General features: G+C 49.7%; 1 protein-coding gene across 2 annotated transcripts; it reads right to left on the reverse strand.

The window, feature by feature from the left end:
* Positions 1–16,518: 16,518 nt before the first annotated feature.
* Positions 16,519–54,265, reverse strand: LOC144674282 (PHD finger protein 23-like). 2 transcript variants are annotated; one of them, XR_013574500.1, is made up of 10 exons: positions 54,005–54,265; positions 50,843–50,874; positions 49,851–49,943; positions 42,041–42,617; positions 37,970–38,204; positions 21,230–21,335; positions 19,905–19,997; positions 18,824–19,026; positions 17,909–17,972; positions 16,519–16,641 (listed from the first exon to the last, which is right to left on the reverse strand). XR_013574500.1 is itself a non-coding variant. In XM_078535707.1 (6 exons), the coding sequence occupies exons 1-5, from the start codon at positions 54,021–54,023 to the stop codon at positions 38,005–38,007; spliced, it is 921 nt and encodes a 306-aa protein (XP_078391833.1). In that variant the 5' UTR covers positions 54,024–54,265; the 3' UTR covers positions 37,339–37,371; positions 37,970–38,004. The 2 variants fall into 2 exon arrangements, 1 of the variants encoding a protein (XP_078391833.1); XM_078535707.1 differs by lacking the exons at positions 16,519–16,641; positions 17,909–17,972; positions 18,824–19,026; positions 19,905–19,997; positions 21,230–21,335 and adding an exon at positions 37,339–37,371.
* Between the last annotated feature and the right edge of the window lie 17,824 nt (positions 54,266–72,089).

Consider the following 72,089-nt stretch of genomic DNA (forward strand, 5'->3'; position numbering starts at 1 on the left):
ACTCTCAGACAGTGCATCCCAGATCCTAACCACTCGATTGACCCTGTCTCCACCACACTCTCAGGCAGCGCGTTCCAGATCCTAAACATTCGATTGACCCTGTCTCCAACACACACTAAGACTGTGCATTCCAGACCCTAACCACTCGATTAACCCTGTCCCCACCACACTCTCAGACAGTGCATTGCATATCCTAACCTCTTCATTGACCCTGTCTCCCCCACACTCTCAGACAGTGCATTGCATATCCTAACCACTCGATTGACCCTGTCTCCCCCACACTCTCAGATAGTGCATTCAAGATCCTAGCCACTCGATTGACCCTGTCTCCCCCACACTCTCAGACAGTGCATTCCAGACCCTAACCACACGATTGACCCTGTCTCCTCCACACTCTCAGACAGTGCATTTCAGATCCTAACCACTCGATTGACCCTGTCTCCACCACACTCTCAGACAGTGCATTCCAGATCCTAACCACTCGATTGACCCTGTCTCCACCACCTCTCAGACAATTCCATCCAGACCCTAACCAATCGATTGACCCTGTCTACCCCACACTCTCAGGCAGCGCATTCCAGATCCTAAACTTTCGATTGACCCTGTCTCCACCACACACTTAGACGGTGCATTTATGACCCTCACCACTCGATTGACCCTGTCTCCACCACACTCTCAGACAGTGTATTCCAGATCCTAACCACTCGATTGACCCTGTCTCCACAACACTCTCAGACATTGCAGTCCAGACCCTAACCACTCGATTGACCCCGTCTCCCCCACACTCTCAGGTAGTGCATTCCAGACCCTAAACACTCGATTGACCATGTCTCCATCACACTCTCAGGCAATGTATTCAAGATCCTAACCACTCGATTGACCCTGTCTCCACCACACTCTCAGGCAATGCATTCCAGATCCTAACCACTCGATTGACCCTGTCTCCACCACACTCTCAGGCAGCGCATTCCAGATTCTAAACATTCGATTGACCCCGTCTCCAACACACACTTAGACTGTGCATTCCAGACCTAACCACTCGATTGACCCTGTCTCCACCACAGTCTCCGACAGTGCATTCCAGACCCTAACCACTCGATTGACCCTGTCAGCACCACACTCTCAGACAGTGCATTCCAGACCCTAACCACACGATTGACCCTGTCTCCTCCACACTCTCAGACAGTGCATTTCAGATCCTAACCACTCGATTGACCCTGTCTCCACCACACTCTCAGACAGTGCATTCCAGACCCTAACCACTCGATTGACCCTGTCTCCACCACACTCTCAGACAGTGCATTCCAGATCCTAAACACTCGATTGACCCTGTCTCCACCACCTCTCAGACAATTCCATCCAGACCCTAACCACTCGATTGACCCTGTCTACCCCACACTCTCCGGCAGCGCATTCCAGATCCTAAACTTTCGATTGACCCTGTCTCCACCACACACTTAGACGGTGCATTTATGACCCTCACCACACGATTGACCCTGTCTCCACCACACTCTCAGACAGTGTATTCCAGATCCTAACCACTCGATTGACCCTGTCTCCACAACACTCTCAGACATTGCATTCCAGACCCTAACCACTCGATAGACCCTGTCTCCCCCACACTCTCAGGTAGTGCATTCCAGACCCTAAACACTCGATTGACCCTGTCTCCACCACACTCTCAGGCCATGTATTCAAGATCCTAACCACTCGATTGACCCTGTCTCCACCACACTCTCAGGCAATGCATTCCAGATCCTAACCACTCGATTGACCCTGTCTCCACCACACTCTCAGGCAGCGTATTCCAGATTCTAAACATTCGATTGACCCCGTCTCCAACACACACTTAGACTGTGCATTCCAGACCCTAACCACTCGATTAACCCTGTCTCCACCACACTCTCCGACAGTGCATTCCAGACCCTAACCACTCGATTGACCCTGTCTCCACCACACTCTCAGACAGTGCATTCCAGATCCTAACCACTCGATTGATCCTCTCTCCTCCACACTCTCAGGCAGTGCATTCCAGAACCTAACCACTCGATTGACCCTGTCTCCACCACACTCTCAGACAGTGCATTCCAGACCCTAACCACCCAATTGACCCTGTCTCCACCACACTCTCTGACAGAGCATTCCAGATCCTAACCACTCGATTGACCCTGTCTCCTCCACACTCTCAGACAGTGCATCCCAGATCCTAAACACTTGATTGACCCTGTCTCCACCACACTCTCAGTGCGTTCCAGACCCTAGCCACTCGATTGACCCTGTCCCCACCACACTCTCAGACAGTGCATCCCAGATCCTCACCTCTCGATTGACCCTGTCTCCACACTTTCAGACAGTGCATTCCAGACCCTAACCTCTCGATTGACCCTGTCTCCACCACACTCTCAGACAGTGCATTCCATATCCTAACCTCTTCATTGACCCTGTCTCCCCCATACTCTCAGACAGTGCATTCCAGACCCTAACCACTCGATTGACCCTGTCTCCACCACACTCTCAGACAGTGCATTCCAGACTCTAACCACTCGATTGACCCTGTCTCCTCCACACTCTCAGACAGTGCATTTCAGATCCTAACCACTCGATTGACCCTGTCTCCACCACACTCTCAGACAGTGCATTCCAGACCCTAACCACTCGATTGACCCTGTCTCCACCACACTCTCAGACAGTGCATTCCAGATCCTAAACACTCGATTGACACTGTCTCCACCACACTCTCAGACAGTGCATTCCAGACCCTAACCACACGATTGACCCTGTCTCCTCCACACTCTCAGACAGTGCATTTCGGATCCTAACCACTCGATTGACCCTGTCTCCACCACACTCTCAGACAGTGCATTCCAGACCCTAACCACTCGATTGACCCTGTCTCCACCACACTCTCAGACAGTGCATTCCAGATCATAACCACTCGATTGACCCTGTCTCCAACACCTCTCAGACAATTCCATCCAGACCCTAACCACTCGATTGACCCTGTCTACCCCACACTCTCAGGCAGCGCATTCCAGATCCTAAACTTTCGATTGACCCTGTCTCCACCACACACTTAGACGGTGCATTTATGACCCTCACCACTCGATTGACCCTGTCTCCGCCACACTCTCAGACAGTGTATTCCAGATCCTAACCACTCGATTGACCCTGTCTCCACAACACTCTCAGACATTGCATTCCAGACCCTAACCACTCGATTGACCCTGTCTCCCCCACACTCTCAGGTAGTGCATTCCAGACCCTAAACACTCGATTGACCCTGTCTCCACCACACTCTCAGGCAATGTATTCAAGATCCTCACCACTCGATTGACCCTGTCTCCACCACACTCTCAGGCAATGCATTCCAGATCCTAACCACTCGATTGACCCTGTCTCCACCACACTCTCAGGCAGCGCATTCCAGATTCTAAACATTCGATTGACCCTGTCTCCAACACACTCTCAGGCAGTGCATTCCAGAACCTAACCACTCGATTGACCCTGTCTCCACCACACTCTCAGATACTGCATTCCAGACCCTAACCACCCGATTGACCCTGTCTCCACCACACTCTCTGACAGAGCATTCCAGATCCTAACCACTCGATTGACCCTGTCTCCTCCACACTCTCAGACAGTGCATCCCAGATCCTAACCACTCGATTGACCCTGTCTCCACCACACTCTCAGTGCGTTCCAGATCCTAAACACTCGATTGACCCTGTCTCCACCACACACTTAGACGGTGCATTCCAGACCCTAACCACTCGATTGACCCTGTCTCCACCACAATCTCAGACAGTGCATCCCAGATCCTCACCTCTCGATTGACCCTGTCTCCACACTTTCAGACAGTGCATTCCAGACCCTAACCACACGATTGACCCTGTCTCCTCCACACTCTCAGACAGTGCATTTCAGATCCTAACCACTCGATTGACCCTGTCTCCACCACACTCTCAGACAGTGGATTCCAGACCCTAACCACTCGATTGACCCTGTCTCCACCACACTCTCAGACAGTGCATTCCAGATCCTAAACACTCGATTGACCCTGTCTCCACCACCTCTCAGACAATTCCATCCAGACCCTAACCACTCGATTGACCCTGTCTACCCCACACTCTCCGGCAGCGCATTCCAGATCCTAAACACTCGATTGACCCTGTCTCCACACTTTCAGACAGTGCATTCCAGACCCTAACCTCTCGATTGATCCTGTCTCCACCAAATTCTCTGACAGAGCTTTCCAGATCCTAACCACTCGATTGACCCTGTCTCCACCACATTCTCAGGCAGCGCATTCCAGATCCTAAACATTCGATTGACCCTGTCTCCACCACACACTTAGACGGTGCATTCTAGACCCTCACCACTCGATTGACCCTGTCTCCACCACACTTTCAGACAGTGCATTCCAGATCCTAACCACTCGATTGACCCTGTCTCCACCACACTCTCAGACATTGCATTCCAGACCCGAACCACTCGATTGACCCTGTCTCCCCCACACTCTCAGCCAGTGCATTCCAGACCCTAAACACTCGATTGACCCTGTCTCCACCACACTCTCAGGCAATGTATTCAAGATCCTAACCACTCGATTGACCCTGTCTCCACCACACTCTCAGGCAATGCATTCCAGATCCTAACCACTCGATTGACCCTGACTCCACCACACTCTCAGGCAGCGCATTCCAGATCCTAAACATTCGATTGACCCTGTCTCCAACACACACTTAGACTGTGCATTCCAGACCCTAACAACTCGATTGACCCTGTCTCCACCACACTCTCCGACAGTGCATTCCAGACCCTAACCACTCGATTGACCCTGTCTCCTCCACACTCTCAGACAGTGCATTCCAGTTCCTAACCACTCGATTGATCCTCTCTCCTCCACACTCTCAGGCAGTGCATTCCAGAACCTAACCACTCGATTGACCCTGTCTCCACCACAGTCTCAGATACTGCATTCCAGATCCTCACCTCTCGACTGACCCTGTCTCCACACTTTCAGACAGTGCATTCCAGACCCTAACCTCTCGATTGATCCTGTCTCCACCACACTCTCAGACAGTGCATCCCAGATCCTAACCACTCGATTGACCCTGTCTCCTCCACACTCTCAGACAGTGCATCCCAGATCCTAACCACTCGATTGACCCTGTCTCCACCACACTCTCAGTGTGTTCCAGAACCTAACCACTCGATTGACCCTGACTCCACCACACTCTCAGATACTGCATTCCAGATCCTCACCTCTCGATTGACCCTGTCTCCACACTTTCAGACAGTGCATTCCAGACCCTAACCGCTCGATTGATCCTGTCTCCACCACACTCTCAGGCAGCGCATTCCAGATCCTAAACATTCGATTGAACCTGTCTCCACCACACACTAAGACGGTGCATTCCAGACCCTAACCACTCGATTGACCCTGTCCCCACCACACTCTCAGACAGTGCATTCCAGATCCTAACCACTCGATTGACCCTGTCTCCACCACACTCTCAGACAGTGCATTCCAGATCCTAACCTCTTCATTGACCCTGTCTCCCCCATACTCTCCGACAGTGCATTCCAGATCCTAACCACTCGATTGATCCTCTCTCCTACACACTCTCAGGCAGTGCATTCCAGACCCTCACCACTCGATTGACCCTGTCTCTACCACGCTCTTAGACTGTGCATTCCAGACCCTAACCACTCGATTGACCCTGTCTCCATCACACTCTCAGACAGTGCATTCCAGACCCTAACCACTCGATTGACCCTGTCTCCCCCACACTCTCAGGCAGTGCATTCCAGATCCTAACCTCTTCATTGACCCTGTCTCCACCACATTCTCTGACAGAGCTTTCCAGATCCGAACCACTCGATTGACCCTGTCTCCTCCACACTCTCAGACAGTGCATCCCAGATCCTAACCACTCGATTGACCCTGTCTCCACCACACTCTCAGGCAGCGCATTCCAGATCCTAAACATTCGATTGACCCTGTCTCCAACACACACTTAGTCTGTGCATTCCAGACCCTAACCACTCGATTGACCCTGTCCCCACCACACTCTCAGACAGTGCATTGCATATCCTAACCTCTTCATTGACCCTGTCTCCCCACACTTTCAGACAGTGCATTCAAGATCCTAGCCACTCGATTGACCCTGTCTCCCCCACACTCTCAGACAGTGCATTCCAGACCCTAACCACACGATTGACCCTGTCTCCTCCACACTCTCAGACAGTGCATTTCAGATCCTAACCACTCGATTGACCCTGTCTCCACCACACTCTCAGACAGTGCATTCCAGACCCTAACCACTCGATTGACCCTGTCTCCACCACACTCTCAGACAGTGCATTCCAGATCCTAACCACTCGATTGACCCTGTCTCCACCACCTCTCAGACAATTCCATCCAGACCCTAACCACTCGATTGACCCTGTCTACTCCACACTCTCAGGCAGCGCATTCCAGATCCTAAACTTTCGATTGACCCTGTCTCCACCACACACTTAGACGGTGCATTTATGACCCTCACCACTCGATTGACCCTGTCTCCACAACACTCTCAGACATTGCATTCCAGACCCTAACCACTCGATTGAACCTGTCCCCACCACACTCTCAGACAGTGCATCCCAGATCCTCACCTCTCGATTGACCCTGTCTCCACACTTTCAGACAGTGCATTCCAGACCCTAACCTCTCGATTGATCCTGTCTCCACCACATTCTCTGACAGAGCTTTCCAGATCCTAACCTCTCGATTGACCCTGTCTCCTCCACACTCTCAGACAGTGCATTCCAGATTCTAACCACTCGATTGACCCTGTCTCCCCCACACTCTCAGGTAGTGCATTCCAGACCCTAAACACTCGATTGACCCTGTCTCCACCACACTCTCAGGCCATGTATTCAAGATCCTAACCACTCGATTGACCCTGTCTCCACCACACTCTCAGGCAATGCATTCCAGATCCTAACCACTCGATTGACCCTGTCTCCACCACACTCTCAGGCAGCGCATGCCAGATTCTAAACATTCGATTGACCCCGTCTCCAACACACACTTAGACTGTGCATTCCAGACCCTAACCACTCGATTGACCCTGTCTCCACCACACTCTCCGACAGTGCATTCCAGACCCTAACCACTCGATTGACCCTGTCAGCACCACACTCTCAGACAGTGCATTCCAGATCCTAACCACACGATTGACCCTGTCTCCTCCACACTCTCAGACAGTGCATTTCAGATCCTAACCACTCGATTGACCCTGTCTCCACCACACTCTCAGACAGTGCATTCCAGACCCTAACCACTCGATTGACCCTGTCTCCACCACACTCTCAGACAGTGCATTCCAGATCCTAACCACTCGATTGACCCTGTCTCCACCACCTCTCAGACAATTCCATCCAGACCCTAACCACTCGATTGACCCTGTCTCCACAACACTCTCTGACATTGCATTCCAGACCCTAACCACTCGATTGACCCTGTCTCCCCCACACTCTCAGGTAGTGCATTCCAGACCCTAAACACTCGATTGACCCTGTCTCTACCACACTCTCAGGCAATGTATTCAAGATCCTAACCACTCGATTGACCCTGTCTCCACCACACTCTCAGGCAATGCATTCCAGATCCTAACCACTCGATTGACCCTGTCTCCACCACACTCTCAGGCAGCGCATGCCAGATTCTAAACATTCGATTGACCCCGTCTCCAACACACACTTAGACTGTGCATTCCAGACCCTAACCACTCGATTGACCCTGTCTCCACAACACTCTCTGACATTGCATTCCAGACCCTAACCACTCGATTGACCCTGTCTCCCCCACACTCTCAGGTAGTGCATTCCAGACCCTAAACACTCGATTGACCCTGTCTCTACCACACTCTCAGGCAATGTATTCAAGATCCTAACCACTCGATTGACCCTGTCTCCACCACACTCTCAGGCAATGCATTCCAGATCCTAACCACTCGATTGACCCTGTCTCCACCACACTCTCAGGCAGCGCATGCCAGATTCTAAACATTCGATTGACCCCGTCTCCAACACACACTTAGACTGTGCATTCCAGACCCTAACCACTCGATTGACCCTGTCTCCACCACACTCTCCGACAGTGCATTCCAGATCCGAACCACTCGATTGACCCTGTATCCTCCACACTCTCAGACAGTGCTTCCTTGATCCTAACCACTCGATTGACCCTGTCTCCACCACACTCTCAGACAGTGCATTCCAGACCCTAACCACTCGATTGACCCTGTCTCCACCACACTCTCAGACAGTGCATTGCATATCCTAACCTCTTCATTGACCCTGTCTCCCCCACACTCTCAGACAGTGCATTCAAGATCCTAGCCACTCGATTGACCCTGTCTCCCCCACACTCTCAGACAGTGCATTCCAGACCCTAACCACACGATTGACCCTGTCTCCTCCACACTCTCAGACAGTGCATTTCAGATCCTAACCACTCGATTGACCCTGTCTCCACCACACTCTCAGACAGTGCATTCCAGACCCTAACCACTCGATTGACCCTGTCTCCACCACACTCTCAGACAGTGCATTCCAGATCCTAACCACTCGATTGACCCTGTCTCCACCACCTCTCAGACAATTCCATCCAGACCCTAACCACTCGATTGACCCTGTCTCCACCACACTCTCAGACAGTGTATTCCAGATCCTAACCACTCGATTGACCCTGTCTCCACAACACTCTCAGACATTGCATTCCAGACCCTAACCACTCGATTGACCCTGTCTCCCCCACACTCTCAGGTAGTGCATTCCAGACCCTAAACACTCGATTGACCCTGTCTCCACCACACTCTCAGGCAATGTATTCAAGATCCTCACCACTCGATTGACCCTGTCTCCACCACACTCTCAGGCAATGCATTCCAGATCCTAACCACTCGATTGACCCTGTCTCCACCACACTCTCAGGCAGCGCATTCCAGATTCTAAACACTCGATTGACCCTGTCTCCAACACACTCTCAGGCAGTGCATTCCAGACCCTAACCACTCGATTGACCCTGTCTCCACCACACTCTCAGATACTGCATTCCAGACCCTAACCACCCGATTGACCCTGTCTCCACCACACTCTCTGACAGAGCATTCCAGATCCTAACCACTCGATTGACCCTGTCTCCTCCACACTCTCAGACAGTGCATCCCAGATCCTAACCACTCGATTGACCCTGTCTCCACCACACTCTCAGTGCGTTCCAGATCCTAAACACTCGATTGACCCTGTCTCCACCACACACTTAGGCGGTGCATTCCAGACCCTAACCACTCGATTGACCCTGTCCCCACCACACTCTCAGACAGTGCATCCCAGATCCTCACCTCTCGATTGACCCTGTCTCCACACTTTCAGACAGTGCATTCCAGACCCTAACCTCTCGATTGATCCTGTCTCCACCAAATTCTCTGACAGAGCTTTCCAGATCCTAACCACTCGATTGACCCTGTCTCCACCACATTCTCAGGCAGCGCATTCCAGATCCTAAACATTCGATTGACCCTGTCTCCACCACACACTTAGACGGTGCATTCCAGACCCTCACCACTCGATTGACCCTGTCTCCACCACACTTTCAGAGAGTGCATTCCAGATCCTAACCACTCGATTGACCCTGTCTCCACCACACTCTCAGACATTGCATTCCAGACCCTAACCACTCGATTGACCCTGTCTCCCCCACACTCTCAGGCAGTGCATTCCGGACCCTAAACACTCGATTGACCCTGTCTCCACCAAACTCTCAGGCAATGTATTCAAGATCCTAACCACTCGATTGACCCTGTCTCCACCACACTCTCAGGCATTGCATTCCAGACCCTAACCACTCGATTGACCCTGTCTCCACCACACTCTCAGGCAGCGCATTCCAGATCCTAAACATTCGATTGACCCTGTCTCCAACACACACTTAGACTGTGCATTCCAGATCCTAACCACTCGATTGACCCTGTCTCCAACACACACTTAGACTGTGCATTCCAGACCCTAACAACTCGATTGACCCTGTCTCCACCACACTCTCCGACAGTGCATTCCAGACCCTAACCACTCGATTGACCCTGTCTCCACCACACTCTCAGACAGTGCATTCCAGACCCTAACCACTCGATTGATCCTCTCTCCTCCACACTCTCAGGCAGTGCATTCCAGAACCTAACCACTCGATTGACCCTGTCTCCACCACACTCTCAGTGCGTTCCAGAACCTAACCACTCGATTGACCCTGTCTCCACCACACTCTCAGACAGTGCATTCCAGACTCTAACCACTCGATTGACCCTGTCTCCTCCACACTCTCAGACAGTGCATTTCAGATCCTAACCACTCGATTGACCCTGTCTCCACCACACTCTCAGACAGTGCATTCCAGACCCTAACCACTCGATTGACCCTGTCTCCACCACACTCTCAGACAGTGCATTCCAGATCCTAAACACTCGATTGACCCTGTCTCCACCACACTCTCAGACAGTGCATTCCAGACCCTAACCACACGATTGACCCTGTCTCCTCCACACTCTCAGACAGTGCATTTCAGATCCTAACCACTCGATTGACCCTGTCTCCACCACACTCTCAGACAGTGCATTCCAGACCCTAACCACTCGATTGACCCTGTCTCCACCACACTCTCAGACAGTGCATTCCAGATCCTAAACACTCGATTGACCCTGTCTCCTCCACACTCTCAGACAGTGCATTCCAGATCCTAACCACTCGATTGACCCTGTCTCCACCACCTCTCAGACAATTCCATCCAGACCCTAACCACTCGATTGACCCTGTCTACCCCACACTCTCAGGCAGCGCATTCCAGATCCTAAACTTTCGATTGACCCTGTCTTCACCACACACTTAGACGGTGCATTTATGACCCTCACCACTCAATTGACCCTGTCTCCACCACACTCTCAGACAGTGTATTCCAGATCCTAACCACTCGATTGACCCTGTCTCCACAACACTCTCAGACATTGCATTCCAGACCCTAACCACTCGATTGACCCTGTCTCCCCCACACTCTCAGGTAGTGCATTCCAGACCCTAAACACTCGATTGACCCTGTCTCCACCACACTCTCAGGCAATGTATTCAAGATCCTCACCACTCGATTGACCCTGTCTCCACCACACTCTCAGGCAATGCATTCCAGATCCTAACCACTCGATTGACCCTGTCTCCACCACACTCTCAGGCAGCGCATTCCAGATCCTAACCACTCGATTGACCCTGTCTCCTCCACAGTCTCAGACAGTGCATTCCAGATCCTAACCACTCGATTGACCCTGTCTCCACCACACTCTCAGTGCGTTCCAGATCCTAAACACTCGATTGACCCTGTCTCCACCACACACTTAGACGGTGCATTCCAGACCCTAACCACTCGATTGACACTGTCCCCACCACACTCTCAGACAGTGCATCCCAGATCCTCACCTCTCGATTGACCCTGTCTCCACACTTTCAGACAGTGCATTCCAGACCCTAACCTCTCGATTGATCCTGTCTCCACCAAATTCTCTGACAGAGCTTTCCAGATCCTAACCACTCGATTGACCCTGTCTCCACCACATTCTCAGGCAGCGCATTCCAGATCCTAAACATTCGATTGACCCTGTCTCCACCACACACTTAGACGGTGCATTCCAGACCCTCACCACTCGATTGACCCTGTCTCCACCACACTTTCAGACAGTGCATTCCAGATCCTAATCACTCGATTGACCCTGTCTCCACCACACTCTCAGACATTGCATTCCAGACCCTAACCACTCGATTGACCCTGTCTCCCCCACACTCTCAGGCAGTGCATTCCAGACCCTAAACACTCGATTGACCCTGTCTCCACCAAACTCTCAGGCAATGTATTCAAGATCCTAACCACTCGATTGACCCTGTCTCCACCACACTCTCAGGCAATGCATTCCAGATCCTAACCACTCGATTGACCCTGTCTCCACCACACTCTCAGGCAGCGCATTCCAGATCCTAAACATTCGATTGACCCTGTCTCCAACACACACTTAGACTGTGCATTCCAGACCCTAACAACTCGATTGACCCTGTCTCCACCACACTCTCCGACAGTGCATTCCAGACCCTAACCACTCGATTGACCCTGTCTCCTCCACACTCTCAGACAGTGCATTCCAGATCCTAACCAGTCGATTGATCCTCTCTCCTCCACACTCTCAGGCAGTGCATTCCAGAACCTAACCTCTCGATTGATCCTGTCTCCACCACACTCTCAGACAGTGCATCCCAGATCCTAACCACTCGATTGACCCTGTCTCCTCCACACTCTCAGACAGTGCATCCCAGATCCTAACCACTCGATTGACCCTGTCTCCACCACACTCTCAGTGCGTTCCAGAACCTAACCACTCGATTGACCCTGTCTCCTCCACACACTCAGACAGTGCATTCCAGACCCTAACCTCTCGATTGATCCTGTCTCCACCACACTCTCAGGCAGCGCATTCCAGATCCTAAACACTCGATTGAACCTGTCTCCACCACACACTTAGACGGTGCATTCCAGACCCTAACCACTCGATTGACCCTGTCCCCACCACACTCTCAGACAGTGCATTCCAGACTCTAACCACTCGATTGACCCTGTCTCCTCCACACTCTCAGACAGTGCATTCCAGATCCTAACCACTCGATTGACCCTGTCTCCACCACACTCTCAGTGCGTTCCAGATCCTAAACACTCGATTGACCCTGTCTCCACCACACTCTCAGGCAGCGCATTCCAGATCCTAAACACTCGATTGAACCTGTCTCCACCACACACTTAGACGGTGCATTCCAGACCCTAACCACTTGATTGACCCTGTCCCCACCACACTCTCAGACAGTGCATTCCAGATCCTAACATCTTCATTGACCCTGTCTCCACCACACTCTCAGACAGTGCATTCCAGATCCTAACCTCTTCATTGACGCTGTCTCCCCCATACTCTCAGACAGTGCATTCCAGACCCTAACCACTCGATTGACCCTGTCTCTACCACACTCTCAGACAGTGCATTCCAGACCCTAACCACTCGATTGACCCTGTCTCCACCACACTCTCAGACAGTGCATTCCAGACTCTAACCACTCGATTGACCCTGTCTCCTCCACACTCTCTGACAGTGCATTTCAGATCCTAACCACTCGATTGACCCTGTCTCCACCACACTCTCAGACAGTGCATTCCAGACCCTAACCACTCGATTGACCCTGTCTCCACCACACTCTCAGACAGTGCTTTCCAGACCCTAACCACTCGATTCACCCTGTCTCCACCACACTCTCAGACAGTGCATTCCAGATCCTAAACACTCGATTGACCCTGTCTCCACCACACTCTCAGACAGTGCATTCCGGACCCTAACCACTCGATTGACCCTGTCTACCCCACACTCTCAGACAGTGCATTCCAGATCCTAACCACTCGATTGACCCTGTCTCCACCACACTCTCAGGCAGTGCATTCCAGATCCTAACCACTCGATTGACCCTGGCTCCACCACACTCTCAGACAGTACATTCCAGATGCTAACCACTCGATTGACCCTGTCTCCACCTCACTCTCAGACAGTGCATTCTCGAACCTAACCACTCGATTGACCCTGTCTCCTCCACACTCTCAGACAGTGCATTCCAGATCCTAACCAGTCGCTCGGTGATAAAGTTTATCCCCGTGTAACAATTGCTTCTTATGCCAATTATCTTAAACCTGTGTTCTGGTTCTGGACCCTTCCACCAAGGGGAGGTTTCTCCCTGTATATTCTGTCCAGAGCCATCATGATTTTGAATAACTTTTATTGAATCTCTTCTCAACCTTCTCTTCTCCAAGGGGAACAGCCCCAATGTCTCCAATCTATCCACCTAATGGAAGTTCCTCATCCCTGGACCCATTCTTGTCAATCTTTTCTGCACCCTGTCTATTGCCTTCACATCCAGTGTGTGACAGGCATTCAGTCATCACCAAGGAAAAGAGAGGCACTTTACTGTTGATTTATTTTTATTATTCGCCAACATTAATATCCACAGTTGTACTCAAGAGATACGGAAGACAGTCTCAGCACGTGGGACATCCCAGAGCTGGAAAGACAAGTTTGTACAGTTCCCACATTCAACACACTCCACAACAACCTGCATTTATATAGCACCCCAATGTAGAAAAGCAACCCAGGGCAGGAGGCAGGAGCAATTATTGGACGAAACATGACAGGAAGCCAGAAAAGCAGATATTACGGGGAGACTAACAGTTTGGTCCAGAGATAGGTTTTAAGGAATGTCTTACATCGACCTATGGTAGACTTTACAGCACAGAAACAGGCCATTCAGCCCATCTGCTCCGTGCTGGTGTTTCTGCTCCACACGAGCCTCCTCCCAACCCTTCTACATCTCACCCTATCCTTCTATTCCTTTCTCCCTCATGTGTTTATCCAGCTTACCCTTAAATGTCTCTACACTATTCACCTCAACCACTCCCTGTGGGAGCGAGTTCCACATTCTCCCCACTCTCTGTGTGAAGGAGTTACTCCTGAATTCCCCATTGGATTTATGAGGGACTGCCTCCTATTTATGACCTCTAGTTCTGGTCTCCCCCACAAATGGAAACATCTTCTCTGCTCATGGACTGTGCTGTGGTTGTAACAGAGGGAAAAGGCTCAAGAGCGGTTTAGGGAGAGAGCTCCAGAGCTTAGGGCCCAGGTGCCTGAAGGAATGGCCGCCAAGGGCGGAGTGATAGAAACTGGAGATGCTGAAGAGGTCAGGAAACCACAAGATGGTGCAGATGGAGCCCTGTGGCTCAGTGGGTAACACGCTCATAACTGAATCAGAGGTTGGCTGGTTGAAGTCAAACTTCATAGACATCACCTAGGCTGATACACCCAGTGAAGGACTGAGGGAGTGCCACACTGTCAGAGGGTCAGTACTGAGGGAGTGCTGCACTGTCGGAGGGTCAGTACTGAGGGAATGCTGCACTGTCAGAGGGTCAGTACTGAGGGGGTGCTGCACTGATGGAGGGTCAGTACTGAGGGAGTGTTGCACTGTCGGAGGGTCAGTACTGAGGGAGTGCTGCACTGTTGGAGGGTCAGTACTGAGGGAGCGCTGCACTGATGGAGGGTCAGTACTGAGGGAGTGCTGCACTGTCAGAGGGTCGGTACTGAGGGAGTGCTGCACTGTCGGAGGGTAAGTACTGAGGGGGTGCTGCACTGATGGAGGGTCAGTACTGAGGGAGCGCTGCACTGTCAGAGGGTCGGTACTGAGGGAGTGCTGCACTGTCGGAGGGTAAGTACTGAGGGGGTGCTGCACTGATGGAGGGTCAGTACTGAGGGAGCGCTGCACTGATGGAGGGTCAGTACTGAGGGAGTGCCGTACTGTCAGAGGGTCAGTACTGAGGGGGTGCTGCACTGTCGGAGGGTCAGTACTGAGGGAGTGCCGTACTGTCAGAGGGTCAGTACTGAGGGAGCGCCGCACTGTCAGAGGGTCAGTACTGAGGGAATGCTGCACTGATGGAGGGTCAGTACTGAGGGAGTGTTGCACTGTCGGAGGGTCAGTACTGAGGGAGTGCTGCACTGTTGGAGGGTCAGTACTGAGGGAGCGCTGCACTGATGGAGGGTCAGTACTGAGGGAGTGCCGTATTGTCAGAGGGTCAGTACTGAGGGAGCGCCGCACTGTCAGAGGATAGGTACAAAGGGAGTGCTGCACTGATGGAGGGTCAGTACTGAGGGAGCGCTGCACTGATGGAGGGTCAGTACTGAGGGAGTGCCGTACTGTCGGAGGGTCAGTACAGAGGGCGTGTGTAATGTCGGAAGTTCTATCTTAAGGATGAGATGTGAAACCTGTCATCCCTCTCAGTTGAAAGTAAAAGATTCTATGGCCACTATTTGGGGAAGAGGTGGAGAGGTCTCTCTTGTGTTTTGGACCAAGATTTATCCCTCAACCAACACCACTAAAAAACATTGTCTGGACATTTTTCACATTGGGAGCTTTCTGTGCACAAATTGGCTGCCATGGTACCTAAATCACAACAGTGATTACACTTCAGAAAAGTACTTCATTAGCTTTGAAGCAGCCTGAGGCGGAGGTCATGACAGGCGCTATAAAAATGCAAGTGGTTTTTTTTTTTTTCCCCCCCCCCTCTCATTACGCGCCCTATAAATACACAGGATGACAAAAAGCAAAGTTTCACGTGTGCAGGACAAGGAGAGATCTGCGTGGACAACAGACTCAAAGTTACAGAACGAGGTTACAGATGGATCGGTAATCGGGTTCTGTCTCCGAGAGACTAGAATTCACCCCCAGCGCCCCCCCTCCCACCAGCCCACCACAATCCAACACAATCACAGCATTCAACTTGCATAAAATAACTGCATAAGCAAAAAAATAATAATAATTATTGTTATTATAAAGCATCCATAATGCCTAGGAGAGTTTTTACAAACACAGGGTACCACCCCCTGCTGGATATGGATCATTGATTGGTTTCTATTGCTGATCAACTTCAGTCCTGGGATCTGAAGGTTCATTGTCATAAAAATCCCACTCTGCGTCTGGGTGTTCCTGATTAGAAGAGAGGTTAAGAGTTAGTGAGGGTTCTCCGGCAATAAAAGAGACTGTTGCACGATTGTTTCTCAGTCCCTCCCGGTCTAAGACTGGCATGAGCTGTCAAACTAAGAGTTACGAGGCTAGGATCGTATTCCCTCCAGCGGAGGAGGTTAAGGGGTGAGGGCTGATCGAATCGAGGGGTTTAAGATGATTAAAGGGTTCGATCGGGTCGATAGAGAGAAACTGTTTCCTCTGGTTGGGGGAGGAGGGGGACACAAGGGGGTGCAGAGCCTTCCAATTGGAGCCAGGCCGTTCAGGGGTGATGTCAGGAAGCACTTCCTCACACACAGAGGGGAGCGGGAATCTGGAACTCTTCCCCCCCCCCCCAACCCCCACCCCCCAAAAAAAAGCTGAGGGTCAACTGGAAACTGGAAGACCGAGATTGATCGATTTTTATTGGGTAAGGGAATTCACGGTTACGGAACCCAAGGCAGGAGGATGGAATCAAGATACAGATCAGCCATGATCTAACTGAAAGACAGGACAGGATCGAGGGGCTGAATGGCCTCCTCCTCTTTCTGTATTCCAATGGGTTCTACTGGTTGTGACTGATCTCCAGTACATCACCAAGCGGTCATTCTTCATCAGTGAGTCTGAACTATGACTGTTGGTGAACTGTGGTAGGCATCACAGCCGAGCCCGATCCTGCCCCCACCCAATGTTGGAAGTTGGGGGGGGGTGGGTGGTGGGGGGAAGGGTGCGAGGGGTGGTGGGGGGAAGGGTGCGAGGGGTGGTGGGGGGAAGGGTGTGAGGGGTGGTTGAGGGGGGGAAGGGTGCGAGGGGTGTGGGGGGAAGGGTGTGAGGGGTGGTGGGGGGGGAAGGGTGCGAGGGGTGGTGGTGGGGAAGGGTGCGAGGGGTGGTGGGGGGAAGGGTGTGAGGGGTGGTGGGCGGGGGGGAGGGTGTGAGGGGTGGTGGTGGGGAAGGGTGCGAGGGGTGGTGGTGGGGAAGGGTGCGAGGGGTGGTGGTGGGGAAGGGTGCGAGGGGTGGTGGGGGGAAGGGTGTGAGGGGTGGTTGAGGGGGGGAAGGGTGTGAGGGGTGGTGGGGGGAAGGGTGTGAGGGGTGGTGGTGGGGGGAAGGGTGTGAGGGGTGGTGGGGAGGGAGGGTCTCCCTAGTGTCCTGGGCCCAATATTGAACCCTCAACCCAACATCACGAAAGCAGATTAGCTTTAGAGTAATTGGGAAGGGATTAAAAAGGGAGGAGTGAATGGGATAGGCTACTCACCAACCAGACTCTCCTGTGGGCTAAGTGGGAGCCTCCGATTTGATCCAGGGGCGTTGATATTCGTCTCCTGCGGGAAAACATAACAGGTCAACAAAACACCAGCCTCGGACACCATCAGACTCAGGCTAGGCTACACGTCCAGCTGCCAAAGGCACCTCCGTTCTTAGCTTTTTACCCCTGAGTCAAGTTTCCGACCACCTCCTTCACCAAAACTGCCTCCCTCCATCTCTGGAACATCACCCCCTGCTCCTAATGCTGCTGCTGAAAAGCCTCATTACACAGCATCCGACTCAGCTTTGCCTGTGTCGTCCACAGCCTGGGACAGACAGTGATCGTAATTATCAAGAAAGACCGACCAGGCTGGAGCTCTTCTCACTGAAAAAGAGAGAGAGAGAGAGAGAGAGAGGGGGGGCCGAGGGGTGGTGACCCGATCGAGGACTTTAAAATGATAAAAGGGGTTTCGATCGGGTCGACGTAGAGAAGATGTTTCCACTTGTTGGGGGGGAGGAGACCAGAACTCGGGGGCTATCAGTATAAGACAGTCACTAATAAATCCAATGGGGAATTCAGGAGAAACTTCTTCACCCAGAGAGTGGGGAGGGTGTGGAACTCGCTCCCTCAGGGAGCAGCTGAGGTGAATGGTGTAGAGACATTTAAGGGGAAGCTGGATAAACACATGAGGGAGAAAGGAACAGAAGGATATGCTGATGGGGTGAGATGGAGAGGAGGGTGGGAGGAGGCTCGTCTGGAGCAGAAACACCAGCACGGAGCAGATGGGCCGAATGGCCTGTTTCTGTGTGATATTATGTTAAAGACAAAGCATTCACGAGCGGCCCCTTTAGCTGCAGCACTTCAAGCCTGGCCAGTGACCTCCGGAGAGGAGGTGAGTGAAGGGTTTAGAGACAGGTGACTCACCGAGGTGCCTGGCGAGCACGATGGATTGTCCGCTTCTCGGAAAAGATCCGGTCCAGGGGTTTTCCAAAGTTGGGGATCAGGGCTCCCCTTGCTCCTCGCTGCTCACCCACTGCCTCAGAGTAACCCGTCAATTCCTGGTAATCACCGTCGTCTGCAGATCGCAGACTCAGTCCAGTATAATCAGAATCGGGAGGAATGTTGGCCTGGGCAGAGAATTTACAGAATTACTTTTCATTTCAGTGTGAAAGAAAGAGAAAAAGAGGGAAGGATTTGCATTTATATCTGTCTCTCCCTCTCCGTCTCACTCTTTCTCTCCATCCATCTGTCTCGCTCTCTCTGTTGTCTCTTGTTTCACTCTCTCTCTGTCCGTCTCTGTCTCACTCTCTCTCTCTGTCTGTCTCTTGTTTCACTCTCTCTCTGTCCGTCTCTGTCTCACTCTCTCTCTCTGTTCGTCTCTTGTTTCACTCTCTCTCTGTCCGTCTCTGTCTCACTCGCTCTCTCTGTCGTCTCTTGTTTCACTCTCTCTCTGTCCGTCTCTGTCTCACTCTCTCTCTCTGTCCGTCTCTTGTTTCACTCTCTCTCTGTCCGTCTCTGTCTCACTCTCTCTCTCTGTCCATCTCTTGTTTCACTCTCTCTCTGTCCGTCTCTGTCTCACTCTCTCTCTCTATCCATCTCTTGTTTCACTCTCTCTCTGTCCGTCTCTGTCTCACTCTCTCTCTCTGTCCGTCTCTTGTCACTCACTCTATCTGTCTCTTGTTTCACTCTCTGTCCTTCTCTTGTCACTCTCTCTGTTTGTCTCTCTCTCTCACTCTCTCTCTCTGTCTCTTGTCACTCTCTCTTTGTCTCTGTCTCTCTCTCTCTGTCCCTTGTCACTCTCTCTATCCATCTCTTGTTTCACTCTCTTGCTGTCCGATTCTTGTCTCATTCTGTCTTCGTCTATCTCCATCGCTCTCCATCTACCTCCATCTCTCTCCGTCCACCTCCTGTCTCACTCTCTCCGTCTCTCACTCCCATCTCTATTTCTCTCCACCTTTCTTTCCTTCCCTCTGCATCTCCCGCTGTCTCACTCTCACAATCTCACCTGTCTCTTGCCTCTGTTCAGCACGAGTCCGAAACTTGGCTGGAAAAGCAGCAGCAGCAGCAGGTTCCGAGCCATTGACTGGCGCTGCAACATCTGCACAAGAAAGATGTGTTAGTGACTGCCCCTGACCAGCTAGGAGAGCTGCTGACAACACGCTTACCAAGTCCGTAGTATAACCAGAATCCAGTGTGATTTATATTTTGTTAACGCTAACAATGGAAATCTCGCCTTATAGTTGGTTGCTAAGGATCCCACTCATGTGATACTGAGCCCTGCAAACCACGAAGATCCCCAGACTCTAGCCTGGCTGGGAGAGCTTCCTCCACAGCTCCGGGGGCAGAGAGAGGACCACAAGGTCATTAGCAGATCCTTCCCTGACAACAATCCATTGAGCCTTGTGCTGTGCACCAACTTTGACTGAAGTCAGGATGAGGGCTTGCCTACGATGCCCACTGCAGTCAAACAGTCCGGACTTACCCGACGGGAATGGGCCACCTGGTTCCAGCAGCAGCAGGTGGGAACCGAGCATTCCCGAGTGCCGGTGCCTGTAGGGGAGGAAACTCTTTCGAGTTACCAACAGTCACAGATTGCAACTTCTTTCGAGTACAATCACAGTTCTTGGTTTCCGGGAGTGGGACATGAACCCACAACCCTCTGATTCAAAGGCGAGGGTGCTATGAACTGAGCCACAGCTGACACCTCCCTGTAGGGGAGGAAGGGGCACAGCATGGGAGTGGAACATAAAAACCTACCGCACAGGAGGTCGTTCAGCCCATCGTATCTGTGCTGGCTCTTTGTAAGAGCTATTCGATTAATTCCACTCCCCCTCATTCTATCCCTGTAGCGCCGTAAACGTTTTTCCTTTTCGGCTATTTGTCCGATTCTCCTTTCGAAAGTTCCTATTGAATCTGCAGTTTCCAGATCACAGCAACTCGCTGTATGTTTAAAAAAAAACAACAAATTCCTCATCCTCCCTGCCTCTCTGGTTCTTTTATTTTAAATCTGTGTCCCTCCAGCCAGTGGGAACAGTTTCTCCTGATGAACTCCATCAGAGCCCCCTCGTGATTTTGAAAACTTCCATTAAATCTCCCCTTAAGTTATTAAATCCTGATATTAAACCCTTTCTGGGTCTGGTGGGGATATGGGTCCAGGAGCCTCCTAGTCTTTAAAGTGATGGAGGTTAAGAAAAAGTGGATAAGAATATAGACATATATATACATACATATATATGTATTTCTGTGACACAAGAATAAATCAGGTTAATATAAAGTTCAAATAATCCCACCTAACTTCTCGAAAGAGTGAAAATTTAGAAGTAATCTCACCTTCAGTCTCCCCGTGAATCTTTCTCTGATCCAAGGTCACAATCTTCAGTTCCAGAGGCTCTGTTGCTCACTCCCACCCTGTACCGGGGCTTTTATACAGAGTGACCTGGGAGGTTTTAAAAAAAAAATTCCTTTTCCATTAAGTCACATGGGGATGGGTTTGACCTGGGTTCAAGTTGGAGATTTTTTTTTCCCTGCTTTTAATTTTAATTTTTGTTATTCCTTTTCTGTTTAATCTAAGTGCAAAATCAACCAAAACACAAAACTAAATTAAACAAGTATTCCCTCCCAAAACTGCCAGACTGTCCAGTACAGACAGACGAGAGAGAGAGACGGGAACCCCTGTACGGTTCAGGCCTCGTCTGGGTCAATGGTCAGTTTGAACTCGATTTCTCCATTTTTTGCTTTTTAAATGGTCCGATTATCGATCGATCCCAACGTGAGCCACCTTCCCCGTTTCCCACAGATTCACCAGTCACGAGGAGAGAAAAGAGAAAGGAAAAATATTGCAACTCAAAAACGATTTGTTAAAAAGGACGGGCGTCTGAAATCATCTGAAATAAACCTCCCAAAATCTTGCACCTAATTTCGTATGAAGATTTGAGAACAAACTCTGCGCCCAGTGTATTTGTAACGGAAACATATTTCTTTCTGCCACGATTAAACCCGTCCCTTTAACTTCAACTCTCTTTCATTTTAACTTTAAGCCCATTTCTTTAAGTTGTTTAAAACCAGAGCGCAGGCAGGTCCAGCTTCGGAAGCCGAACGTCCTTTTCTTTTTTAAAGAAAAGATATACATTTTTGTTAAGCTGGTGTTAATGGTTAAAGACTCAGGTTCGAAGTTGGATTAGTGCGAGAGAGCCGAACGAGCGAACTGAGATTAAACGCAAACACACGAGGGTCAGTTTGGAAGAAATGTTTCTGCTCCCAGCCCCCACCCACCTCAGGTGTTAAAACAAAACTAAAAATTCGACAGATGCCAGAAACTAGGAAGATTCGCATTCATGTGACACCTTTCACAACCTCGACCAGTCCCAAAGCCCCTTACAGTCAACGAGGCACTTTTTGAAATCGGTAGTCACAGTGGTAACGAAGCCAATTTGTGCACAGCAAGCTCCCAGAAATAGCAATGTGACAAAGACTAAATCCGCCGTCTATTTGATGTTGATTGAGGGATGAGTATTGGCCCCGGGACACCTCCCCTGTCCTCTGTTGAACTCGTTCACCTGGGAGGGCAGAGAGTTAACATCTCAACCCAAAAGACATCTCCTCTGACAGTGCAGCATTCCCTCAGCACCGCACTGGGAGTGTCAGCCTCGATTCTCGTGTTCGAACCTCTGGAGTGGGGAAGGAGGGACTTGGACCCACAACTGTCTGGCTCAGGTATCCACAGGGTGCCACCGCTGACACTGAGACGATCTGAAATATAAACCGAAAGTGTTCAGCGGGTCATAAGAGTGGTTTCAGCAAAGAAGGAGGCCATTCTGCCCATCGTGCCCATGCTGCCTCTCTGCAACTGCCAATCGCCTCCCCACCTTTTTCACGTCACCCTGCAAATTCTTCCTCTTCAGATAATGATCCAATTCGCTTTTGAAAGCCATGGGTGAATCTGCGCCCCCCCACCCCCACACTCTCAGGCAGAACATTCCAGATTCCTTATCGATTCTTTCAAGGCCAGCATTTGTTGCCCATCCCTAATTGCCCCTGAGAAGGAGGTGGTGAGCCGCCCCCTTGAACCACTGCAGTCCTGCAGTTTGGAGCTTGCCCGGACCATTTCAGAGGGCAGTTAAGAGTCAGCCACATTGGTGTGGGTCAGGAGGCACATGTAGGCCAGACCGGGTAATACGGCAATCACAGGTTCCCTTCCCGAAGGAAGGTTAGTGAACCAAACCCTAAACCCGTGAAAGAATATAATGCATAAAAGATTATAATGCTGGTTCCAGCTCTTGACCAATTTAACCTTTCCCACCATATAAATACCTGGGAAGAATCGTGTCAGGAGATGGTTTCTACCGTAAAGAATTCATTTTTAAAAATGTATTCTTTCATGGGATGTGGGTGTCGCTGGCAAGGCCAGCATTTGTTGCCCATCCCTAATTGCCCTTGAACTGAGTGGCTTGCTAGGCCGTTTCAGAGGGGCAGTTAAGAGATAACCACATTGCCGTGTGGGTCTGGAGTCACATGTAGGCCAGACCGGGTAAGGACGGCAGATTTCCTTCCCTAAAGGGATATTCGTGAACCAGATGGGTTTTTACAACAATCGACAGTGGTTTCATGGTCACTATTACTGAAGGCTGGCTGGCTTTTCAATTCCAGATTATTAATTGATCATTTAAACTAGACCAGCTGCCAAGGCGGGATTCGAACCCTTGTCCCCAGAACGTTAGGCTGGACCTTTGGACTAGTAGCCCAGTGACATTTCCACAAAGCCACCATCACCCCTGAAATCAGAGCTGGAATAGCAATGGCAAAGAATGTATTCTCCAAACGTAAAGAATTCCTCAGCACTAGGAACGAGTAGATATTTTAAGAAAATAAATGATCAAGGTTGTGATTTGATGTGTCTTGTTCAACATGGACCTTGAGAAAAGCGAACGCCCAAAGGTTACGATAAGAACCTTGTAAATGTGGTTCTGGAGGAGGATAGAGCGGGTCAGTTGGAGAGGACACAAGAAGTTCCTGAGATGGTGGGGATGTGAGCATAAGCAATGGGAGCAGGAGTAGGCCATTCAGCCCCTCGAGCCCGCTCTGCTGTTCAATAAGACCATGGCTGATCCAATCGAGGCCTCAGCGCCACTATCCTGCCTACTCCCAATGCATTTGACTCCCTTGTTAGTCAAGAATCTATCTACCTTTGCCTCAAAGATATTCCAAGACCCTGCCTGAATCACCCTCTGGGGAAGAGAGTTCCACAGAGTCACGACCCTCAGAGAAAAAAAAATTCCCCTCATCTCCGTCTTAGACGGGAGGACTCTTATTTTTAAACTATGCCCCCTAATTCTGGCCTCCCCCACGAGGGGGAAACATCCTCTCAGCATCCGCCCTGTCAAGCCCCCTCAGGATCTTATACATTTCAATAAGATCCTCTCTCATTCTTCTAAACTCCAATGGGTACAGGCCCAGCCTGTCCAACCTTTCCTCATGGGATAACCTCCCATCCCAGATATCAATCGAGTGAACCTTCTCTGAACTGCTTCTAACGCAATTATATCCTTTCTTAAACAAGGAGACCAAAACTGCACACAGTACGCCAGATGTGGTCTCACCAATGCCCTATACAACTATAGCAAAACATCCCTACTTTTATATTCCATTCCTCTCGCAATAAACACCAACCTTCCATTTATCTTCCTAATGACTTGCCGGACTTGCATTCTTTGTTAGCAGGTTAAAAACGTTCGGGAATATCATTTGAGAAAAGCCGACAAGGTTGGGGATTGGCTATATTCTGAAGTACGGGAACTTGCTGAAGATGACTGAAGGAAGATTAGAGGGATGTTGACCAAGAGGGAGAAGGGGAATGATGATGTTAAACAACTCAAAAATGGGAGGCTCCTACGAGCAACTGAAGGGGAAAGTGTAAGACCGCGAGGTGTGGAGAAACGAGATGCCCTCAGGTAGATCACTTCCTATATATGTATAGACCAGTAGGGCAGAACAGCCTGTGCTGCAGCCCTGATGTAACTGTGTGGAAAAGTGCCCCTCGGAGGCAGGTTTTACCCTGGAAATGTTCTATTTGCTGGGATCAGGAGCCACCTCACCCAACCTCCCACCTACTTCTTATACACTGTTATACACCATGATTGCAGCCTCGGTTTGTATTTACCCAGTTCCATATAGACCATCAGCACTGACTCCCGACATCTCACCTAGTTCGGGGTCTCTGTGGCTCGTTGCCCGGTGTCAGGCAACCTATCAACTCAACTCATTGAGTAAATCCGATCTATTCACTACAGAATTATTCCTCGTGGTCTATTCTTCACTGGGGTAAAGAGACACACATTCTCCAAGCTTACTGTGGGTACTGGGAACATCAGAACAGGAATGAGGCCATTCAGCCCCTCAGGCTGGCTCTGCCATTCAGTGAGATCATGGCCGAAGTGAGGACCATTAAACCAACCAATCCCTGTGGCTTATCCAAGGTTTCTAGTATCACCCAGCCTGTGAGGCGATCGAAACTTTGGAGCCATCGAATATAAATTATTAGTCAGGCCTGCAAAAGACTTAATGTAGGTGTCAGCGGCAGTTCAGTGGGTACCACTCACACCTTTCGAGACAGAAGGTCTTTGGTTCGAGCCCCACTCCCAGGTCTTGAGCACATAATACAGGTTAACACATCCAGTGCAGTACTGAGGGAGTGCTGCATTGTTACAGGTGCAATACTGAGGGAGTGCTGCATTGTTACAGGTGCAGTACTGAGGGAGTGCTGCATTGTTAGAGGTGCAATACTGAGGGAGTGCTGCATTGTTGGAGGTCACAGTACTGAGGGAGTGCTGCATTGTTGGAAGTCACAGTACTGAGCAAGCGCTGCATTGTTAGAGGTGCAATACTGAGGGGGTGCTGCATTGTTAGAGGTCACAGTACTGAGGGAGTGCTGCATTGTTGGAGGTGCAATACTGAGGGAGTGCTGCATTATTAGAGGTGCAATACTGAGGGAGTGCTGCATTGTTAGAGGTGCAATACTGAAGGAGTGCTGCATTGTTGGAGTTCACAGTACTGAGGGAGTGCTGCATTGTTAGACGTGCAATACTGAGGGAGTGCTGCATTGTTGGAGGTCACAGTACTGAGGGAGTGCTGCATTGTTAGAGGTGCAATACTGAGGGAGTGCTGCATTGTTGGAGTTCACAGTACTGAGGGAGTGCTGCATTGTTGGAGGTCACAGTACTGAGGAAGTGCTGCATTGTAAGAGGTGCAATACTGTAGGAGTGCTGCATTGTTGGAGGTCACAATACTGAGGAAGTGCTGCATTGTAAGAGGTGCAATACTGTAGGAGTGCTGCATTGTTGGAGGTGCAATACTGAGGGAGTGCTGCATTGTTGGAGGTGCAATACTGAGGGAGTGCTGCATTGTTGGAGGTGCAATACTGAGGGAGCGCTGCATTGTTGGAGCTGCAATACTGTGGGAGTGCTGCATTGTTGGAGGTGCAATACTGTAGGAGTGCTGCATTGTTGGAGGTGCAATACTGTGGGAGTGCTGCATTGTTGGAGGTCACAGTACTGAGGGAGTGCTGCATTGATAGAGGTGCAATACTGAGGGAGTGCTGCATTATTGGAGGTCACAGTACTGAGAGAGTGCTGCATTGATAGAGGTGCAATACTGAGGGAGTGCTGCATTGTTGGAGGTCACAGTACTGAGGGAGTGCTGCATTGATAGAGGTACAATACTGAGGGAGTGCTGCATTGTTGGAGGTCACAGTACTGAGGGTGTGCTGCATTGTTAGAGGTACAATACTGAGGGAGTGCTGCATTGTTGGAGGTCACAGTACTGAGGGTGTGCTGCATTGTTAGAGGTGCAAAACTGTGGGAGTGCTGCATTGTTGGAGGTCACAGTACTGAGGGAGTGCTGCATTGTTAGAGGTGCAATACTGAGGGAGTGCTGCATTGTTGGAGGTCACAGTACTGAGGGAGTGCTGCATTGTTAGAGGTGCAATACTGAGGGAGTACTGCATTGTTGGAGGTCACAGTACTGAGGGAGTGCTGTATTGTTAGAGGTGCAATACTGAGGGAGTGCCACATTGTTGGAGGTCACAGTACTGAGGGAGTGCTGCATTGTTGGAGGTCACAGTACTGAGGGAGTGCTGCATTGTTGGAGGTCACAGTACTGAGGGAGTGCTGCATTGTTGGAGGTCACAGTACTGAGGGAGTGCTGCATTGTTGCAGGTCACAGTACTGAGGAAGTGCTGCATTGTAAGAGGCGCAATACTGTAGGAGTGCTGCATTGTTGGAGGTGCAATACTGAGGGAGTGCTGCATTGTTGGAGGTGCAATACTGAGGGGGTGCTGCATTGTTGGAGGTGCAATACTGAGGGAGCGCTGCATTGTTGGAGGTGCAATACTGTGGGAGTGCTGCATTGTTGGAGGTGCAATACTGTGGGAGTGCTGCATTGTTAGAGGTGCAATACTGAGGGAGTGCTGCATTGTTGGAGTCACAGTACTGAGGAAGTGCTGCATTGTTAGAGGCGCAATACTGAGGGAGTGCTGCACTGTTGGAGTCACAGTACTGAGGAAGTGCTGCATTGTTAGAGGTGCAATACTGAGGAAGTGCTGCATTGTAAGAGGTGCAATACTGTAGGAGTGCTGCATTGTTAGAGGTGCAATACTGAAGGAATGCTGCATTGTTGGAGGTCACAGTACTGAGGAAGTGCTGCATTGTTGGAGGTGCAATACTGAGGGAGTGCTGCATTGTTGGAGGTGCAATACTGAGGGAGCGCTGCATTGTTGGAGCTGCAATACTGTGGGAGTGCTGCATTGTTGGAGGTGCAATACTGAGGGAGTGCTGCATTGTTGGAGTCACAGTACTGAGGAAGTGCTGCATTGTTAGAGGCGCAATACTGAGGGAGTGCTGCATTGTTGGAGTCACAGTACTGAGGAAGTGCTGCATTGTTAGAGGTGCAATACTGAGGAAGTGCTGCATTGTAAGAGGTGCAATACTGAGGGAGTGCTGCATTGTTGGAGGTGCGATACTGAGGGAGCGCTGCATTGTTGGAGCTGCAATACTGTGGGAGTGCTGCATTGTTGGAGGCGCGATACTGTGGGAGTGCTGCATTGTTGGAGTCACAGTACTGAAGAAGTGCTGCGTTGTAAGAGGTGCAATACTGTGGGAGTGCTGCATTGTTGGAGGTGCAATACTGAGGAAGTGCTGCATTGTTAGAGGTGCAATACTGTGGGAGTGCTGCATTGTTGGAGGTGCAATACTGTGGGAGTGCTGCATTGTTGGAGGTGCAATACTGTGGGAGTGCTGCATTGTTGGAGGTGCAATACTGTGGGAGTGTTGCATTGTTGGAGGTGCAATACTGTGGGAGTGCTGCATTGTTGGAGGTGTCATCTCTCAAATGAGACACTGAACACGAGGCTGCGTCTGCCCTGTCAGGTGAATGTAAAAGATTCCCTGGTGGCTATTTCGGAGAGGAGCAGGCGGAATATTCCCCCGTGTCCTAGGGCCAGTATTGATCCCTCGACCAAGATCACGAATGATGTCATGATCACGTAGCTGTTTGTGGGAGCTTGCTGTGCACAAATCGGATGCTGTGTTCCCCACACCTCAGTACAGAAAAGTACTTCATTGGCTTCGGAACGTTCCTGAATGTGCTATGGAAATGCAAATTCCTTCCTTTTTCTCCCCCCGGCAAAATGCTCATTGGCAACATGAACGGCCACTTGGGTGAAGGTGCCGGAAACCTGTGCTGCCCAAAGAACCCATTCCCCAGCCAGAAATAACCATCTGCTGGAGAATAAAGGGGAGATCCTGACTGCTGGGCCATACATAGGCAGAGCTCTCTCCCTGGGAGGTAAGACTCTCTGCCAGATCTGCCTCATCTCTGATTGTTCCGAGCAGTTTAAACGACTCCCTCCCAAATGGACATCTCGATATGTATCTCGGGCGGTGCTAATTTGCAGACACCCCAAGTCTATGCCTCCCTTTCTTCTCTTTTGTTCTTCTCTCGGATTCCTGTTTGCTGCCAGTGTCCTGAGTGATTTGAGAAAGACTCCCTGCCAAAATGCCTCCTGTGCCTAGGCTTAATTGCAGGAAGAGAGGCTTTCTAAACAAGCCTGGGTGCAGACCTTCAGAGCAACACGTTTGCAATGCTCGCAGGGACCTGTGTGTGTTGCCGCTCGCTGTGGTTTAGGCGGGCGCCAGCACGAAGCAGGATAAATATAGCCGCTGTTGACAGTTTGTCAATCGTCTCGGCTCCGCTCTCCCAACAATCTGAGGGTCCGTCCCAAGGGTCCACCTCAATTTTCGCCTAATTGGGTCTCATTTCACTGGGCAAGGTCAGCGATTAAAAGCTGCAGATAAGGAGAGAGTGCAGTGAGAACGCAGGAAAGCGTCTCCCGCCTCTCATCATGGACGGCCATCGTGTCTTGCGGTACAACACCCAGATGTGGTTCATTCTGAGTTCTGGGTGCCCTGGTCCTATTTTTAATCGCTGGCGACGGCTGCCAAGTTAAATTAAAACAAGAGCGATCCTTAACCCAGGGCAGGTCAGCCTGCTTGTCTCGTTGAAAGAGAGGATGAGGTAACCCTGGCCCCGGCCCATCACGGCCAAAGGATGAATGTGCCTCGCGGTGTAGGACTCTGCCGCGGTCGTAACACAGAACCTTACAGCCAGCGTCGCTATGTGCGGAGGTCCTACCTGTGCCCCGTGTTTACGAAGGTTATGTCTGCCACTTTGCCACAGGCTGCTCCGCTCAGTTGGACCATGCTATACCACCTGTGCCTTCTTAAAAAGTGTGCGCAGAAAAATACCTCCACCGTCAGGCTTCCATACGAATTAGGAGCAGGATTAGGCCACTCGGCCCCTCGAGCTTGCTCCGCTATTCAATAAGATCGTGGCTGTTCTGATTGTAACTTCAACCCCACATTTCTGCCTACCCCACCCCCCGATAACCTTTCACTCCCTTGCTCGTCAAGAATCTATCTCGCTCGGCCTTAGAAATACTCAAAGGCTCTGCTTCCACCGCCTTTCGAGGAAGACTGTTCCAAAAATGTAACATCCTCCAAGCCCTGTGGGAAAAGGGGATGGTGGACGGTTCCCCAAGCAGACGGTCAAAGTCCTTTGGCAGAACGCCTCATCGCCAGGGCTTTCAAACGAGCGCCAAGACACGGATTGACCGGTGGTGAGGAGGAGGGCACTCCTCGTCAGGTCCTTTCTTTCCACCCGGAGTCTCCACACACTTGCACACTGCCCTCGAAGCGGCTGCGGTGGTGGTGGTGGTGGGGGGTGGAAAAGAGACCGTCACCCTCCTCCTTCTAGACTGGGCCTTTGTAAAGCAGGTCTGGCAAGAGGGGGCAGTGGTTTTTTTTTTGTCGAGGCTCATCCCGAGCAGCTCTGTGGCTCAGGACTCTGTGTGCTCCAGGGGCTGTTCCCAGGGACACACACACACACACCGAGACAAACACTCAACTGCCTCTGGAGGTCCATCAGCTCCGTGGAACACCCTCTTCGGTCTGCCCGAAACTTGCTTGTCTTCCAGTGTTCAGGAGCTGTCCACAGCCGAATGTTGCAGACTGGCACATTCCAAATTCCCAGGACTAGGTGCTGAGGGACGCACTAAAGCTTGGGGCAGCCGCTGCAGAGGCCCAGTGGGGAAAAGCCTGAGACTCTCCCGCCACACACAGGGACTGGAACCTGTGTAAAACCTCTTGAGCTCAATGCACCAGAGAATGTCTGACATGAAATGTATATTCTAAATATATCCTGCAATTGTGAGGGTAATGAGGCACCTCAGACTGGCACATGGTGTATTTAAGAAATTGAACTGCATTGCATTTTATGTAATGTCAAAATTAAACTGTTACATGGTGTGCTTTAATGATTTAAAATGTATTTTTGAGGAAAAGAAACAGAATGATACAGCACAGGAGGACATTCAGCCCATTGTGCCTATACTAGTCCCGCGAAAGAGCTATCCCATTAGTCCCACTCTCCTCTGCACTTGCCCCATCGCCCTCCAATTATTTTCCTTTCAAGTATTTATCCAATTCCCTTTTGAAAGTTCCTGTTTAATCTGCTTCCGCCGCCCTTTCAGGCTACGCCTTCCAGATCACAACAACTCGCTGTGTTTAAAAAAAAAAAATAAATTCTCATCTCTCTCTCCCCTCTGGTTCTCTAGCTAATTCCCTTCAATCTGTGTCCCTCTGGTTACCAACCCTCCTGCCGCTGGAAACCGTTTCTCCTTTTCCCATGATTTCGAACACCTCTATTAAATCTCCCCTTCAACCCTCTCTGCTGCAAGCAGTACAACCCTAGTCGAAGCACCAAAGAGCCCATTTCTAAACTGAAAGTCTTATAGATAGGTCAGTGTTTTGATGCGGTACTGACAGGGTGCTGCATTGTCAGAGAGGAATAGATTTTAAAACTCAGACCCCCCCCCATCTGCCTGGAAGCGAACATAAAAGATCCTGAGGCTCGATTTGAAGAGTTGCCAAGAGTCCAGGCCAACATTTATCCCCCAAACTACGCCAGGAAAAACAAACGATTCAGTAACTGATCTCACTGCTGTTTGTGGGATCCTGCTGTGCCCTGCATTTGCCTGCGTGACAGTGACTGCACCTCAAAATAATGTATTGGTTACAAAGCCCTAAGGGACATCTAGAAGGCACATGTATAAATGCAAATTCTTTCAGAGAGAGAGGCAAAACACACACACACACCACTGGTCTTCTCAAGATGCGTTCCCGATTCCTGGATCGCTCGGGGGATGGGGGGGCGCACTCCAGTGCCTCCCAGATCGTGTGTCGGAGATAGTGGTTGCACGCTACGCTCTCCACAATCTTGCGCTGGAATGGGGGAGGGCGCAGTGGATGACGAAGACGTCGGCGCAGTGGCTGCGGCTGCACACGATGAGTCCAGCAGTGAGTCCGAGGATGAGCACGCACAGGGAAATGCTGAGGGGGGTGGTAGAGGCTGACCCGGGCATACTGCAGGGAGGCAGGGACACCCGGGAGTGGCAAGACAGCAATGGATAGTAGCTTGAACATATACAATAGGTTGAAGTAGATCCTGGGTATATACATGATGTGGTGCACAGATTTGGGGCACGTGTTTTTTGGTGGGGGTGGCAGGAATTATATAACATCTACGCTGTATAGATTCTATAGGTCGTAGTGCAGCATTACCAGCAGGCTTATATAGAGAAGTCGAAGGCAATACTCTTTTCAGATCAGTGTAAATGGGATGTAGACACAGGGTAAGGTGTGCGGTTATAATTTTCTCATCCCAGTGGTTTGCCCTCAACCCCTCCAGCTCAGGACTCTCCCCTGCAGGACTGGAACTCGACCTGAGCCAACACTCCACTGCAGTACCGGGGGGGGGGTGCTACATTGTCAGAGGTGCCACACAGAGATGCCCTCAACACCTATTCCGATGGATGAAAAACCCACAGAACCACTCAACGAGGAGAAGCTCGCTTATCCTGAGCATTACAGCCATCAGGAAATATTGGACAAGCTGGGGCTCTTTATTCTACGAAAGGGGAGGAGGAGGGGGTGACCTGATCGAGGTCTGTAAGATTATGAAAGGGCTTGATAGGGTGGATGTAGAGAAATTGTTTTCCCTTGTGAGGGAAACCAGAACAAGGGGCCATCAATATAAGATCATCGCAAATAAATCCAAAATGGAATTCAGGAGAAACTCCTTTACCCAGAGCAAGATGAGAATGTGAAACTTGGCTGCCATAGGGAGTGGTTGGGGCAAATTGCATTAGATGGGGAAGCTGGATAAACACACGAGGGAGAAAGGAATAGAAGGATATGTTGATAGGGTGAGATGAAGAGGGGGGACTTGTGTGGGACAGAAACTCAGCATGAAACAGGTTCTAAGCTGTGCATTCTAAGTCGACACTACCAAAAGCAGATGAACCGATTGACTAACTGATGATGATCAGTCAGTGGGCTTCAAATTATGTTAAGAGCTTTGAGACTTTCTAATGGGATAAGTCAATGTATAAATGAAGCACTTAATATATTTCTTTCACATTGTCTGCTTATAGGGGGTTCAGGGGAGGGTTGTCACCTATCTCAGTTTGGACGAGGCAGACTGGTTTATAAGTGTACAGAAATGTCTAGATTGTAAAAAGCCAATGAAACTGATAGGCATAGAAATTACAACACAGAATTACGCCATTCATGACTGTTTAACCTCCACACGGGCAAATTAGACCAAATCATGTTTACTTATTTTTTAATTTTATCCTTTTTTATGGGATGTGGGTGTCACTGGCTAGACCAGCATTTATTGCCCATCCCTAATTGCCCTTGAGGTGGTGGTGGTGAGCTGCCTTCCGGAGCCACTGCAGTCCATATGGTGTAGGGGGGAGTTCCAGGATTTTGACCCAGCGACAGTGAAGGAACGGCCGGTATCTTTCCAAGTCAGGATGATGGGTGGCTTGGAGGGGAACTTGCAGGTGGTGGTGTTCCCCATGTGTCTGCTGACCTGGTCCTTCTAGGTGATAGTGGTTGCGGGTTTGGAAGGTGCTGTTGAAGAAGGCTTGGTGCGTTGCTGCAGTGCATCTCGTAGATGGTGTACACTGCTGCTACTGTGCGTCGGTGGTGGAGGGAGTGAATGTTGAAGGTGGGGGTGCCAATTAAGCGGACTGCTTTGTCCTGGATGGTGTCAAGCTTCTGGAATGTTCTTGGAGCTGCACTCACCCAGGCAAGTGGGGAGTGTTCCATCAGCCTGACTTGTTCCCTTGTAGATGGTGGACAGGCTTTGGGGAATCAGGAAGTGAGTTACTCACCACAGGATTCCCAGCCTCTAACCTGCTCTTGTAGCCACAGTATTTATGTGGTTAGTCCAGTTCAGTTTCTGGTCAATGGTAACCCCAGGACGTTGATATCCTGCCCAAATCCCTTTATCCCACAGACACACACAGCTCCCTCCCTACCCATCCATTCTAATTTTGAAATGGTGACAATTTTCTTGCCACTTGCCCTGAAGTAAATCCTGCAGCCTCGCCGCTCTCTCGTGTAAAACGGGTTTCTCCCGGCCTGTCCCACATTAAATCTCGGGGTAAACCTTTGCCCCATGGTGGGAATCTTATGGGTGTACAAAAAGGATAATGAGACTCAGAACTCCTTAAGGACTCGGGATACTTGGCCTGTCAGGATTATTGCCACCCTCCGATGTAAGGATTTGGGTAGCAGGGTCATTCAGGACCTAAGGGGGGTGGTTGCTCCTGCCCCTTGTGCGAGTTGCCCCCAGGCCCAGGTAAGGGTCCCACACTCAGGGCTACGAACCACGGCCAATGGCGGAACCAGTGAATTTTCAGTGTTGATGAAGGAAGAGCTGGAATCCTGAGGGACAACGGCTGCTTCCGGGCGGAGGATCCTTCGGGAAAAGGACGCGTGTTTCCTTTTAAGCACACACGAGGAAGGCAATGGGAAACCACCTCATGTGTTCTTTTCTCCGAGTCACATTGTTGATTAAAGTTGAAAATGGGAGGTTCCTACGAGCAACTGAAGAGGAAAGCGCAAGACGGCGAGGTGTGGAGAAATGAGGAGAGGAGCTTCCCTTGGGTAGAATTCCCTTCACTATTACGGTGCAAGATTGCTTGATATTAAGCCACGGGTGACAATCCCTTACAAGCAGAAACAGCATAAACACACTTCAGTTACAAAAAAAAACAATGTTTTTATTTTCTTCAAAAATGGTGAATTATTTGTCCACATCTTCCTCCCCACTTCGGGGTGTTTGAGACACTTATTTACACCAGCACTTTTGCAAAAATATATTTTAGTCCACATTCCAGGTAGGGTTCAGGCACAAATTGCATCTTGGGACCAAACACTGTTCACCCCTGCAATTTGTTCACCATCTAACGTGGGGAGAGTGCGCTCGGGCTGCCAGCTAAAGGCTTTTATGGCCCCTCTCTGGCTCCACCTCATTCCCCCTGAAGACTGTTGCTGGAGGAAAGGGGGAAATTGTTATCCACCGCTGCTCGTGCGAGTGGACCTTCTTCCTGTGTGTGCCCAGCATCGAGGGCCAACAGGCCATTCAATCTTGGGACACACTACACCAAAGGTATCGACCCCTCTCCTCCCCACTCTCTCCTTTGCCCAGTGGCACTCTGATGAACTCTTTTTTAACGACCCACATCAGGACCTTCTTGTGGTCAGTGTGGCTTGAGTTCCACTTGGGTAGTGAGAGTGACCAACCAACTCCAACTGGCGCACACACAGCGTTGTCCCATTAAACTTGTAACGTGCATCACTCACTACCTCACTCCCCAAGAAATGGACCTAAACTTGGAACGCTACATTCAGTCATCCAAACAGCAATAAAAAGGCAGACAGTTCAATATACAATCTCCCCCACCCTCCCACCCGCTCCCAGATAAAGCAGTGTCATTGCAGGAGTACAGAAGCTGGGTGAGCATCTACACTGCTGGGAGTTCACTGCTGGGTTATCCCCTCGTTCTGCACAGGCACAAGTTTTAAATATTTACAAGATGTGCATCACTACGATTTTAACAGTTATCATTTCAGATTGCTGGAGAAATCTCCAAAACACTGAGTCCTGAGTAATTGAATTTTTAAACTGATTTGTTTCATACCCGCTTTCAGTTGCTGCCCCATTATCTGGATTGCTGTACAGTACACCTATACACAGGATAGGAAAAGTGGAACATGTTTGATCTCTCTACTGCCCCAAGGGCACAGCTAGATGGAAGTATGTCCTACAGAATTGCTCCACAATGCTGAATATTGAAAAAGGAGGTGTATTGACAATCCTGCTTTGGGTGCTGGGTTAGTGCCACAGATGTTGACTGCCCTTGACTAACTCATCCAGAGGTGGATTTTGTCTGTGTGTGTGTGTTTGAGAGAGAGAGCGAGGTCGTGTATGTGTGTGTGTGTGTGAGAGGTTGTGTATGTGCGTATATGTGTGCGATTTTGAGAGAAAGAGAGTGAGGTCATGTGTGTGTGTATGTGTGTGAGAGGTAGTGTATGTGCGTATATGTGTATGTGTTTGAGAGAGAGTGAGGTCATGTGTGTGTGGGTGTGTGTTTGAGAGAGTGAGGTCTGTGTGTGTGTGAGGATGTGTATGTGTTTGCGTTTCAGAGAGAGGGAGGTCGTGTGTGGGTGTGTGTTTGTGAGAGAGAGGTTGTGTCTGAGAGAGAGAGAGAGAGAGAGAATGAGGTTGTGTGTGTGTGAGGGAGAGAAAGAGAGAGGTCGTGTGTGTGTGTGTGTAAGAGAGAGAGAATGAGGTTGTGTGCGTGTGTGCACGTGAGCGACAGAGAGAGGTCATGTGTGTGTATGAGAGAGAGAGAGAGGTCATGTGTGTCTGTGTGGTGCGAGTGTCAGAAGGACCATTCGACAGAGATTGACTCTGTCCTCAAATCCGTTGGGCATTTTCCACCTGGGGTTGGTGGACAATAATTCTGAGCAACCTTGGAGCTCTGACACCAAATGCAACAGGCACAATGAAGGATCACAGCCTCAGAACTCTCCTGCTTGTCTAAGTACTATACCTAGGTGGTTCACTGAGCAATTGGGCAAAGTTGGGTGGGGGGGGGGAATTATCAGCATGTTTTGTGCATTAAAACCATTTGTTAGAGGCAGTGAGGAGGGACTTGTTAAAACATCGCAACATTTAGCCAATTAACCTCAAATGGATGAGCAGAGAAATGGTTAGATTTCCCCAGTTATATCAATAAGCACCCAGCTTTCTCCTTTCAAAATATTCAGCTCAATGCTAATTCTGTACACATAGCTCCCCCTTCAAATATACAGCTTCCAAACTCCAGGGACATTTAAAAAAAACACACACACAAAAGGTTAACAACTTCCTTTCATCCAACTGCAATCTCCAAACTTCATGTCAGGTCTCTCTCAGCACTGTTTAAAGTTGTTCCACTTTCCACAGACATCATACAAACACTGGATCTGCCCTGGTTCCTCTGCTCACGAAGGCAGCAAGAATAAAGTCACCTTCCTCTTTGTGACGTATTGAAAATAGTCATTTCAAACCATTGCGGCGGGACAGAGAGAGGCAGATGGAACGGGTGACACATAATCCAAGATGGAACTGGCAAGGTTCCCCTTTTAAAATGGACGCTCGCTTACAATCAGTTTTTTTTTCCCTCTGGCCTAAAATCAAACTTCTGACTCGACAGTCTCGAACTTGTCTTCTCAAGACACTCCGGCGGTCCGGCACTCAACAGACACAGACCCGGCGATCGCTGTACTCGAGGAACCACAGACGGTGGGGAAAAGAAACACAAACGCTCCAAAGCTCGGCGCTGCAGGGAGAAAGTCGCACTTCTTCATTGAAGACGCTGGGAAACAGGCCACTGCTGGAGGGTGTCACGCACGGTAGCATCTCGCTCGCCAACAGTGCAGCCGCTGTTTTCCCCCCCCCTATTGTATCAACCAAGTTCAAGGTTTCTTTAAAAAAAATTAGTTTTCTTTTTAAAAACAAAAGAACTGAAAAACAAAGGAAAAAAATGTTCATAAATACAGGGAATTATTTATTCGACAAGCAGTTCTGTCTTCGCACGGCTGTTACTGAGGTTTCAAAAGTGCCGTGCTCCATGTTCAGATGATCCGCCAGTACTGGACAGGGCACCCGCGCCATCTGAATTCTGCTTGACCTCCAGACTTGGGCTCTTTGCGCTGAAAAGCCCCTGAAGAGAAATGTTAATCTATTCCTCTCGAATGGGAGACGGCAACAATCAATTTTTTTGTTTGTGAGTAGCGACAATTCGGGGAGGGGGTGGGGGTAGCGGACTGGAGCTGCCAGGGACCGTAAGGCCACTTCTCCGACCCGTCACTCAAGTTCGGTAAAACTCCCTTCCCCGCAAGTCAACCGAGCCCCATCCATCTAGAGCCAGAGGCAGTAGCCGGCTGAAACCCATTTTTAAAGACACCTCCTTACAAGGTGAAGAGTTCACAGATTCTTTACTGTCTGATGGTTTTATTCCCCCAATATTTCTTTCACGACCTTCCAGCTTTTGTCCTCAATCCATGTGTGTTTAGTTTCCCCCACCACCACCACCCACCCCCCGACCAGTTTTGTTTTTACCTCACCCAGGCGAGTCACAGTATGGGCTGTCTGCTTCAAGGAACTCTCTTGCGGCCTAAGTTTGGTTTCTTCCCATCTCTGCACCTCTCGCAGAAGAAAACGTCTGGGACTTTGGACTTGCGGATTTTGGCGCAGGACAGGTGGATCCAGGTGTTGCACTGGTTACACTCGATCATTGGCCGGCCCGCGAAGGGTTTCTGGCAGTAGCAGGTCACCAGGCCCCAGGAATCGTCATCTAAAGCGAGGGGCAAACACAGAGAGAGAGAGCCGGCAACGTCAGTTCCAAGTCAAACCAAGGGTCCTCTTTCATCCTTCTCTCTCTCCCACCCCCCCCCACCCCCCGACAAAAACCATTCTGGCCTCCCCCGTGACCTATTCCACAGGACACATGGCGGGCAGAGACAAGCCATTCCACCCAACCAGCCCATGTCAGTGTTTATAAGAACACAAGAAATAGGAATGGGACTAGATGACCTGGCCCATGGGGCCTGCTCCGCCATTCACTGCGACCCTGGCTGATCTCGGGCTTCAGCTCCTCCACTTCCCTGCCCGTCCCCCAGATCCTTTCATCCCCCGAGACCAAAAATCTAACTATCCCTGCCTTAAGTGTGCTCACCGATGGCGAGCGTTCGCAACCCTCCGGGGAAGAGAATTCCAAAGATTCACAACCCTTCGAGTGAAGCAGTTTCTCTTTATCTCAGTCTGAAACGGTCTTATCCCGAGGTCGTGCCCCAGTGTTTTAGATTCCCCCCCACCAGCGGAAACAATCTAACCTATCAGGCCCCTTCAGAATCTTGTACAGTTCAATGAGATCGCCTCTCATTCTTCTGAACTCAAGAATATAAACCGAATTTACTCAGCATCTCGGCACAGGACAACTCCCTCATCCCAGGGATCAATCTAGTGAACCTTCGCTGTGCTACCTCCAAGGCAAGTATATCCTTTCTTAAATACGGAGACCAAAAAGACACACAGTATTCCAGGTGTGCTCTCACCAAAACCCTACAGCTGTAGCAAGGCTGCTTTGTTCCTGTACTCCAGTCCCCTTGCAATAAAGACCAACACGCCATTTGCCCTGCTAATTGGTTGCTGAACCTGTATGTTAACTTTCTACATTCCTTGTACCAGCGCACCCAAGTCTCTTTGAGCATCAACACTTACAAGTTTCACACCTTTTAAAAAATATTCAACGCTTCCATTTTTTCAACCAAACCTCACAGTTCCCGACATTAGTGTTTATGTTCGACTCGAGCCTCCTCCCATCTTTTCTCATCAAAATCTATCAGCATATCCCTATGTTCCCTTCTCCCCCATGTGTTAATCCAGCTTCCCCTTAAACGTCTCTACACTATTCACCTCAATCACTCCCTGTGGGAGCGAGTTCCACACTCTCCCCACTCTCTCGGGGTAAAGGAGTTTCTCCTGAATTCCCCACGGATTTCTTGGTGACCGTCTTATATTGACGGTCTCGAGGCTCTACTCTTCCCCACAAGAGGAGACATTCTCTCTGGATCCCCACTTGATCAAAACCTCCCCCCATTTTAGCACTCTCGACAATGTCACCCCCTCAGCCCCTTTCTTCACGAGGGGGGAGACCCAGCCTGTTCAAACGCTAAAAACTCTGGCTCTGGAGCTCCCGCAAATCTCGATTCCTTCCGATTTGTTCAACGAATGGCAAGTAGCAAATTCCAGTGAGCTGGAACCTCAGCCGAGAAGGGTGTGGGGAGGGGGGAAGGTGAGAAAATTCCAGTGAGCTGGAACTTCAGCCGAGAGGGGTGGGGGTGGGAGGTGAGACTTTGCTGCAGTCACGGGGCGGGGGCGGGAGAGGTGGTTTCACCTCAGTTCTTGATATTTTTAACTCACGGGACTCCACAGTAAAGCAACTTGCGCTTCACAAAGAGGTCGGCACTCGCCTTATCTGGCAACTCCAGATAAAGGGAGCCAACGTCTAGCAGCAATCACAATTTTTCAGCAAAGCCTCTTTCTGCACAATGCAACAGCGCAGGTAGACTTTAGAGCCCAAAACCCCTTCTCTCACTACTCGAGCGTTACTATTTCTTTACCCCGAGAGTGGGGAGAGTGTGGAACTCGCTCCCACAGGGAGTGATTGAGGTGAATAGCGTAGAGACGTTTAAGGGGAAGCTGGATAAACACATGGGGGAGAAGGGAACAGAGGGATACACTGATAGATTTTGATGAGAAAAGATGGGAGGAGGCTCGAGTCGAACATGAACGCTCATGTAGGGAACTGCGAGGTTATTCACTTTGGTCGAAAAGATGGTATTATTTCCGCTTTGCTTTAAGTGTTTGGTTAAATATTTTGTATACTTCTGGAAGAGTTGCGTCTCTTCAAGGCTGTAAGGCTCCAGCTAAGTTATAGTGGTGGTGGTAACGAAATGAAGAGCCATTCTGTAGTGAAGGTGGAAGACCTCAGATTTAGAGACTTGGAAACAGCAAGCCCAGGAAAGGTATTCCAAAAAAAAAAATAGCAGGAACAGCAGCCAGAAATGAAAGTTCAGAACTTCATCTGTCAAGCTGTGTAAAAGAGGCTCCGAATATCACTGGGGTTATTCGAGGCACAATTTTTTTTCATTTATTCGATCACAGGATGTGGTGTCGCTGGCTGGGCCAGCATTTATTGCCCATCCCTAATTGCCCCTTGAGAAGGTGGTGGTGAGCTGCCTTCTTGAACCGCTGCAGTGGTGTAGGTACACCCACCGTGCTGTTAGGGAGGGAGTTCCAGGGTTTTGGCCCAGAGACAGTGAAGGAACGACCGATATATTTCCAAGTCAGGATGGTGAGTGGCTCGGAGGGGGACTTGCTGGATACTATTAGATGCCACTTTGGAACAGGTAATGTGATGGAGGGAGGTGCTTGTCTTAAGCTTTGGCCATCTTTGTGCCTGCTGGATTGAGTTAAGCGCGACTTGTCCTCCAACACATCTCACATGGATATGGACGGGGTTGAGGTGGGGGGGGGTTGGAGAGGCAGATAAGATCATCCATTCAGAAGAGAAGCTAAAAAATGCAACACGATCCCGTTTGTCATTGAATCACTCCTGCCTCCCATCCTATCCCGGACCTCCCCATTGTTTTCTGCCCTCTCCCCACAGCCCCCATCCCTGTCTCTGTACTTGTTTGGAACCCGATGACATCGCCAACTTGACGCAAGGTCGCATATCTGAAACGTTAACTCTGTTTCTCTCTCCACAGACAATGCCGGGCCTGCTGAGTATTTCCAGCACTTTTTGGTTTTACGGCTAAACATTGCAGCTATCCTTAATCTTCAAGTAAACAACTCTGTAAATGTAAGCGTTTTCCTTTCTGTGGTCATTCACAAAAAAAAACACTGAAGGAGACCGGCTTCCCAATCCTGGCCTCTTCCATCTGAAAGATGGTCTTTTTGCTGGGGTCGTTATCTGGAAGCTATCTACCCACCAACGCCCACCTCGTGCCAAATTCGGGTCAACTTTGAACAGTGAACGCGGGTTTGTCCGACTGAAATGATTCCAATTCCCTGAAGTTAGGGGCTCTCCAGCTAAAGAATGAAACTATGTCCATTTTAGTGCTTCACCTGCTCGGGATGTCCCGAGATACTTTCCGGCCAACGGGTCACTTTTTGAAGTGCGGTCACCCGTCCTTCCCAATGAAATCGCCAATTCTGCACGTAGCTAGGCCCCCACAAACAATGGGGGGGTGAACGGCTAGTTAATGCACTTTTGGGTTGAGGGACAAATATTAGCCCAGGGGCAGGACATGGGGGAAAAGTTATTTGCTGTTCTTTACTACCACTGGGACTACAAGTGCGGGACCTCAGGGACCCCAAGGCTTCAACTCATCCGTATTCAACGCCTCAGCACCACACTAAATATCAGCCTAGATTGAAGCAGAAATCACCAAACCCCCCGCCCCCCCCAAAGCTGACCCTTGAGTTAGCAAGAAAGAGGCAGCTTCTAACTCATTTCTAGTCACGTGCTGGAGGGAAATTGACAGCCTCTAACCCAGCAAATTCGACCGGGCAGTTTTGTTTAAGGCCCCAAAAACAGGGCAGAGATATTCCACCGAAACTGACCTGATTCCACCATGATGTCTTCGTCCATTATCCGTGTTTCGCCTTCACTGGAGCTGGTGCCGCCGTCGTGGCTGTTTCCCAGGCTGAGGGACTCTTTCATCTCCATTTGATAGTTCTTGGTGTAGGCGACAGCCGCATCCGGTCTCAGCGACTCGGGGAGGAAACCTGCCTTCACTACCTCTTCGTCCGAGTCCGTCTCGCTCAGCGAGGCCTTGATCTTCTTCTCCGCCCTGTCCTTTTTTAGCTTCCATTTCTTCCTCCTCTTGATCCGGGAGAAGCTGGGCTTCTCCCCGTCCGGGTTCCTCTGCTTTTCCACTTCCGAGCTCCAGCGTTTGTTCCGCTTCTCCCTCTTCCTCTCGGGGGCCGGGTAGAGGGAATCCTTGAGCTTCAGCCTGTCGAGCAGCCCGCCGCCCGGTTTCAGGTGGTGGAACCCGTTCCTCTTGGAGGAGTTTGCCTTCTTCACAAAGTTCTGGATGGTGTCAAAGTCGACGGATTGGGTTGAATCCCAGCTGTCGCTGTCCAAAACACTCTCCGTGGGGACGGGGGAATTCGAGCTCGAGGGGGTCCAGTCGCATTCCTGTGAGAATTCAGGGGGAAGAGAGGAGTCATACCAATATTACAGCAGGTTACGGAATCTGGGAGAGGTTTATACGTGAGCACTCCCTGCAGTATTTGCACCACACGGGGACCACAAGGATTAGGAGCAGGAGGAGGCTGCACAGCCCCTCGAGTCTGCTTCCCCCCCCAATATCGGCACTGCACTTCTACACCAACTAATCCCGATTCCCTTACAGTCCAAAAATCTATCAATCCCAGTCCTGAATATACTCAATGGCTGAGCATCCACGGCTCTCTAGGGTACAGCATCCCAAAGATTTGCAACCCCCTTGAGTTGCGTCTGAAACTAAGTTGATCACACGTCGGTACAGGCACCAGCCAGTCGAGGATTGAGCCACCTCAAGTGCACATGGTTCCCCCCCCAACAACGATTCAATCTTTAATCTCTACTGGGTAGCATGCTCAGGTTTGCATGCTAGTGAAACCCAGGCGCCGACTCTCACACAAGAATAAGGCTGCAACGCTCAGTCAATTCACACAGCAAAGCAGCGCAAACAGCTCTGACATACTCGACTAGCTTACTCCGTTAGGGGTGACGTTGGTTGAGGGATGAACGTTGGCCAGGACACTGGGAAGTCTCCCCTGCTCATTCCCAATTCGAGCCCCTGGCCCTGCCACCTCCATCTGGGCAGGCGGGTCCTGCCTGAAAACTACCAGCTCCAAATAACTCAAAACCCTCAGGTCCCTGCACCGAGGCATCATCCTAGCAACCAACACATCAGACAGGTGCGGTGGATGAGGCCGCAGAGATGGCAGGGCTCCAGGTTAGACACAAAGGCTGCGCCAAATTGTCTGATCTCAGTCAGGTGGCAGTTAACCACACTGTGACTAGCCTCAGCATCCCCTGTACCTGGAAACGCGGAGGGAAAAATCAAGTCTAGGTGTGAAGGGAGACAGAATCCAACTGGACCACTGTCTCTCCATCCTACAGCGTATTACTTAGAAGGCTGAGGGGGTGACCTAATAGGGATCTTTAAAATTATGAAAGGTTTTGATCGAGCTGACAGAGAGAGGGTTTCCTTTTGTGGGGAAGAGCATTAATTAGAGGCCATCAACATAAGACTCTCACTAATAAATCCAATCAGGAATTCAGGAGAAACTTCTTTACCCAGAGAACGGTGAGAATATTGAACTCACTACCACAGGGAGTAGTTGAAGCAAATAGTATAGATACTGTCATGAAAGTATAATAATTTTCATAATGTTTTTCTGGTTTATTGTTAAGTACAGTTGGCCTGTCTGTGTGTGATTTAATTACATTTGGAGTCAAGTAGACTGCAAGCTTTGAATCATCAAAAGAAGCTAGGTGTTTGACATGCTAATGAGTAAACATGGATGCTGGCTTAGCATGGAAGGTGTGAAGGGAATTCGCATTTTTAGATAAATGAAGGGAGATTTGGATTTCAAATGGATCTCAGTCTGTTTACAACTAGCCAGATATGCATGGCTAGGGAATGTGTTTGTTTTTCCCAAAGGTTACTGACAGTAAATAGAAGCAACATGAAAGTTTTTATATTGTGAGGAAGATACAGTTTCAAAGACATATGAAACAATAGAATTTACATATTATAAAGAGAGAAACAAATATAAAGGAGAATGAGGCTGTGTGTCAGAAGAAAGCCATGTGAAATAGAAGTGTGTGAAATAGCCTTAATGAAGCCTCCAGTATTTGTGCATAAGTCTGCTGTCTACTGAAACTGAAGCTGGTGAAAAGCCATTTGGAATTCCATTGTTCAGGGCATTGTGCTAATTTGCTGGATCTGTTTAAAATTCAAAATCTATTTTTGGACTGTTGCCTTAAAGGGGGTATAACTGGGGAGTCAGGTTAATTAGGAATTTTAGGAATTATTATAGTGGTAATTGTAGTCTTATGAATGTGTTTGACATCTCTTATTTTTTAATAAATATTTTAATTTAATTTTTTTAAATCTCAAAGTCTTGGTGGACTTATTACTTCTCAATTCAGTGCACATATCTCGAAATAACACAAATTGCAAGACTGTTGTGATAGCGCGACCAAGTTTCCCTTGTGGATTTGGTCTGCCTGGCACATATCGCCTGCCGCATCATAACAGATCCATTTAAGGGGAAACTAGACAATCATTTGAGGGACAAGGGAATAGAGGGTTACGATGGTAGATTCTGAAATAAGAGCATTTAAGGAGTAGGCCACTCGGCCCCTTGAGCCTGCCCCGCCATTCGACTAGATTATGGCTGATCTCTACCTCAACGCCATTTTCCTGCAATATCCCCAAGTCACGTGATATCTTTAATATCTAGAAATCTATCGATTTCTTTCTTGAACTAAACTCAATGACTGAGCCTCCACGGGGGTAGAGAATTTCAAAGGTTCATTATCCTATGAGTGAAGAAACTTCTCCTCATTTGAGTCCTAAATGGCCTACCTCATATTCTGACCCCTGGTTCTAGATACACCCTCAGCCAGGGGAAACAACCTTCCTGCATCCACCCTGTTGAGCCCTGAATGGATTTTGTACACTTCGATGAGGTCACGTCTCGTACTTCTAAACTCTGGAGAACATGGGCCCAGTTTTCTAACATGTTTCAGAAAAGATGAGAGGAGGCTCGTGTGGGGCTTTAAGCTCCAGCATGGACGGGTTGGGCTGAATTTCTGTGCTGTACATACCACGTAGTCTCCTACATTTGGCTGCAATGTAGCGACCCGCTGGGGGTTTGCAAGGCCTGACCCAGAGTCAGCTCTTCGGAAAAGGAGAAAAACTGAACGGGTAAATCTTTAGGTCCTTCACAATCCGATCGGAGACCCAGCGCTGCCAACTGCCCGGAGCTATGGCGCTCCACTCAATATACGAGGAAGGGACTTAATCTGAAAGCATGGAATATCTCCACGGTGATCAATGCAGCAGCTTCATCGCACTGAGCAAATTAGTCTGATATGCCCCGTTCCTTCGTTCATTTTTAACCGTGAGCAGACACCACGTGGTCACATAAAGTGAATTAAAACATGGGTACACCGCACACCGCGCAATGCTCGGATCTTTGACAGCGGAGGTGCCTTCATGCTCTTGAGGCTTGAGCACAAAAATCCGGGCCGGCACTCTCAGTGCGGGACTGAGGGAGCACTGCACCGTGAGAGGTGCCGTCTTTTGGACGAGACGTTAAACTGAGGCCCCGTCTGCCCTCTCAGGTGGATGCAAAAGATCAAAAGGCTCTATAATCGAAAGGAGGGGGTTCTCCCCAGTGCCCTGGGACAATATTTATCCCTCAACCAACATCATTATCTGGTTATCACCACCTTGCTGTCTAGAGGAGCTTACCGTGTGCTGCAGTTCCTTACAGTGACTACATTTCAGAAAGTATTTCATTGGCTGGAAAGCGCATTGGGATGTCCCTGATGTGGTGAAAGGCACCACAGAAATGGGAGTGTCTCTCTCTCTCTTTTTTTTTAATGCTACCCTTCCCAAGAATTTTTCTTTCAAAATAAAATAGCCAGCTGGGAGGTTCCCCACCCTCAGAGCTTGGGAACCACAGAAACGGAAGCACAGAGAGCATTCCACCGGCACTAAGATTACAATCAAGCACAACAGTGCACATCTGACAGACTCAAACAAACACACCGGGGGGCATTTTAAACACTATTTTAGATTCATCCTTCCAAGCCTGAGGAGAGGTTTGAGCAATGGAATACTAGGTTGAAGCAAATTGACAAATGAACAGTCATCACGCAGGGTGTAGTAGCTAAATGCAATTATTCCTGTAGAAAGTAAGTTGTATTCATACAGCAGAGCTCTCTTTGTGTGAGGAAGTGCTTCCTGACATCACTCAACAGCTTGGCTCTAATTTGAAAGTTCTGCCCCCCTGTTCTGGACTTCCCCCCCCCTCCCCCAGGGGAAATAGTTTCTCACTAACGACCTCACCAAATCCTTTAATTACCTTAAACACCTTGTTTAGATCATCTCTAAATCTGCTATACTCGAGGGCAATACAAAACTAGTCTGTGCAACTTGTCCTCATCATTTCAGTCCCGGGATCATTCTGGTGAATCTTCCCTGCACCTTCTTCAAGGTTAATGTATCCTTCCTGAGGTGCGGAGCCCAGGACTGAACACAGTTGCTCCAGATGGGGTCTAACAAAGGCTTTATAGAATTAATGTCACTCCCTCCGCTTTATATTCCAGCCCCCTTTGAGATAAAGGCCAACATTCACAGAACCTTTACAGTGCAGAAGGAGGCCATTTGGCCCATTGAGTCTGCACTGGCTCGCTGAAAGAGCATTCTACCTAATCCCACTCCCCTGTCTTCTCCCCGTAACCTTGCACATTCTTTCTTTTCAGATAGCAACCCAATTCCCTTCGGAATACCTCGATCGAATCTGCCTCGACCACCCTTTCAGGAAGTTTGTTCCAGACTCCAATCACCCTCTGGATAAAAAATGTTTTCCTCACATCACTTCTAATCCTTTTGCCCATTATTTTGAATCTGTGCCCTCTAGTTCTTGATGTACTCATGAGTGGAAACAGTTTCTCACTATTTATCCCGTCCATGCCCCTCAGGATCTTGAATACCTCTATCAAATCTCCTCTCAACCTTCTTTTCTCCAAGGAAAACAGTCCCAACCTCTCCAATCTATCCTCATAGCTACAGTTCTTTATCCCGGGAATAATTCTTGTGAATCTCCTCTGTAATCTCTCCAATGCCTAACCATCCTTCCTCAATTATGGTGCCCAGAACTGGGCGCAGTACTCCAGATGAGGTCTAACTAGTGTCTTAAACAAGTTCAACACAACCTCCTTACTCTTGTAAACTTTATCTGCCACTTGTCTGCCCAATCCACCAACATGCCTATGTCCTTTTAAAGTTCAAGGATATCCTAATCACAACGTTTCCAATCTTCGTATCACCTGCAAATTTTGACATCATGTCCTGCACACCACAGTCTAGGTCATTAATAGACATTAAGAAGGGCAAGGGTCCCAACACTGAGCCCTGGGGAACTCCACTACAGACCTTCTTCTAATCTGAAAAACAACCATTTATCACTACTCTCTGTTTCCTGTCACTCAGCCAATTTCTTATCCAAGTGCCTACTTTCCCTTTTATTCATTGACCTAGAATTTTGCTCACAAGCCTATTGTGTGGCACTGTATCAAATGCCTTTTGAAAATCCATATACACCACATCAACAGCATTGCCCTCATCAACCTCCTGTTACCTCCTCAAAAAACTCCAGCAAGTTAGTTAAACATGGTTTTCCCTTAATGGATCCATGCCGGCTTTCCTTAATTATCTGTCTAAGTGACTATTGATTTTGTCCTGAACTATAGTTTCCAGAAGCTCCCCTACCACTGAAGTCAAACTGACTGGTAGTTGCCAGCATTATCCTTGCACCCCTTTTTTGAACAAGGGTATAACGATCGCACCTCCCCTGTGTGTAAGGAAGACTGGAAGATTATCACCAGTGCCTCTGAAATTTCCACCCGCACCTCCCTCGGACGCATCTCATCCGGTCCTGGTACTTCATCCATTTTAAGCAAAGAAAGCCTTTCCAACACCTCCTCCTCCTCAACTGTAAATTCCTCAAGTGTACTGGTTACCTCCTTCCTCACCTCAGCCTGGATAGCACCCTCTTCCTTTGTAGAGACAGATGCAAAGTACTTGTTTAACACCTCCGCTACTTATCCTGCCTCCACATGCGAGTCTCCTCTTTAATCCCTCATTGGCCCCACCTTTTTTAAAAATTATGTATTATTTACATACTTATAGAAGACTTTGGGATTCCCTTTTATGTTAGTTGCTGGTCTCTTTTCATGCTCCCAACTTGCTTTTCTGATTAGCTCTTCACTTCCCCTCTGGCCCTTCTATGTTCATCTTGATTCTCCATTGTATTTTCTACCTGACATCTGTCATATGCGTACTTCTTCCTTTGCATCTTCACTGCTATCTCTCTCGTCATCCAGGGCACTTTGGATTTATTTTCCCTACCTTTCCCCTTCAAGGGAACATACCTTGACATTGCTCTCTATGAAGATAGCCCACTGTCCAGCCACAATCTTTCCTCCAACATTTGATCCCAACTCACTCAACTCAGACACATTCTCATCCCATTGAAATTGGCTTTTCCCCAATTAATTATCCCTACTGTGGATTGCTCCTTGTCCTTCTCCATGGCCAACCTAAGCCTTATGATACAACAGTCACTGTCCCCTAAATGCTCTCCCACTGTTATTTGATCCACTTGGGCCAACTCATTCCCCAGAACCAGGTCCAACAGCGCCTGCCCTCTCGTTAGACATACTGCTGCAGAAAATTATCTTGAACACACTCCATGAACTCTCGCCCTTCATGTCCCTTTGCACTATTCCTATCCCAGTCTATATCTGGATAATTGAAGTCCCCCATTATAATTGTACTATAATTCTATAATTTAATCAAGGCACAAGTCAGGAATGTGATGGAATACTCCCCACTTGCCTGGATGAGTGCAGCTACTACAACACTGAAGAAGCTGGACGCCGTCCAGGACAAAGCAGTTTGCTTGATTGGCACCATATCCACAAACATTCACTCCACTACTGACGAACGGGACCAAAGCTGTACACGATACCCCTTGCGAGAGATCACCAAGACTCTAAATAACTGCGGCAAGACATCCTTATTCCTGTACTCAAATCCCCTCACGATGGTGGCTAGCATACCATTTGCCTTCCTAACTGCTTGCTGCACCTGCGTGCTAACTTTTAGTGGCTCATGAACAAGGACACCCAGGTCCCTTTGGACACCCGCACTTCCCAACCTCTCACCATATAAGAAATATTTTTTCTGCTTTTTCTACCAAAGTGAATAACTTCACATTATATTCCATCTGCCATACTCTAGCCCATTCACTTAGCCTGTCCAAATCCTCTTGAAGCCTCCTTGCATCCTCCTCACAACTTACCTTCCCACCCAGTTAGATGTCATCAGCAAAATTGGAAATATTACCAATTGATCCCCACATCCAAATCATTTATATAGATTGTGAACAGCTGTGGACCTAGTACTGATCGTTGCAAGTACCCCAATAGTGACAGCCTGCCCTCCTGAGAATGATCTGCATTCGCACTGCCACAGTTTTGCCCACTCACTAATTGAAAGGCTTTAAGTCTTCTGATAACACAGTTGGAAGCAGGGAACAAACAAGATTGGGTACCCTAGCCAGGTTAACAGTGTCTCACCTCTCTGCAGGGTGGAATGTAGCCGGTGTAAGCCAGAACAAAGTTACAGAACTGATTGAAGTCTTCCACTGTGCGTTTACGCTTCTCAGCTGGCTGCAAAGTCAGACAAAGGTTAGACAGGAACAAAACAGGGCGAATACTGAAAATCCAACAGCGTTGTGAGTTCACCACAGGCACAGTAACTGTCCAGGACAGTCACAGACACGAATTCAGATCAGATAATCAACACAATGAGATTCCTCCATCGTATGCATCCGACAATTCACACAAACCGAACTCCACAGCCTTAAGACTTTTGTTTTTATTCACCCTTGGGACATGGGTGTCGCTGGCAAGGCCAGCATTTGTTGCGCGCCCCGAAACGCCCTTGCGGAGTGGTTTACTAGGCCATTTCAGAGGGCAGTTAAGAGTCAACCACATTGCTGTGGATCTGAAGTCACATGTAGGCCAGGCCGGGTAAGGAGGGAAGATTTTTTCCCCCCAAAGGGAAATAGTGAAGCAGGTGGGTTTTTCACGAAAAACCCAGAGTTTCATAGTCACCATTACTGAGACTAGCTTTTCATTCCAGATTTACGAAACAATTGAGTTTAAATCCTCGCTGTTACTGTGGTGGGGTTTGAACTTGAGCCTGTGGAGCATAATTCAGGCCTCTGGATTGCTAACTGGTAACATTACCACTGCGCTACCCCCCTAATTCTCCAAAGTAGAGAGTGCACAAATGCTCATAGCTACTTGACTGCTCCCAGGACCATCAGAATGTCTGTCCAAGCAGCTCACTCACTGTATCCCCTGCTCCTGGGACTGGCAGGTCTGGGGTAATGACATTAGGACCCAGTCAGGCACACTTAATGCACCTGGATTCAGATTTGAATGGTCTTTTTACAGTCTCACTTAAAACAGCCGGGTATTAGAAACGGAACCCGAGTGACATGGTTCACACAGCGCCCCAAGCTACGGGAGAAACTGTGACACCTAGTACAGTCAGCACTCACCTGGGAATCCACCCCAGCAGTCTGCAGTGGATCTGAAAGAGACAGAGAGCATAGTTAGACTGTCGGAAGGCTTGTGCTAGCCTAATGGGCTGTCAGGCACATACATCAAAGCTTTTGTAAACACTGGCTACCCTTACAAATCAACCTCATTCGCTGGCAGACCATTCCAATACAGCCTCCACTTCACCTCTCAACCCCACAGCACACCCTGCTTCAAACCCCATCCCCCTGCCATCAGCCTTCTCTCACTGACCTCAACCCCAGACACACACTTCTCTCTCTCTCTTTATCCCTTCACCCACCACACACCCTTCTTTTTCTATCTCTCCCCACACCAGCCGCTAGTAGCGTCTCTCTCTCTTGGCCCCCTCCCTCCACATCATCTGCTCTTTCCTTCTCACTCTCCCTCACCCCCACATCATCTACTCTTTCCTTCTCACTCTCCCTCACCCCCACACCCCTGCTGTGAGTCATGGCTCAGTGGACAGCATGCTCACCTCTGAATCACAAAGTTCTGGGGCCAAGTCACATTCCAGGGTTTGGGAACAAAAATCAAGGCTAACACACCACAGCCAGTACTGAAGGAGTACTGCGCTGTCAGAGGGTCAGTACTGAGGGAGTGCCGCACTGTCGGAGGGTCAGTACTGAAGGAGTACTGCGCTGTCAGAGGGTCAGTACTGAGGGAGTGCCGCACTGTCGGAGGGTCAGTACTGAGGGAGAGCCGCACTGTCGGAGGGTCAGTACTGAGGGAGAGCCGCACTGTCGGAGGGTCAGTACTGAGGGAGAGCCGCACTGTCGGAGCGTCAGTACTGAGGGAGAGCCGCACTGTCGGAGGGTCAGTACTGAGGGAGAGCCGCACTGTCGGAGGGTCAGTACTGAGGGAGAGCCGCACTGTCGGAGGGTCAGTACTAAGGGAGAGCCGCACTGTCGGAGGGTCAGTACTGAGGGAGAGCCGCACTGTCAGGGGTGCTGTCCTCCGGAAAAAGTATTAAATGGAGTTCACGTCTGCTTCTGAGGTGGGTGTGAAAGGTCCCGCGGTCACAATTTCGAAGAAGTACAGGGAGGGGCAGGGGAGTTCTCCCTGGTGTCTGGGGCCCAACATTTAACCCTCAACCATCACTAAAACAGATGAACTGGATCATTATCTCGTTGGTGTTTGAGGGATCTTGCTGTGCACAAGCTGACTGCCATGTTTCCGACATTCACATCCGTGACTATAGTTCACAATATAAACTCCATTGTTGTTTTTTGGGTTATCTGGAGGATGCAAAAGGCAATTTAAAAATGCAGGTGGTTTCCACCCCCCACCGCCCGGGGTGAAGCAAAACTCCCTTGGATTAACCCTAACTCCCCACTGCCACCCGCCTGGACCCCCTCCCCTTCCCCTCCCTCTCGGGACCCCCCCCATTCACCCCCCCCCCCCCACATCCCCTCCCTCTCGGGGACCCCCCCCCCTTCCCCTCCCTCTCGGGACCCCCCCCATTCACCCCCCCCCCTCCCCTTCCCCTCCCTCTCGGGACCCCCCCCATTCACCCCCCCCCCTCCCTCTCGGGACCCCCCCCATTCACCCCCCCCCCTCCCCTTCCCCTCCCTCTCGGGACCCCCCCCATTCACCCCCCCCCCTCCCCTTCCCCTCCCTCTCGGGACCCCCCCCATTCACCCCCCCCCCCTCCCTCTCGGGACCCCCCCCATTCACCCCCCCCCCACATCCCCTCCCTCTCGGGGACCCCCCCCCCTTCCCCTCCCTCTCGGGGACCCCCCCCCCTTCCCCTCCCTCTCGGGGACCCCCCCCCCTTCCCCTCCCTCTCGGGGACCCCCCCCCCTTCCCCTCCCTCTCGGGGACCCCCCCCCCTTCCCCTCCCTCTCGGGGACCCCCCCCCTTCCCCTCCCTCTCGGGGACCCCCCCCCCTTCCCCTCCCTCTCGGGGACCCCCCCCCCTTCCCCTCCCTCTCGGGGACCCCCCCCCCTTCCCCTCCCTCTCGGGGACCCCCCCCCCTTCCCCTCCCTCTCGGGGACCCCCCCCCTTCCCCTCCCTCTCGGGGACCCCCCCCTTCCCCTACCTCTCGGGGACCCCCCCCCCTTCCCCTACCTCTCGGGGACCCCCCCCCCTTCCCCTCCCTCGCGGGGACACCCCCCCCTTCCCCTCCCTCGCGGGGACCCCCCCCTTCCCCTCCCTCTCGGGGACCCCCCCCCCTTCCCCTCCCTCGCGGGGACACCCCCCCTTCCCCTCCCTCGCGGGGACACCCCCCCTTCCCCTCCCTCGCGGGGACACCCCCCCTTCCCCTCCCTCGCGGGGACACCCCCCCTTCCCCTCCCTCGCGGGGACACCCCCCTTCCCCTCCCTCGCGGGGACACCCCCCTTCCCCTCCCTCGCGGGGACACCCCCCCTTCCCCTCCCTCGCGGGGACACCCCCCCTTCCCCTCCCTCGCGGGGACACCCCCCCTTCCCCTCCCTCGCGGGGACACCCCCCCTTCCCCTCCCTCGCGGGGACACCCCCCCTTCCCCTCCCTCGCGGGGACCACTCCCTCATGGGGACCCCCCCTCCCTCACGGGGACCCCCCCTTCCCCTTCCTAACGGGGACCCCCGTCACCCTCCCCCTCCCCCAAGGGCTCCCCCCTCCCCCATCCCCAAGGGCTCCCCCCTCCCCCATCCCCAAGGGCTCCCCCTCCCCCATCCCCAAGGGCTCCCCCTCCCCCATCCCCAAGGGCTCCCCCATCCCCCATCCCCAAGGGCTCCCCCTCCCCAACCAAGGGCTCCCCCTCCCCAACCGGGGGCTCCCCCTCCCCAACCGGGGGCCCCCGTTCCCTACCCCACCTCCCCCTCCCTCACGGGGGTCCCCGTTCCCACCACCCCCTCCCCCACCGGGGTCCCCGTCCCCACCACCCCCTCCCCCACCGGAATCCCCGTCCCCACCACCCCCTCCCCCACCGGAATCCCCGTCCCCACCACCCCCTCCCCCACCGGAATCCCCGTCCCCACCACCCCCTCCCCCACCGGAATCCCCGTCCCCACCACCCCCTCCCCCACCGGAATCCCCGTCCCCACCACCCCCTCCCCCACCGGAATCCCCGTCCCCACCACCCCCTCCCCCACCGGAATCCCCGTCCCCCACCCTCCAGGAGCCCCCGTACCCAACCTCCTCCCCCCCGGGCCCGCTCACCCTCCGCCATCTTCAGCATCCTCCCGCCGCCTCGGCGACAACACCGACCGACCGGGAGCGCGCGCGCGCCCGGAGATCGCGAGGACGCGCTCTCTGCCGGGGGCGCGCACCGCCTCGCTTTTTCTCCAGAGCGCGCTCCTCGCTCTCTCCCCCCTCGCGGGGACGCGCTCCACTCTCTCTCGCTATCTCTCCTTCGCGAGGACGCGCTCCGCTCTCGCGCCCTTTTCTGTTTTTTCTCTTTCCCCCCCCCAAAAACCCGGTCCCGTGGTGACGTCACAGCCCTGCCCGGACCCGCCCACTCGCACAGCCCTCCCACCACCATGGGTGGGAAGGGGGGGTGGGCATATTGTATTTTTTAAAATTAAAAGTAAATGACATCCTCATCCTCACTCCTCTCAGTGTAAACTTCAGACCAATTATATTTATTTGTATAAATTAAATGAACGCAGGAAAGAAAAAAGTCCTCGTGTGTTTCAAGTTGTTTCAAACACCGCCTCCCCCCCTCTCTCTTCTCGCCCTTGGAGAGTTCCTTCCGTCACTCAGGACGGCCCTCGACCAACCGGATGGGGCGCGCCAAGGGCCGCGCGTCAGTACGTGTTTACGTTTACGTGTGCCCGGTGTCCTTGACGTCACTCCGTTGGCCGGAGGGAGGGACGAAGCCGCCGCCATCTTGGTTATGGACCTGGACCAAGGGCGGCTGTTGGCAATGGCTGGGTTGGGTGTTTGGACGGCCTTTCAAAATCCCTCATTTTTTTTCCACCCCCACCAAAACCTGCACTTTTTTGTTAAATTAAAGGGAAGCTCTTATCAGTGCCTAGTTTTTTTTGTAATTGGCAAACTGAGACAAATAAGCTCCTTTGCCTTCCCCTCCAGCCAGTCTTGTGTGTTGACATCCCTCAGACACTCTGAACCCCTCCCTCTCTCCACATTCAACTCAGAAAGGCAGGGTTAAAACATAAGAACTAGGAGCAGGAGTAAGCCATTCGGCCCCTCGAGCCTGCCCCACCCATTCAATACCATCATGACATCTTATTTTGGCCTCATCCCCAATTTCCCACCCTCTCCCCATAAGGAATAGCAAGGGGAAGAAGTCATGGGTGGTAGTTGCCTCGCTGCGGGACAAAGTATAAATCGGGAAATAGCGGAGGCCTGTAAGAAGGGCGCGACCATTGTCATGGGTGATTTTAATCTGTCTATTGACTGGGCAAATCATATTGACATTGCTGCCTGGGCCAGCATTTATTGCCCACCCCTGATTACCCTTGTTCAGAGGGCATTTTAAGAGCCAACCACATTGCTGTAGGAGTCTGGAGTCACATGTAAGCCAGACCAGGTAAGGACAGCAGATTTCCTTCCCTAAAAAACAAACAGATGGGTTTTTATGACAATCGGCAATGGTTTTATCATCAAACTTTTGATTCTAGATTTTTATTGAATTCAAATTTCACTATCTGCTGTGGTGGGATTTGAACCCAGGTCCCCTGAGCATTATCCTGGGTCTCTAGAATACCAATCTAGTGACAATACCACTACACCACCATCTCCCCTAATGTTTCTTAGGCTTGCCCCTAGTTCTTCTCAAGGCCAATTAGGGGTGGGCAACAGATGCTGGCCTTGCCAGTGATCCTGAGTAACAATGTTCTGCCTGGCTCTCTTGAGTTGGAGAGAAGAGTTTGGAGACAAAATCTATTGGCGACAACAGTAGCAATGGACAAAAATCTAGAGATTCTGGGGGCAGAGGTGATAGTGAGCCCAACAGTGTTTGTAGGTGAATAAAATGCCCACAGCGGAGCTTAGCACATTTTGAATTCTGGCTGAATGCTATTCTTGTGTTAGTCTGTAAATTTAAATTGGCAGGCAAACACTGACTGCCAATGATTCACAGCACAGTGTAATGTGATAAATCTTCTGGGATATAGTGACAGGGCAAACAATAGACTAAATTACTGTCTCCGGATTGATAGTCTAAGGAAAGATTTAATGAGGTAAAATACTGCGGATGCTGGAAATCTGAAACAAAGAACAAAAAAGGCTGGAAAATCTCAGCAGGTCTGACAGCATCTATGGAGAGAAAGACAGTTAACATTTTGAGTCCATATGACTTCTTCAGACCCAAAGATTTAATGAGACTGTCCTGAAGTCTACCAATATACAGAGGTTGATTTAACTCTATATTGTAGTGATAATAACCTTCAAACTAAGCCGGGAAGTTTAAGTTAATTTACTGCTGGGGTATTGAGCCAGGGCTGACTTTAACTCTATTTGTCGCTTCACAGATGCTGGCAGACCTGCTGAGTATTTCCATCATTTTGTATTTTAATTGCAGACTGTAACACTTGAATCCACAACAAAATCATCATTAGGTCTGGTTCTAAGACTTACATTTGAAATGTATGTTTAAAACAGCTAACCAGTGCTTAATGTATAGGAACTTTATTGATTTGAAAAGTAAATTCTAAACAATAACATCTTCCCTCTCAATGTATACCCATTCCAAAGTGCACCCATCATTTCTGAGGATGATTGATACCAATCATGGGCAGTCACTTCCATCCCAGAGTTAAAAACAGGTTTGTTGATATATACGCTCTGATATTTTGGCTTATATTGATGCTCTTGAGTTTGCATCTTGCTTCAATGTATTTGCAGCTTTGACAAAATCATCACTATCGAAATGACCCAAAGTATCCAAAACTTACTACTTTGATGTGCTGTTCTTCCTGTTGGAGTCACTCTGCCAGGCTATGATCAGGAAGGAGCACGTGAGGAGACTATACCCGAGTGAGACAGAGACTGAGTAGAGAATTAGGTTCATGTTGTAAGTTCTGGTTAAGTCTCTCAAGTTTTAATATAGATTAAGAATCAAGCGCTGACATAGGACTAACTACCCTCACGTTAGACTAGCTTGTTAAACAGGGAACTGCTGGTAGTGGGAGTTATCTGTCAATCAACTGAAAGCAACTAGCTTGTTAAACAAGGAAGAGAAACTAAAGCCAGTCCTCTAGAGAATGAGAATGGGGAGTTAATGGTAGATATTAAGGAAATGGTGGATGACGAACAAATATTTTGCTTCTGTCTTCACTATAGAGGATACAAAAAAAACATTCCAGTTATAGCTGTAAATCAGGAGGTGGAAGGGAGAGGGGAACTTGGTGAAATTACAATCACTAGGGAAGTGGTACTGATGGAGCTGTAGGCTGTCAAGTCTCTGGGCCCTGTTGGACTTCATCCCAGGGTCTTAAAAGAGGTGGCTAGTGAGGTAGCAAATACATTAGTGTTAATTGTCCAAAATTTGCTAGATTCCGGAACAGTTCCAGAAGACTCGAAAGTAGCAAATATAACTTCTCTATTCAAGAAGGGAGGGAGGCAGAAAACAAGGAACTATAGGCCAGTTAGCTTGATGTCTGTAAGATAAAAGTTAAATACTGCAGGTGCTGGAAATCTGAAATAAAAACAGAAAATGCTGGAAAAACTCTGAAAAGGTCTGAAGAAGTGTCAGACCTGCTGAATTTTTCCAGCATTTTCTGCTTTTAGTATTTAAGCTTGATGTCTGTCATGGGGAAGGTGTTAGAATCAATCATTAAGGAGGTTATGGCTGGGGCCTTAGAAAAGCTCAGGGTAATTGGGAAGAGTCAACATGGTTTTGCCAAAGGGAAATCGTGTTTAACCAATTTACTGGAGTTCTTTGAAGTAGTAACGTATGCTGTGGATAAAGGGGAGCCTGTAGACATACAATATTTGAATTTCCACGAGGCATTTGATAAGGTGCCACATCAAAGGTTATTCCAGAAAATAAAAACTCATGGTGTAGGGCATAACATACTAACATGGATAGAAGATTGGCTGGCTGGCTGAAATCAGTGTATGCATAAATGGGTCTTTTTCTGATTGGCAGGATGTGACAAGTGGAGCCCTACAGGGGTCTGTGCTGGGACCTCAGCTTTTTTACAATTTATATCAATAACTTAGATAAGGGGAGAAGGGACAAAGGCATGGTAGCTAAATTTGCAGATGAAAAGATAGGTAGGAAAGTATGTTGTGAAGAGGACATGAGGTTGCAGACAAATATAGATAGGTTGAGCATGTGGGCAAAAATCTGGCAGATGGAGTATAATGTGGGAAAATGTGAAGTTGTTCACCTTGGCAGCCAATTCAATTCACTCCACATGATATCAAAAAAACAGCTGAAGGCACTGGATACTACAAAGGCAATGGGTCCCAACAATAGTACTACGCTCCAGAACTTGCCGTGCCCCTAGCTAAGCTGTTCCAGTGCAGCTACAACACTGGCATCTACCCAGCTACAATGCTGGCATCTATCCAGCAATGTGGAAAATTGCCCAAGTATGTCCTGTACACAAAAAGCAGGGCAAGTCCAACCCAGCCAATTACCACCCCATCAGTCTACTCTTGATCATCAGTAAAGTGATGGAAGGGGTCATCAACAGTGCTTCAAGCAGCACTTGCATAGCAATAACCTGCCCACTGACACTCAGTTTCGGTTCCGCAAGGGTCAGTCAGCTCCTGACCTCTTTACAGCCTTGGTTCAAACATGGACAAAAGAGCTGATGAGGTGAGAGTGACTGCCCTTGACATCAAGGCAGCATTTGACTGAGTGTGGCATCAAGGAGCCCTAACAAAACTGGAGTTAATGGGAATCAGGGAGAACACTCTCAGCTGGTTGGAGTTATACCTAGCACAAAGATGGTTGTGGTTGTTGGAGGTCAATCATCTCAGTTCCAGGACATCACTGCAGGAGTTCCTCAGGGTAGTGTCCTAGGCCCAACCATCTCCAGCTCCTTCATCAATGACCTTCCTTCCATCATAAGGTCAGAAGTAGGGATGTTCGCTGATGATTGCACAATGTTCAGCACCATTCGCAACTCAGATACTGAAGCAGTCCATGTCCAAATGCAGCAAGACCTGGACAATGTCCAGGCTTGGGCTGATAAGTGGCAAGTAACATTCGTGCCACACAAGTGTCAGACAATGACCATGAGAGAATCTAACCATCACTTCTTGACATTCAATGGCATTACCATCACTGAAGCTCCTACTATCAACATCCTGGGGGTTACCATTGAACAGAAAATGAACTGCACTAGCCATATAAATACTGTGGCTACAGCAGGTCAGAGGATAGGAATCCTGCAGCAAATAAATAGTCTCCTAAGTCCCCAAAGCCTGCCCAAGTCACAAGTCAGGAATGTGATGGAATACACTCCACTTGCCTGGATGAGTGCAGCTCCAACAACACTCAAGAAGCTTGACACCATCCAGGACAAAGCAGCCCGCTTGATTGTCACCCATTCCACAAACTTTCACTCCCTCCACCACTGACACACAGTAGCAGCAGAGTGTGAACCATCTATAAGATGTACTGCAAAAACTCACCAAGGCTCCTTAGGCAGCACCTTCCAAACACACAACCACTACCATCTAGAAGGACAAGGGCAGCAGACACATGGGAACACCACCGCCTGGAAGCTCCCCTCCAAGCCAATCACCAACCTGACTTGGAAACATATCGCAGTTCCTTCAATTTCGCTGGGTCAAAATCTTGCAACACCCTCTCTAACAGCACTGTGGGTGTACCTACACCACAGGGACCGCAGCGGTTCAAGGAGGCAGCTCACCACCACCTTCTCAAGGGGCAATTAGGGATGGGCAATAAATGCTGGCCTAGACAGCAACCCCCACATCCCGTAAATGAATTTTAAAAAATCACAACTGTTTCATTGTTAAACTATAGTTCAACATAAATACCAGGTTCCACTCTTCCCTTAATGGATCCTTTCCATGTCCAGAAGCAAAACAAAACCCCTTACTGGGGAAAATCCAGCTCTGAAGTACAGTCTTCAGTGAGCATCACCTGTTCTCAATTCACTCTGAAGCTTGTCCTGGTTTACTCCTGCATTCCTAACATTGTCAATGAGGAGAAATAGTTTTACTTGTGAATCTTTGGAATTCTCTACCCCAGAGGGCTGCAGAAGCTCGGTCATTAAGCATGCTTAAAGCAGAGATTGACAGATTTCTAAATGCCAACGACATAAAGGGATATGGGGATAATGGGGGGGGGGGAGGAGGCATTGAAGTGGATGATCAGCCATGATCGTATTGAATGGCAGAGCAGGCTCGATGGGCTGAATGGCCTACACCTGCTCCTATGTTCCTAGGGAAGGATGGGAAAAAAAATCAAGAGCACCAAAGCAGGAAGGAGAAACGGAGAAGATTTACCAACGACGGGAACCTCTTCTGAGGGAGATCACTCTGGTAATAGAACCTGCTTTTTGAGGAAGAACAGAAGATACTGATTTACCAAAGATAAAAGTGCTCCATTTTATTTTTTTCCATAGCCACCAGAGGCGTGAGGTGGGAGTGACCGGGCAAACCTCGCCAGAGCTCGCCGGACACCAACACTCGCCTTTAGTCATGGAATGGGAAAATCGCTGGTAGGATTAACTCTCCATCTGTCCAGCTTTGCACAAAATTTTGGTTTTGTTTTTGTGGCCTGTTTGGAGATTGTGGAAAAGATAGAAACTGGACACCTGTCATAAGAAAAACAAAAATACCTGGAAAAACTCAGCAGGTCTGGCAGCATCTGCGGAGAGGAATACAGTTAACGTTTCGAGTCCGTATGACTCTTCAACAGAACTAAGTAAAAATAGAAGAGAGGTGAAATATAAGCTGGTTTAAGGGGGGGGGTGGGACAGGTAGAGCTGGATAGAGGGCCAGTGATAGGTGGAGATAACCAAAAGATGTCACAGACAAAAGGACAAAGAGGTGTTGAAGGTGGTGATATTATCTAAAGGAATGTGCTAATTAAGGGTAGAAAGCAGGACGAGCAAGGTACAGATAGCCCTAGTGGGGAGTGGGGTGGGGTGAAGGAATTGAAAAAGGCTAAAAGGCAGAGATAAAACAAAGGATGGAAATACATTTAAAAATAATGGAAGTAGGTGGGAAAAGAAAAATCTATATAAATTATTGGAAAAAAAAGGGGGGGGGAATCGGAAAGGGGGTGGGGATAGAGGAGAGAGGTCATGATCTAAAATTGTTAAACTCAATATTCAGTCTGGAAGGCTGTAAAGTGCCTAGTCGGAAGATGAGGTGCTGTTCCTCCAGTTTGCGTTGAGCTTCACTGGAACAATGCAGCAGGCCAAGGACGGACATGTGGGCATGAGAGCAGGGTGGAGTGTTGAAATGGCAAGCGACAGGGAGGTCTGGGTAATGCTTGCGGACAGACCGAAGGTGTTCTGTCATAAGAAAGTAGAGGAACATTTTTTTCCCACTTCTCTGTGAAGCAATTAGTTCCTTGACACCTCGTTGAAAACCTTCATCACCTCTTTAGGTTTTGCTGAGTGCCAGGGGAGTGAGTGGTGTGGTGGTAGTGTTACTAGACTAGTCAACTGGGGGCATGGGTTCAAATCCCACCATGGCAGAATTTAAATTCAATTAATAAATAAGCCTGGAATTGAAAGCTAGTCTCAGTAATGGTGACCATGAAATTACCATTGATTGTCTTTAAAAACCCATCATGTTCACTAATGTCCCTTTAGGGAAGGAAATCTGCCACCCTTACCTGGTCTGGCCTGCATGTGACTCCAGATCCACAGCAATGTGGTTGACTCTTAACTGCCCCTCTGAAATGGCCAAGCGAGACACTCAGTTCAAGAGCAATTAGGGATGGACAACAAATGCTGGCCTAGCCAGCGATGCCCACATCCCGTGAAAGAATAGAGAAAAGAAAAAGTCACTAATAAATCCAAGGGGGAATTCAGAAACTTCTTTACCCAGAGAGTGGGGAGAACGTGGAACTCGCTCCCACAGGGAGTGGTTGAGGTGAATGGTGTAGAGAAATTTAAGGGGAAAAAAACCCTTTAAACCTGGGAAGGTGAATAAATACACGAGGGAGAAAAGGAATAGAAAATCTTTTTTTAAAGCATATCCCCTGTTTGGGGATTATCAGGAACTAGGAACTAAATTAAAGAACAGGTCCTCAAGGGTTATAATCTCCGGATTACTACCCGAGCCACGTGCAAATTGGCATAGGGACGCGAGAATAAGGGAAGTAAACGTGAATAAAGGAGTGGTGCGGGAAAGAGGGGTTCCATTTCGTGGGGCACTGGCATCAGTATTGGAACAGGAGGGATCTGTACCGTTGGGACGGTCTCCACCTGAACCGATCTGGGACCAATGTTCTAGCGAAAAGGGTAAATAGGGTGGTCAACAGGACTTTAAACTAGAAAGTGGGGGGGAAGGGAAGGGTAAAACTCCAAGAAGTATGACTAATGGGAAACCAAGCAGCAGGTTAGCTTGTGGGGGGGGTGGATTCAACTTCATGGAAAATTATCAAAAAACTGAAAAGAAAGCAGAGCCCAGGAGAGGCTATTAAAGTCTCCAGAACACAAAATAGGACAGTGTGTTTGGAAAGGGCTAGGAATCTAACTTCAAGCACACCAGATAAAGGGGCAACAATGAGAAAGGGGACGGGAAATACAGGACTGAAGGTGTTGTATCTGAATGCATGCAGTATACGAAATAAGGTAAATGAGCTTGTGGCACAGATTGAAATTGGCAGCCATGATGTGGTGGGCATTACGGAGACATGGCTACAAGGGGATCAGGACTGGGAGCTAAATATCCAAGGATATACATCCTATCGAAAAGATAGGCAGGTTGGCAGAGGGGGTGGGGTTGCTTTGTTAGTAAGAAATGAAATTAAATCGATAGCAAGAAATGATGTAGGGTCAGATGATGTAGAATCTGTGTGGGTAGGGTTGAGGAACCGCAAAGGTAAAAAAACCATAATGGGAGTTATATACAGGCCTCCGAACAGTAGTCAGGATGTGGGGCACAAGATATACCAGGAGATAGAAAAGGCGTGTAAGAAAGGCAAGGTTACAGTGATCATGGGGGATTTCAATATGCAGGTGGACTGGAAAAATCAGGTTGGTAGTGGATCCCAAGAAAAAGAATTTGTGGAATGTCTACGAGATGGCTTTTTGGAGCAGCTTGTGGTGGAGCCCACTAGGGAACAGGCAATTCTAGATTTAGTGATGTGTAATGAGGCAGATTTGATAAGGGAGTTTAAGGTGAAGGAACCCTTAGGAGGAAGTGACCATAATATGATAGAATTTACCCTGCAATTTGAGAGGAAAAAGCTGGAATCAGATGTAACGGTATTACAGTTGAATAAAGGCATCTACAGAGGCATGAGGGAGGAGCTGGCCAGAATTGACTAGGAGATGAGCCTAGTAGGAAAGACAGTGGAACAGCAATGGTAGGAGTTTCTGGGAGTAATTTGGGAGACACAGCAAAAATTCATCCCTAGGAAGAAGAAGCATACTAAAGGGAGGATGAGGTAACCATGGCTGACAAGGGAAGTCAGGGACAGCATAAAAGCTAAAGAGAAAGCATACAATGCGGCGAAGAGCAGTGGGAAACCAGGGGATTAGGAAGCCTACAAAGACCAACAGAGGACAACTAAAAAAGAAATAAGGAGGGAGAAGATTAAGTATGAGGGTAAACTAGCCAGTAATATAAAAGAAGATTGTAAGAGTTTTTTTAGATATATAAAGGGTAAGAGAGAGGCAAAAGTAGACATTGGGCCACTGGAAAATGACGCTGGAGAAGTAGTAGTGGGGAACAAAGAAATGGCGGAGGAACTGAATAGGTACTTTGCTTCAGTCTTCACGGTGGAAGACACGAGTAACATCCCCAAAGTTCAAGAGAGTCGGGGGGCAGAGGTGAGTATGGTGGCCATTACCAAGGAGAAGGTGCTAGGAAAACTGAAAGGTCTGAAGGTGGATAAATCACCTGGACCAGATGGATTATACCCCAGAGTTCTGAAGGAGATAGCTGAAGAGATATTGGAGGCATTAGTGGTGATCTTTCAGGAATCACTTGAGTCAGGGAGGGTCCCAGAGGACTGGAAAATCGCTAATGTAACCCCCCTGTTTAAGAAGGGAGTGAGGCAAAAGATGGGAAATTACAGGCCGATTAGCCTGACCTCGGTTGTTGGTAAGATTTTAGAGTCCATTATTAAGGATGAGATTTCAGAATACTTGGAAGTGCATGGTAAAATAGGGCAAAGTCAGCATGGTTTCATCAAGGGGAGGTCATGCCTGACAAATCTGTTAGAATTCTTTGAGGAGGTAACGAGTAGGTTAGACAAAGGAGAGCCAATGGATGTTATCTACTTGGACTTCCAGAAGGCCTTTGACAAGGTGCCGCACAGGAGGCTGCTCAGTAAGATAAGAGCCCATGGTGTTAGAGGCAAGGTACTAGCGTGGATAGAAGATTGGCTGTCTGGCAGGAGGCAGAGAGTAGGGATAAGGGGGTCCTTCTCAGGATGGCAGCCGGTGACTAGTGGAGTTCCGCAGGGGTCAGTGTTGGGACCACAACTTTTCACTTTATACATTAATGATCTAGATGAAGGAACTGAGGGCATCCTGGCTAAGTTTGCAGATGATACAAAGCTAGGTGGAGGGACAGGTAGTATTGAGGAGGCGGGGAGGCTGCAGAAGGATTTGGACAGGTTAGGAGAATGGGCAAAGAAGTGGCAGATGGAATACAACGCAGGTAAGTGTGAGGTCATGCACTTTGGTAGGAAGAATAGAGGCATAGACTATTTTCTAAATGGGGAGAGAATTCAGAAATCTGGAGTGCAAAGGGACTTGGGAGTCCTAGTCCAGGATTCTCTTAAGGTTAACTTGCAGGTTAAGTCGGTAGTTAGGAAGGCAAATGCAATGTTGGCATTTATTTTGAGAGGACTAGAATATAAAAGCAGGGATGTGCTGCTGAGGCTTTATAAGGCTCTGGTCAGACCACATTTAGAATATTGTGAGCAATTTTGGGCCCCGTATCTCAGGAAGGATGTTCTGGCCCTGGAGAGGGTCCAGAGGAGATTCACGAGAACGATCCCAGGAATGAAAGGCTTAACATATGAGGAACGTTTGAGGACTCTGGGTCTATACTCGATGGAGTTTAGAAGGATGAGGGGGGATCTGATTGAAACTTACAGAATACTGAAAGGCCTGGATAGAGTGGATGTGGGGAAGATGTTTCCATTAGTAGGAGAGACTAGGACCCGAGGGCACAGCCTCAGAGTAAAGGGAAGACCTTTTAGAACAGAGATGAGGAGAAACTTCTTTAGCCAGAGAGTGGTGAATCTATGGAATTCATTGCCACAGAAGGCTGTGGAGGCCAGGTCATTGAGCGTATTTAAAACCGAGATAGATAAGTTCTTGATTGGTAAGGGGATCAAAGGTTACGGGGAGAAGGCGGGAGAATGGGGTTGAGAAACTTATCAGCCGTGATTGAATGGCGGAGCAGACTCGATGGGCCGAATGGCCTAATTTCTGCTCCTATGTCTTATGGTCTTATATCTTCACACACACACACAGACTTTTTTCCCCTTTGGGGAATAGCGGGGAAGTGTTCCTGGCCGATTATCAGCTTGTTGAACTGCGTCGTGGATGCTCCCTCTGTGGCCAACAGGACCTGGTGGGGACTTGAAGCTGGTGCTTCTGGCCCAGTGCTGTACCCCGAAGCTACCCACTGAGGCCCAAGACCTCCTGGGAAAAGAAGAAGAGGAGGATGAGATGGAATAGGATGGGAGGAGGTGGGAGGGGAGCATAAACAGAGGCATATAGCTAGTTTAGGCTGAATGGGCCGTTACATCTGTCAAATACACCTCAGGGCTCAACACAAAATGAAATACATTTTGAAGTTGTTAACGCAGACAAACTGCAGCCATTTTGTGCACAACAATGTCCCACAAACAGCAGCATGATGAGTGGCTAGTTAATCCGTTACCGGTGTCGATTTTAGAAGGGATGTTCACCGAGACACTGGGGTAATTCTCTCCTTTCTTTGAACAGGGCCACCTGATCTTTAACGTTCACCTGAACTGTGGGAACTTATTTTGATATTTATGTGACCTCCAGGAATTGTCACAGCTGTGTCTGTCAGAGAGTGACACCAGGGGGAACCATTGCACCATGTATCAGTCAGTAAAGAGCAGAGCAGCTGGACACACAAAGCCCGCCACAGATCGGAGCATGAAAAATGAGCCAGGCCTAGAACTCCACTGAGAGCAACTCCCTGAGGATACGCCAGATGCACACCAGTTCAATAGGAACGCTTGCATTTGTATGGCACCTTTCACAGCCTCAGGACATCCCATACTGGTTTACCAGCCATGAACACCCTTGAAGCACAATCACCATTTTAATGTAGGAAAGACAGCAGCTAATCAGTGCACGGCAAGACTCCACAAACAGCAATGTGACAATAACCAGATCGTCTGTGTTTTAGCTGTTTGTCGAGCGATAATTATTGGCCGGGGCACTAAGCAGAAATCCCCTGCTCTTCTACAGATAGTAACGCCCTCTCTGTCCAACGGAGAGGGTAAAACCGGCCCCTTGGTGTAATGTTTCATCTGAAAGAGAGCACCTCCGACAGTGCAGCACTCCCGACAGCGCAGCACTCCCGACAGCGCAGCACTCCCGACAGCGCAGCACCCCCGACAGCGCAGCACTCCCGACAGTGCAGCACTCCAGTGTCAGCCAAGACCACGTGCTCCAGTTCCTGGGGTGGGCTTGAACCTACATCCTTCTGACTCGACGGATGGGAGAGTGGGACCACTGAGTTACGGCTGACACCCAGGAGCAAGCGGAGGCCATTCAGCCCCTCGATCTGTTCCGCCATTCGATTAGATCGTGGCCGATTGGCACCAACTCCATTTTCCTGCCTGTGCTCCATATCCTTCGACAGTCTTACCCACCAAAATCTCTCTCAGTCTTAAAAGCTCCAGTTCTTCCAGCAACCATGGCAAGAGGGAGGGAATTCCAGATATCCAGCCCTTGAAGAAATGCTTTCCAATATTGTTCTTGAAAGTCTTGGCTATAATTTGATGATTATGTCCCTTTGTTCTTGATTCCCCCCCCCGCACCAGAGGAAAATGTTTTTCCGTATCGATATACCCCACACTCCCCAAAGTAGCACACTCTGATATACCCCACACTCCCCGTATAACATTTTAATCAGATCGCCCTCAATCTCCTAAATTCAAATGAATATATATCAACAGAAAATATAAATATACAACTCATCCTCATAATTGAACCTCTAAAAGCCACTAACAGGATGTATTTTATGAAAATTCCCTATTAACAGGGTACACATTAAACCACCCTGCTGATTAAAAAGATACACACCCATCCAAAAATTCCCAATTAACAGGATGAACGTTAACCCACCATCTTCTTTCAGAGTGCACACTAACGCAATGCCCCATTAACGTGCACATTAAAGCAATATTCCCGGCATATTCGCTCAAGTTTCTCTATTACTAGGGTGACCCTAATAAAAGTCTTTAAAACCATGAAAGGTTTTGATCGAGTGGATACAGAGAGAGACTGTTTCTGTTTGCGGGGGAAGAGCAGAACCAGAGGCCATGAATATCAGACAGTCCCCAAGAAATCTAATCGCGGATTCAGAAGAACCTTCTTTACCCGGAGAATGTGGAACTCGCTACCACAGAGTGGCTGAAGTGAATAGATGCATTTAAGGGGAAACTAGACAAGCCTATGATGGAGAAGGGAATAGAGTGTTACGATAGTAGATTTAGATGAGGAAAGATGGGTGGAGGCTAAAATGGAGCATGGATTGGTGGGCCAAGTGGCCTGCTCCTGAGCTGTATATCCTATGGTAAACAGACTGCACAGTGACCTAACATCCTCATTCACAGAATTAATATTTACCCAACACCCAATTAATAAGATATACACCGACCCCAACATTCCTCAGTCCTGGTGTCCGTTGACCCAGTATTCTGAGTGAACAGGTTGTGGACTCAAAAATCCCATTCCAGAGGCTCAAGCCTATGCCCGGCTGCTACTCCAGTGCAATACCAGCTACCAGCAACACAACAGCACAACTGAGACTCATGGGATTAAAGGGGTAGCGATGAATATGAAATTGGCCAAGGTCCAGAAAGTGATGGTGAGCAGTTATTTTTCAGACTACAGGGGAGTACACACCTGGGGCCAGTGCTAGCACCTCTGCTGTTTATTAATGACCTGGATTTGGATATCCTCCTCCTTCAGGTCCCATGCCCTAAGAGGGCATTAGTGACCATGGACTTCTCCTGATCGGCGCATGATTCTGCTTGGCAAAGTGTAGCAGTGGTGATTGCCTTCTGCAGGACAGCCGACCAGCTCTTACCGCCTGCCATGAGGTGTACTGGAAGGATTTACAGGCTGGTAATCAACCTGTTTGGCCACGTTAATGAACGCACCTTCCTTGGCCGTCAAGTCCTGAAGTGGGACTTGAACCCAGCGCTTCTAGCCCAGCGGCAGGGGCGCTACCCGCTGTGCCACCAGACCGCCTGTGGATTTGACTATACTGGGCCTAGTTTCAAAGTTGGCAGATGACACAAAACTTGGATAAATGGTAAACGGTCAGGAGACGGGAAAGTGAGAAGTGGTGCATTCTGGCTGGAAGTATGAGGAGAGACAATTTGAACAAAATGGTAGGATTTGAAAGAGAGTGCAGGAACAGCTGGTATGTGAACCTGGGTGTTCACATATAGAAACCCTCGCTGACAGGACAAGGCTATATTTTAAAAAAAAACGTGTATATGACCCTTGGCTGTGTCACTGGAAAGTGTGAAGTAAAACAAGGAAGTAATGCTACACTTTTATAAAATACTGGTTCAGCCCCAGCTGGAGTGTCGTGTCCAGATTTAGTCGCCACACTTTAGGAGGCATGTCACGGCCTTGGAGAGGGTGCGGAGGAGATTCACCAGAACGGTAAGAGGGGTGATGATGAGGAGCTTCAGTTAATGCGGGGAAGCTGGGGTTATTCGCTGCTCTTGGAGCAGGGAAGGTTGAGGGGAACCAGGATACCTGCTCTGAATCACAATTCCTTGATTCCTGCTACAAAGTCTGAGGGCTGGGTGAGCACAGAGGCAGGCTCAGCTGTGCTGCCCTCATGGTTCAATAGCTGCATAACGCTCACTGCCCAGGCCCCAGTACCCCAACAAGGGTCCGCACTGATGGAAGTCCAGTGACAGTCAATGCTTTTGGAATGAGCGCAGGAGAAGAATTTTTAAGAAAGAGGTTGAACCACGCAGAGAAGAGGGTGAATGAAAGGCCCAGATGGCAGGAGCCTTCAACAGATCCAGACAGTTTTCTGCAGCATTTCTGACATCCACTGATGCACAAAGTTGCTCCGTTCCATGATGCCAGAACGAAGAGATAGCAAATTCGCAGTACGCTGTGTTCCTCTTCAAAGCAATCCACTGCGTGTGATCTACCGAGTGCTCCAATGAAGCTCATTGAACCATGTCCGAATCTGAAACCTTCCCTTCGCTCCATCAAAGAGCCTGTGATTTCACACATACCTCCCCGAAAAAAAATGGCATCACACGGACACCATCACTGAAAGCGCAAGCAGGGGGTTAGAATCAGGGAACGGTTATAGCGTAGGCATTCGGTCCATCAGGTCCATGCTGGCCCACTGCGAGACAAACTCAGTTAGCTCCTCCCCTCCCCCCACCCCCCACTCCATCTTTTCCCCAACAGCCTGACAAATTTTTCTCTTCAGATAATTATACAACTGCCTTTTGCAAGACACGATTGAATCTGCTTCTGAGGCAGCGCATTCCAGGTCACAGAATCACACAGTACAGAGGAGGCCCTTCAGCCCATCGAGTCTGCACCGACACGTGAGAACAAAACCCGACCACCAGAACCAGATCCCAACCACTCGCTCTGTAAACAGGTTTCTGCTCATGGTCCTTTTGCTGATCATTCTAAATCGATGTCCCCTGGTTCTCGAACTTTCTGCCTATGGGAGAGATTTCTCCCTGCCTACGTTGTCCAGAGTCCCCAGGTGTTGGATACCTTAGTGCAAGAGATACTTCGGCACGACCTGGTTCCCTTTGCTGCTGAGTCTGGACGTTGATTTACTGGAGGCTGGGTCAGCTACCATCAGCAGAAAGGTTGGTGTTTGCCACCAGTAACTGGCCTAAGCGTCGGTGATCTGGCAAACCCCAATGCACAAAGACCTCAGCTGGCAGGGGTGCAGGAGTGTGCCATACCGCACCTCAGCTCCTACAGGCAACGGTCACCATGGTGGCCCCATGGGCCATCGACCTGGTCAGGAGGAAACCACTCTTGTTCCTCCGGCCTGGGTATTCTGCTGCGGGGAGGCAACTTCACCGTCTCCCAGGTTAAGGAGGTGGTGGGCGGGCGTCTCCTCGTAGCAGACGTAATGTACAAGAATGCTCCGCTCCGGTTAATTAACGTGTACGCCCCGGCACAAAACAGCGAGCGGCTGGTGGTCCTTCAGCAGCTCCCACTGCTGCTGGCGACCTCCAAGCCAGTCATTCTGGGCGGTGACTTCAACTGCATCATCGATGCGGCTGGACGATCCGGCAGGGCCGACAGCAGATTGGACGCTACGTCCAGATCCCTGATGGAAACAGTAGAGGATGCCAAGCTGCACGACGTCTTCAGCAACCCTGCAGACGGAGCGCAGCGTAGATACACCTGGTCGCGGCCAGACAGGTCCATCCATTCCAGGATAGACATCCTGTTTGTGTCCCGTGCGTTTACAGTCAGATCCACCGATGTTCTTCTCTGACCACTGCCTCCTACTGGCTGACTGTCACTTACAGGAAGACCAGAGGGTTGGCAGGGGGACATGGAAGCTGAACGTGCAACTGCTGACCCCAGGGAACATTGAGGAACTCAAGAGGGATTACAAAGGTTGGGGAACCGTGAAACCCCTCTTTGAGTCCCTGACACACTGGTGGGAAGCGATCAAGGAGAACATCAAGAGGTTTTTCATCCTCAAAGCTGTCCAGAAGACTAGAAAGGAACAGAGGGAAATGTTCCGACTACAGAAAAACATGCAGAATCTGCTCCGGCTGCAGTCGATGGGGGTCGATGTCAAGGAGGAACTCCAAGAGGTGAAGAGCCAGCAAGCCTCGCGCTTTGCCTAAGAGGCCTCCAAGATCATCTTCCGGTCCAGAGTCTGCTCCGTGGAGCAGGATGAGACGTGCTCACGTTTCTTCTTCCAAAAGGTACACAGAGAGAGTCTGTGATCAGCAGCCTGAAGGAAGAAGACGGCTCAGTAAAGTCATCGCAGTCCGACACCTTGAGGATCAGCAAATCCTTTTATGACGGATTATATGACATGAAGCCCACAGACAGCACGGCCTCCCAGTCCTTCCTGTCCTCTATCACGGAGAGGTCTTAGACGACAGTACACGGGAGAGCCTGGACAAACCGCTAACTCCTGATGAACTGACTAAGGCCCTTGAGTCCTTCGAGAAGAGTAAGACTCCCGGAAGCGACGGCTTGCCGGCGGAGTTGTATTCGGCTCTGTGGGACTTGATCGGCCCAGACCTGCTAGGAGTGTACGAGAGTATGCTCCTGGCCGGCAGCATGTCAGAATCCATGAGGAAAGGCATCATCACCCTCATCTACAAGCACAAGGGGGGAAGGGAGGAAATTAGAAATTGGCGACCCATTTCACTGTTGCATGTGGACTATAAGATTCTGTCCAAGGTCATCGCCAATTGGGTCAGGTCTGCTCTGGAGTTGGTGATTCACCCTGATCAGACCTGTGCTGTGCTGGGCAGGAAGATCTCTGACAGCCTCGCGCTGCTCAGTGATACGATTGCCTATGTACAGGACAGGGGTGTGGACACCTGCCTCATCAGCTTGGATCAGGAGAAGGTCTTTGGCAGAATATCACACACCTACATGGTCGATGTGCTCTCCAAAATGGGGTTTGGGAATGGAATCTGCAACTGGATCCAACTGCTCTACACTAACATCAGTAGCACAGTCTCAATCAATGGGTGGGAATCAGATAGCTTTTCAATTAAATCTGGAATCAGGCAGGGCTGCCCCCTTCCCCGTCCTGTTTGTGTGTTGCATAGAACCCTTTGCTGAGTCCATCAGGAAGGATCTGGGCATAAGAGGAGTGACGATCCCAGGCAGTGGAGGCACTCAGGTCAAAGTCTCCCTGTCCATGGACGATGTCACCATCTTCTGCTCGGATCTGC

This window comes from Cetorhinus maximus, unplaced genomic scaffold (assembly GCF_964194155.1).
Source record: "Cetorhinus maximus unplaced genomic scaffold, sCetMax3.hap1.1 HAP1_SCAFFOLD_605, whole genome shotgun sequence".
NCBI classification, from domain to species: domain Eukaryota; kingdom Metazoa; phylum Chordata; class Chondrichthyes; order Lamniformes; family Cetorhinidae; genus Cetorhinus; species Cetorhinus maximus.

Excerpts from the sequence above, each read along its gene's own strand:
- LOC144674282 (XM_078535707.1), bottom strand. Across the intron at positions 42,618-49,850 it reads ACATTCCACCCTGCAGAGAG|GAATGCGACTGGACCCCCTC; the intron begins GTGAGACACTGT and ends GAATTCTCACAG. Across the intron at positions 38,205-42,040 it reads AGACATCATGGTGGAATCAG|ATGACGATTCCTGGGGCCTG; the intron begins GTCAGTTTCGGT and ends CCCTCGCTTTAG.